General features: G+C 41.9%; 1 protein-coding gene across 1 annotated transcript; it reads left to right on the top strand.

The window, feature by feature from the left end:
* Positions 1-22850: 22850 nt before the first annotated feature.
* On the top strand, positions 22851-56326 carry LOC145877137 (NLR family CARD domain-containing protein 3-like). Its single transcript, XM_082972429.1, has 2 exons — positions 22851-24766; positions 51258-56326. Exons 1-2 carry the CDS (start codon positions 23390-23392, stop codon positions 51780-51782), a joined length of 1902 nt encoding a protein of 633 aa, XP_082828555.1. The 5' UTR covers positions 22851-23389; the 3' UTR covers positions 51783-56326.
* The last annotated feature ends 15763 nt before the right edge of the window (positions 56327-72089 follow it).

The raw sequence follows: 72089 nt of genomic DNA, 5'->3' as shown, positions 1-72089 counted from the left end.
AAAAACTGTGATTTTCAAAACCTGCAATGAGTTTCTAGCCCAGTAGAGGGCATTTTATTGCTCCCCACACCACTGACAATCTAATTGGGTTTGAAAAATCACTGCTTTTAAAATGATTCAACTTTTGATGATGTCATCAGGTAGAACTTTTTAACTTCATATTTTTTCTACAAAACTTAGAAATGCACCATTTTCACATCTGATTTTATTTTATTTTTACGGCTGCATTTGTACCTTTTAAAAGTATTTTGTTTAAATATAATTTGCCTCCACAACAACATGAATACCTGCATACTTTCACATACAAACCAGAGGAGGCTGGTGGAGGAGCAATATGAGGACAGGCTCAGTGTAAAGACTGGAATGGAATACATGGAATTCATTTATTTATTCCATTTCAGCCATAAAAATGAACCCGTCCTCCTATAACACTTCCCACCATTCTTTCCTCTGAAATGTCTCTGTTCTGTTAAAAGAGAAGTTGAGAATACCACATGTTGTTTCTGTTGTATCTAAATGTATCTACATTAAACCACATGTTTTGTTCTTAAGACTGATGGGGAAGAGTGGGGTGTAAAGGATTTTGCAACACTACTGTAGTTAGCGCAACCTTGTGACTAAGTTAACATCCTGTTTTCAATACTTGGGGGGATTTCAATGTTATCTTTCAGCCTTCCCGAAACCAAAGACAAACTCTGTACAGGATCTGAACTGTATAACCTTTTGCATGAGAACTTTCCTGCCATGTAGGGAATTTAAAACTTGTAGTGTATTTGAGATGAATATAAAAAGGATTTTGAAGTTTGTAATATAGACTACTTCCTCTGCAAGAGCATCAGAAAATATTTGATTTCCTGTGTTGTGTTGATTTGAAGGAAAGACAGACAGACTCTGGTAAGTCTAGGCTAATTATTATGTTTTTAAATATCCTTTATATAAACATTCAATAGAGAGAGTAGGCTTGAGATATGATCCTTTATATTGCTGATGACCTGATGGTCTCTGTAGGAAATGTTTAGATAATATCCTTTATATTGATGATGACCTGATGGTCTCTGTAGGAAATGTTTAGATAATATCCTTTATATTGATGATGACCTGATGGTCTCTGTAGGTAATGTTTAGATAATATCCTTTATATTGATGATGACCTGATGGTCTCTGAAGGAAATGTTTAGATAATATCCTTTATATTGATGATGACCTGATGGTCTCTGTAGGAAATGTTTAGATAATATCCTTTATATTGATGATGACCTGATGGTCTCTGTAGGAAATGTTTTTAAATATCCTTTATATTGATGATGACCTGATGGTCTCTGTAGGAAATGTTTAGATAATATCCTTTATATTGATGATGACCTGATGGTCTCTGTAGGAAATGTTTAGATAATATCCTTTATATTGATGATGACCTGATGGTCTCTGTAGGAAATGTTTAGATAATATCCTTTATATTGATGATGACCTGATGGTCTCTGTAGGAAATGTTTAGATAATATCCTTTATATTGATGATGACCTGATGGTCTCTGTAGGAAATGTTTAGATAATATTGCTACATGCTCAGTTATTTAGAATGAAACTGATTTGAAGGTGATGAGTCCTGCTACTGGTAGCCTATGTGAACTCTGTCAGGACCACTTGTGGATCACGGCAGGGGTACAGGTGGGTCGAGGGATGACATTGCCAAAAACAAATATTTTCAGTATTAACTTATTAAACGACTAAAACCAAATAGAAAGTATGTAGAAAAGATAATGGACTTTTTCAATTATAGCATATAATCTTTGATAATTTTCAATCAGCTGAATAAAAGCTAGACAATTAGGCCCCCACTGATGTTGTTATAATGTTAGAGCATCAGAACACAGGATTATCCATGTCAGATGGTTTGGTTTTCACCGTTCAACCCAACTCAAAAACACCTCCGTTGGTGGGTCACCAAGCACATCTGGGAACCCCTGCCTTAACGAAGAGTGACACATTATATTATTGTTTATTATTATTATTATTATTATTATTATTATTATTATTATTGTTATTATTGTTATTATTATTATTATTATTATTATTATTATTATTATTGTTATTATTATTATTATTATTATTATTGTTATTATTATTATTATTATTATTATTATTATTGTTATTATTATTATTATTATTATTATTATTATTATTATTGTTATTATTATTATTATTATTATTATTATTATTGTTATTATTATTATTATTATTATTATTATTATTATTATTATTATTATTATTGTTATTATTATTATTATTGTTATTATTATTATTATTATTATTGTTATTATTATTATTATTATTATTATTATTGTTATTATTATTATTGTTATTGTTATTATTGTTATTATTATTATTATTATTATTATTATTGTTATTATTGTTATTATTATTATTATTATTGTTATTATTGTTATTATTATTATTAGTATTGTTATTATTATTATTATTATTATTATTGTTATTATTGTTATTATTATTATTATTATTGTTATTATTGTTATTATTGTTATTATTATTATTAGTATTGTTATTATTATTGTTATTATTATTATTATTATTATTATTGTTATTATTATTATTACTATTATTAGTATTATTATTATTATTGTTATTATTATTATTATTATTATTATTATTATTATTGACACTAAACATGGAGATGAGGTGGCAAATATCAGTCATGATTACATGTTCATGTGATGCATTAAATCACCTGACTGTTTGGATGTGTCTGTTAGGAAATGTTTTATTTCTAAGAGATAATGAATAAATGAGAACAATTTACATTCAATAATTAGTTGTTACTGTGTTAATCACAACCAACATGCTGGATCTCTGTTTAGTTGTCACTGTGTTAATCACAACCAACATGTTGGATCTCTGTTTAGTTGTCACTGTGTTAACCACAACCAACATGCTGGATCTCTGTTTAGTTGTCACTGTGTTAACCACAACCAACATGTTGGATCTCTGTTTAGGGGTCCTGTCTCTAAAATGAGTCTCTCTGGGGAGAGAGAGGAGGGGGGTCCTGCCTCTAAAATGAGTCTCTCTGGGGAGAGAGAGGAGGGGGGTCCTGCCTCTAAAATGAGTCTCTCTGGGGAGAGAGAGGAGGGGGGTCCTGCCTCTAAAATGAGTGTCTCTGGGGGACATGATACCAAAGCTAAGAGGTGAGCTGACTATTTTGTTTAAGAATGTATATTCTAAAACGTTTGTTAATCAGAAGGTATTTCTTATGGGTACATTCTATATAACTGTTCTAGATTTTAGATGTGTGTGTGAAAATGTGTTTTGTTGCTAAATGCTGTATATCCATTGTTTAACAGGAATGGAATGTTGGTATCCTGTATATTTGACTGTGATATGTGGTTGTCTCACCTAGATATCTTTAGATGAATGCACTTACAGATGCCATCTCTTAATTTGACCCAGTTTCTCACAGCAGGAAAACAGCAGCAAATGTGTTTGTTCGTGTGGATTGTAAATTAAGGGACATTTTTTGTAGTGGTTGATCCATTTTTTTCATCAAATCAAGTCTGACATTTTGAAGTGGAAATTACAAACGTTAGAAGCCTTTATAAAGCCTTGCAGTGGTTTAATAATTTCTTTAAACAATAAAATTACATTTCCCAACATTTCTGAAAATGGATATATAGCGTTTTGGAATGAAACACTTGTTTCCCCATCTGAGCTCAGAGTAGATGAGAGATGTAATGTTTGTCTCTGTTGTGTTGAAGTCCAATAAAGCAGGAGAGACCAGCCTCCCCTGTTCCCAGCTGTGTGTCCATGAAGAGTGACCGGTCTATGTATCGACCTATACATTTTAGAGAGGGAGACTTTTCTACTGAACAAAGGTAAGAAGAACTCATGGGTCATGGTCAGTGAGTTAAACAACACTGTCTCTAGTCATTTCTCCTCTCCCATTTTACCATTTCTTTTTTCAATTTTCATAGTCCTTAAACAATATTAAACAAACACAACATTCCCTCCCTGTGTGTGTGTGTGTGTGTGTGTGTGTGTGTGTGTGTGTGTGTGTGTGTGTGTGTGTGTGTGTGTGTGTGTGTGTGTGTGTGTGTGTGTGTGTGTGTGTGTGTGTGTGTGTGTGTGTGTGTGTGTGTGCAATCCCTGGATGAGGAGATGTAATCTCTTTCCTGATTGCCTAGTCACATTTACATCTACCTACATTTACATATTACCTCAATTATAGCCTCATTATTACCTCAACTACCTGGTACCCTGCACATTGACTCAGTACTGGTACTCCTTATAGCCTCATTATTACCTCAACTACCTGGTACCCCTGCACATTGACTCAGTACTGGTACTCCTTATAGTCTCATTATTACCTCAACTACCTGGTACCCCTGCACATTGACTCAGTATTGGTACTCCTTATAGTCTCATTATTACCTCAACTACCTGGTACCCCTGGACATTGACTCAGTACTGGTACTCCTTATAGTCTCATTAATACCTCAACTACCTGGTACACCTGCACATTGACTCAGTACTGGTACTCCTTATAGTCTCATTATTACCTCAACTACCTGGTACCCCTGCACATTGACTCAGTACTGGTACTCCTTATAGTCTCATTATTACCTCAACTACCTGGTACCCCTGCACATTGACTCAGTACTGGTACTCCTTATAGTCTCATTATTACCTCAACTACCTGGTACCCCTGCACATTGACTCAGTACTGGTACTCCTTATAGTCTCATTATTACCTCAACTACCTGGTACACCTGCACATTGACTCAGTACTGGTACTCCTTATAGTCTCATTATTACCTCAACTACCTGGTACCCCTGCACATTGACTCAGTACTGGTACTCCTTATAGTCTCATTATTACCTCAACTACCTGGTACCCCTGCACATTGACTCAGTACTGGTACTCCTTATAGTCTCATTATTACCTCAACTACCTGGTACCCCTGCACATTGACTCAGTACTGGTACTCCTTATAGTCTCATTATTACCTCAACTACCTGGTACCCCTGCACATTGACTCAGTACTGGTACTCCTTATAGTCTCATTATTACCTCAACTACCTGGTACCCCTGCACATTGACTCAGTACTGGTACTCCTTATAGTCTCATTATTACCTCAACTACCTGGTACCCCTGCACATTGACTCAGTACTGGTACTCCTTATAGTCTCATTATTAGCTCAACTACCTGGTACCCCTGCACATTGACTCAGTACTGGTACTCCTTATAGTCTCATTATTACCTCAACTACCTGGTACACCTGCACATTGACTCAGTACTGGTACTCCTTATAGTCTCATTATTACCTCAACTACCTGGTACCCCTGCACATTGACTCAGTACTGGTACTCCTTATAGTCTCATTATTACCTCAACTACCTGGTACCCCTGCACATTGACTCAGTACTGGTACTCCTTATAGTCTCATTATTACCTCAACTACCTGGAACCCCTGCACATTGACTCAGTACTGGTACTCCTTATAGTCTCATTATTACCTCAACTACCTGGTACCCCTGCACATTGACTCAGTACTGGTACTCCTTATAGCTTCATTATTACCTCAACTACCTGGTACCCCTGCACATTGACTCAGTACTGGTACTCCTTATAGTCTCATTATTACCTCAACTACCTGGAACCCCAGCACATTGACTCAGTACTGGTACTCCTTATAGTCTCATTATTACCTCAACTACCTGGTACCCCTGCACATTGACTCAGTACTGGTACTCCTTATAGCTTCATTATTACCTCAACTACCTGGTACCCCTGCACATTGACTCAGTACTGGTACTCCTTATAGTCTCATTATTACCTCAACTACCTGGTACCCCTGCACATTGACTCAGTACTGGTACTCCTTATAGTCTCATTATTACCTAAACTACCTGGTACCCCTGCACATTGACTCAGTACTGGTACTCCTTATAGTCTCATTATTACCTCAACTACCTGGTACCCCTGCACATTGACTCAGTACTGGTACTCCTTATAGTCTCATTATTACCTCAACTACCTGGTACCCCTGCACATTGACTCAGTACTGGTACTCCTTATAGTCTCATTATTACCTCAACTACCTGGTACCCCTGCACATTGACTCAGTATGGGTACTCCTTATAGTCTCATTATTACCTCAACTACCTGGTACCCCTGCACATTGACTCAGTACTGGTACTCCTTATAGTCTCATTATTACCTCAACTACCTGGTACCCCTGCACATTGACTCAGTACTGGTACTCCTTATAGTCTCATTATTACCTCAACTACCTGGTACCCCTGCACATTGACTCAGTACTGGTACTCCTTATAGTCTCATTATTACCTCAACTACCTGGTACCCCTGCACATTGACTCAGTACTGGTACTCCTTATAGTCTCATTATTACCTCAACTACCTGGTACCCCTGCACATTGACTCAGTACTGGTACTCCTTATAGTCTCATTATTACCTCAACTACCTGGTACCCCTGCACATTGACTCAGTACTGGTACTCCTTATAGTCTCATTATTACCTAAACTACCTGGTACCCCTGCACATTGACTCAGTACTGGTACTCCTTATAGTCTCATTATTACCTCAACTACCTGGTACCCCTGCACATTGACTCAGTACTGGTACTCCTTATAGTCTCATTATTACCTCAACTACCTGGTACCCCTGCACATTGACTCAGTACTGGTACTCCTTATAGTCTCATTATTACCTCAACTACCTGGTACCCCTGCACATTGACTCAGTATGGGTACTCCTTATAGTCTCATTATTACCTCAACTACCTGGTACCCCTGCACATTGACTCAGTAGTGGTACTCCTTATAGTCTCATTATTACCTCAACTACCTGGTACCCCTGCACATTGACTCAGTACTGGTACTCCTTATAGTCTCATTATTACCTCAACTACCTGGTACCCCTGCACATTGACTCAGTACTGGTACTCCTTATAGTCTCATTATTACCTCAACTACCTGGTACCCCTGCACATTGACTCAGTACTGGTACTCCTTATAGTCTCATTATTACCTCAACTACCTGGTACCCCTGCACATTGACTCAGTACTGGTACTCCTTATAGTCTCATTATTACCTCAACTACCTGGTACCCCTGCACATTGACTCAGTACTGGTACTCCTTATAGTCTCATTATTACCTCAACTACCTGGTACCCCTGCACATTGACTCAGTACTGGTACTCCTTATAGCATCATTATTACCTCAACTACCTGGTACCCCTGCATATTGACTCAGTACTGGTACTCCTTATAGTCTCATTATTACCTCAACTACCTGGTACCCCTGCACATTGACTCAGTACTGGTACTCCTTATAGTCTCATTAATACCTCAACTACCTGGTACCCCTGCACATTGACTCAGTACTGGTACTCCTTATAGTCTCATTATTACCTCAACTACCTGGTACCCCTGCACATTGACTCAGTACTGGTACTCCTTATAGCCTCATTATTACCTCAACTACCTGGTACCCCTGCACATTGACTCAGTACTGGTACTCCTTATAGTCTCATTAATACCTCAACTACCTGGTACCCCTGCACATTGACTCAGTACTGGTACTCCTTATAGCCTCATTATTACCTCAACTACCTGGTACCCCTGCACATTGACTCAGTACTGGTAATCCTTATAGTCTCATTATTACCTCAACTACCTGGTACCCCTGCACATTGACTCAGTACTGGTACTCCTTATAGTCTCATTATTACCTCAACTACCTGGTACCCCTGCACATTGACTCAGTACTGGTACTCCTTATAGCCTCATTATTACCTCAACTACCTGGTACCCCTGCACATTGACTCAGTACTGGTAATCCTTATAGTCTCATTATTACCTCAACTACCTGGTACCCCTGCACATTGACTCAGTACTGGTAATCCTTATAGCCTCATTATTACCTCAACTACCTGGTACCCCTGCACATTGACTCAGTACTGGTACTCCTTATAGTCTCATTATTACCTCAACTACCTGGTACCCCTGCACATTGACTCAGTACTGGTAATCCTTATAGCCTCATTATTACCTCAACTACCTGGTACCCCTGCACATTGACTCAGTACTGGTACTCCTTATAGTCTCATTATTACCTCAACTACCTGGTACCCCTGCACATTGACTCAGTACTGGTACTCCTTATAGTCTCATTATTACCTCAACTACCTGGTACCCCTGCACATTGACTCAGTACTGGTACTCCTTATAGTCTCATTATTACCTCAACTACCTGGTACCCCTGCACATTGACTCAGTACTGGTACTCCTTATAGTCTCATTATTACCTCAACTACCTGGTACCCCTGCACATTGACTCAGTACTGGTACTCCTTATAGTCTCATTATTACCTCAACTACCTGGTACCCCTGCACATTGACTCAGTACTGGTACTCCTTATAGCCTCATTATTACCTCAACTACCTGGTACCCCTGCACATTGACTCAGTACTGGTACTCCTTATAGTCTCATTATTACCTCAACTACCTGGTACCCCTGCACATTGACTCAGTACTGGTACTCCTTATAGTCTCGTTATTACCTCAACTACCTGGTACCCCTGCACATTGACTCAGTACTGGTACTCCTTATAGTCTCATTATTACCTCAACTACCTGGTATCCCTGCACATTGACTCAGTACTGGTACTCCTTATAGTCTCATTATTACCTCAACTACCTGGTACCCCTGCACATTGACTCAGTACTGGTACTCCTTATAGTCTCCTTATTACCTCAACTACCTGGTACCCCTGCACATTGACTCAGTACTGGTACTCCTTATAGTCTCATTATTACCTCAACTACCTGGTACCCCTGCACATTGACTCAGTACTGGTGCTCCTTATAGCCTCATTATTACCTCAACTACCTGGTACCCCTGCACATTGACTCAGTACTGGTACTCCTTATAGTCTCATTATTACCTCAACTACCTGGTACCCCTGGACATTGACTCAGTACTGGTACTCCTTATAGTCTCATTATTACCTCAACTACCTGGTACCCCTGCACATTGACTCAGTACTGGTACTCCTTATAGTCTCATTATTACCTCAACTACCTGGTACCCCTGCACATTGACTCAGTACTGGTACTCCTTATAGTCTCATTATTACCTCAACTACCTGGTACCCCTGCACATTGACTCAGTACTGGTACTCCTTATAGTCTCATTATTACCTCAACTACCTGGTACCCCTGCACATTGACTCAGTACTGGTACTCCTTATAGTCTCGTTATTACCTCAACTACCTGGTACCCCTGCACATTGACTCAGTACTGGTACTCCTTATAGTCTCATTATTACCTCAACTACCTGGTACCCCTGCACATTGACTCAGTACTGGTACTCCTTATAGTCTCATTATTACCTCAACTACCTGGTACCCCTGCACATTGACTCAGTACTGGTACTCCTTATAGTCTCATTATTACCTCAACTACCTGGTACCCCTGCACATTGACTCAGTACTGGTACTCCTTATAGTCTCATTATTACCTCAACTACCTGGTACCCCTGCACATTGACTCAGTACTGGTACTCCTTATAGTCTCATTATTACCTCAACTACCTGGTACCCCTGCACATTGACTCAGTACTGGTACTCCTTATAGTCTCATTATTGTTATTTTATTGTTATTATTATTAATTAATTTTTTATCAAATACAATTTGATTTGATTTGAAGCTCATTGGCAGAAACACGTCATGGTGTCTAACAGTCGTCTCGTGCTGAACAGATCATGTTCGGATGTTGAAGCCCGGTGGCTGGAAAAACTCCCTAGAAAGGCTGGAACCTAGGAAGAAACCTAGAGAGGAACCAGGCTATGAGGGGTGGGCCAGTCCTCTTCTGGCTGTGCTGGGTAGAGAGGAACCCGGCTCTGAGGGGTGGGCCAGTCCTCTTCTGGCTGTGCTGGGTAGAGAGGAACCCGGCTCTGAGGAGTGGCCAGTCCTCTTCTGGCTGTGCTGGGTAGAGAGGAACCAGGCTCTGAGGGGTGGCCAGTCCTCTTCTGGCTGTGCTGGGTAGAGAGGAACCAGGCTATGAGGAGTGGCCAGTCCTCTTCTGGCTGTGCTGGGTATGAGGAACCAGGCTATGAGGGGTGTCCAGTCCTCTTCTGGCTGTGCTGGGTAGAGAGGAACCAGGCTATGAGGGGTGGCCAGTCCTCTTCTGGCTGTGCTGGGTAGAGAGGAACCAGGATCTGAGGAGTGGCCAGTCCTCTGGCTGTGCTGGGTAGAGAGGAACCAGGCTATGAGGGGTGGCCAGTCCTCTTCTGGCTGTGCTGGGTAGAGAGGAACCAGGCTATGAGGGGTGTCCAGTCCTCTTCTGGCTGTGCTGGGTAGAGAGGAACCAGGCTATGAGGGGTGGCCAGTCCTCTTCTGGCTGTGCTGGGTAGAGAGGAACCAGGCTATGAGGGGTGGCCAGTCCTCTTCTGGCTGTGCTGGGTAGAGAGGAACCAGGCTATGAGGGGTGTCCAGTCCTCTTCTGGCTGTGCTGGGTAGAGAGGAACCAGGCTATGAGGGGTGGCCAGTCCTCTTCTGGCTGTGCTGGGTAGAGAGGAACCAGGCTATGAGGGGTGGCCAGTCCTCTTCTGGCTGTGCTGGGTAGAGAGGAACCAGGCTATGAGGGGTGGCCAGTCCTCTTCTGGCTGTGCCGGGTAGAGAGGAACCAGGCTATGAGGGGTGGCCAGTCCTCTTCTGGCTGTGCCGGGTGGAGAGGAACCAGGCTATGAGTGGGGGCCAGTCCTCTTCTGGCTGTGCTGGGTAGAGAGGAACCAGGCTATGAGGGGTGGCCAGTCCTCTTCTGGCTGTGCTGGGTAGAGAGGAACCAGGCTATGAGGGGTGGCCAGTCCTCTTCTGGCTGTGCTGGGTAGAGAGGAACCAGGCTATGAGTGGGGGCCAGTCCTCTTCTGGCTGTGCTGGGTAGAGAGGAACCAGGCTATGAGGGGTGGCCAGTCCTCTTCTGGCTGTGCTGGGTAGAGAGGAACCAGGCTATGAGTGGGTGCCAGTCCTCTTCTGGCTGTGCTGGGTAGAGAGGAACCAGGCTATGAGGGGTGGCCAGTCCTCTTCTGGCTGTGCTGGGTAGAGAGGAACCAGGCTATGAGTGGGGGCCAGTCCTCTTCTGGCTGTGCTGGGTAGAGAGGAACCAGGCTATGAGTGGGGGCCAGTCCTCTTCTGGCTGTTCCGGGTGGAGATTATGGCCATTAAGGCCAGATCGTTCTTCAAGATGTTCAAATGTTCCTAGATGACCAGCAGGGTGAAATAATAATCACAGTGGTTATAGAGGTTGCAACAGGTCAGCACCTCAGGAGTAAATGTGAGGTTGCTTTTCATAGTTGAGCATTCAGAGGTTGAGGGAGGGAGAAAGAGGGATGGATTGGGAGGGAGGGAGGGAGGGAGGGAGGGAGGGAGGGAGGGAGGGAGGGTGCGAGGGAGGGAGGGGAGGGAGGGAGGGAGGGGATTGAAACTACAGTTTCGGGACAAGGTATCACGTCTGGTGGACAGGTCAGAGTTCATATCCTCAGTCAGACCAGCAGAAACTGGATCAGCAGCACTACAAGGTATCACGTCTGGTGAACAGGTCAGAGTTCATATCCTCAGTCAGACCAGTAGAAACTGGATCAGCAGCAATACAAGGTATCACGTCTGATGGTCAGGTCAGAGTTCATATCCTCAGTCAGACCAGTAGAAACTGGATCAGCAGCACTACAAGGTATCATGTCTGGTGGACAGGTCAGAGTTCATATTCTCAGTCAGACCAGCAGAAACTGGATCAGCAGCACTACAAGGTATCACGTCTGGTGGACAGGTCAGAGTTCATATCCTCAGTCAGACCAGTAGAAACTGGATCAGCAGCACTACAAGGTATCACGTCTGGTGGACAGGTCAGAGTTCATATCCTCAGTCAGACCAGTAGAAACTGGATCAGCAGCACTACAAGGTATCACGTCTGGTGAACAGGTCAGAGTTCATATCCTCAGTCAGACCAGTAGAAACTGGATCAGCAGCACTACAAGGTATCATGTCTGTTGGACAGGTCATAGTTCATATCCTTTTATGAAGAATTTTTTACGTTTATTCCCAAAATAAATATTAAGATGAATGCAGTTACTGTAAATCTCTCTGGATAAGAGCATCTGCTAAATCAGGGGTTCTCAATCCGGGGTCTGTGGAGGTACTGCAGGGGCTCCACAGCACCCTGACTGTACTCGTTGCAATGTAAGACATTTGATAGAATTTTCACATGACACGACCACTTTGTCTACTCTTAATTATTGCCCAATATTATGGAATGCATATTTTTTTTTACCAATTCTGATCGTTGTTACAATAAAAATGTTGACAATATAACTGTTATATCAACACACTCCTCACACCCGTTTAACAACTCTAAATAGCTTTAGCATAGTAGGCATCAAGTCCCTTGCCAATAATGTTGCCTACAACATTGAATACAATGTTCATTTCCATCGAACACATATTACGCCCGAGATGCTTTAAATTTCCCAATTTATAGCCACGCCCAATTTAGGATTATGTTTTAACAACGTGATGTTGCGCTCCAAAGGGATATCTTGAAATAACATGATGTAGATAATTAAATAATCAAAAGAAAAACGTGTTAATTTTACACTCTTAGAAAAGAAGGTTCCTTATAGAACCAAAAAGGCTTCTATCACTTCCTTAATATATGGAACCACTAAAAGTGATATATATTTTGGGGTTCAGTGAAGAAGAACCTCTAGAGTTCTGATCAATGAAAGGTGAATGTTTTGAGGATGTGAACCCAGCAGCCCTCCAGTGGTCAGATCAATTCCTCCTGTTTTTTCCAGCGCCCGGCCCGGGATTCAAACCAGCCACCTTTCAGCCACAGGTCCAACTCCTGCCACAGCTCCAACTCCTTAGCCACTGGGCGAAAACCTGAGTTAATCTTGAGAAATGAGCATAAATCAATGTGCCAAAATGAAGACAAAATGCTTTGGAGACATATATGGTATCACTTATTATACATAAGTATTATACATAAATCATTGCCAAAAGCACAAGACATATATTATTTATGGATTTATCCTCTCTAGGCTAGGCGGGACTAATTCGTCCCACCTACGTAACAGCCACTGCTATCCTGTGGCGCGATTTTCAAAACCTTAAAAATCCTATTACTTCAATTTCTCAAACATATGACTATTTTACAGCCATTTAAAGACAAGACTCTCGTTAATCTAACCACACTGTCCGATTTCAAAAAGGCTTTACAACGAAAGCAAAACATTAGATTATGTCAGCAGAGTACCAAGCCAGAAATAATCAGACACCCATTTTTCAAGCCAGCATATAATGTCACCAAAACCCAGAAGACAGCTAAATGCAGCACTCACCTTTGATGATCTTCATCAGATGACAACCCTAGGACATTATGTTATACAATACATGCATGTTTTGTTCAATCAAGTTCATATTTATATCAAAAACCAGCTTTTTACATTAGCATGTGACGTTCAGAACTAGCATACCCCCCGCAAACTTCCGGGGAATTCGCTAACATTTTACTAAATTACTCACGATAAACGTTCACAAAAAGCATAACAATTATTTTAAGAATTATAGATACAGACCTCCTCTATGCACTCGATATGTCCGATTTTAAAATAGCTTTTTGGTGAAAGCACATTTTGCAATATTCTAAGTACATAGCCCAGGCATCACGGGCTCGCTATTTAGACACCCGGCAAGTTTAGCACTCACCATAATCATATTTACTATTATAAAAGTTTCATTACCTTTTGTTGTCTTCGTCAGAATACACACCCAGGACTGCTACTTCAATAACAAATGTTGGTTTGGTCCAAAATAATCCATCGTTATATCCGAATAGCGGCGTTTTGTTCGTGCGTTCCAGACACTATCCGAAATAGTAAAGAAGTGTCACGCGCATGGCGCAATTCGTGACAATAAAATTCTAAGTATTCCATTACCGTACTTCGAAGCATGTCAACCGCTGTTTAAAATCAATTTTTACGACATTTTTCTCGTAGAAAAGCGATAATATTCCGACAGGGAATCTCCTTTTCGGCAAACAGAGGAAAAAATCCCAAAGGCGGGGGCGGTCGGGGTCATGCGCATAAGCTAGTGTCTCTTGATCGGCCACTTGAGAAAGGCGATAATGTGTTTCAGCCTGGGGCTGGAATGACGACATTCTGTTTTTTCCCGGGCTCTGAGCGCCTATGGACGACGTGGGAAGTGTCACGTTAGAGCAGAGATCCTTAGTAAATGATAGAGATGGAAAAGAAGTTCAACAAATGGTCAGACAGGCCACTTCCTGTAAAGGAATCTCTCAGGTTTTGACCTGCCATTTGAGTTCTGTTATACTCACAGACACCATTCAAACAGTTTTAGAAAATTTAGGGTGTTTTCTATCCATATGTAATAAGTATATGCATATTCTAGTTACTGGGTAGCAGTGGTAACCAGATTAAATCGGGTATGTTTTTTATCCAGCCGTGTCAATGCTGCCCCCTAGCCCTAACAGGTTAACATATCAAATATCAAAACATTATTTTTATCTTCTATGGGCTAGGTGGGACGCTTGCGTCCCACCTACTCAACAGCCAGTGGAATCCCGTGGCGCGATATTCAAATACCTTAGAAATGCTATTACTTCAATTTTTCAAACATATGACTATTTTACTCCATTTTAAAGACAAGACTCTCGTTAATCTAACCACACTGTCCGATTTCAAAAAGGCTTTACAACGAAAGCAAAACATTAGATTATGTCAGCAGAGTACCCAGCCAGAAATAATCAGACACCCATTTTTCAAGCTAGCATATAATGTCACATAAACCCAAACCACAGCTAAATGCAGCACTAACCTTTGATGATCTTCATCAGATGATAGTCCTAGGACATTATGTTATACAATACATGCATGTTTTGTTCAATCAAGTTCATATTCATATCAAAAAACAGCTTTTTACATTAGCATGTGACGTTCAGAACTAGCATGCCCACCGCAAACTTCTGGTTAATTTACTAAATTGCAGAACTCCTTTATGCAATCGCTATGTCCGATTTTAAAATAGCTTTTCGGCAAAAGCACATTTTGCAATATTCTGAGTAGATAGCCCGGCATCACAGGGCTAGCTATTTTGACACCCACCAAGTGTGGCCCTCACCAAACTCCGATTTACTATAAGAAAAATGTGATTACCTTTGCTGTTCTTCGTCAGAATGCACTCCCAGGACTTCTACTTCAATAACAAATGTTGGTTTGGTTCAAAATAATCCATAGTTATGTTCAAATATCCTCTGTTTTGTTCGTGCGTTCAAGACACTATCCGAAGGGTGACAAGGGTTACGTGCCCGACGCGTTTCGTGACAAAAAAAATCGAAATATTCCATTATCGTACTTCGAAGCATGTCAAACGCTGTTTAAAATCATAAATTTTTATGCGATTTTTCTGGTAAAAAAGCGATAATATTCCGACCGGGAAACCCTGTTTTCGTTCAAAGACGAAAAAATTAAAACATGGTGTTGGCTCGTGCACGCGCCCCAGTCTCACTGTTCTCAGATCCACCACCATCCAAATGCGCTACTGTTTTTCAGCCATGGCCTGCAAAGTCATCATTCAAAGTTCTGGCGCCTTCTGAGAGCCTATGGGAGCGTTAGAAAATGTCGCGTTATGCCAGAGATCCCCTGTTTTGGATAGAGATGATCAAGAAGGCCAAGAAATAGTCAGAGAGAGCGCTTCCTGTTTGGAATCTTCTCAGGTTTTTGCCTGCCAAATGAGTTCTGTTATACTCACAGACACCATTCAAACAGTTTTAGAAACTTTAGGGTGTTTTCTATCCAAATCAAACAATTATATGCATATTCTAGTTACTGGGCAGGAGTAGTAACCAGATTAAATCAGGTACGTTTTTTATCCGGCCGTGCAAATACTGCCCTCAGAGCCCGGGAAAAACCTGAATGTCGTCATTCCAGCCCCAGGCTGAAACACATTATCGCCTTTCTCAAGTGGCCGATCAAGGGACTGTGGGCTTAGGCGCGTGCACTGGCCACCCCCGTCTTTGTGATTTTTCCTCTGTTTGCCGAAAAGGAGATTCCCGGTCGGAATATTATCGCTTTTTTACGAGATAAATTGCATAAAAATTGATTTTAAACAGCGGTTGACATGCTTCGAAGTACGGTAATGGAATATTTTGAATTTTTTTGTCACGAATTGCGCCATGCGCACGACCCTGATTTACCATTTTGGATAGTTTCTGGAACGCACGAACAAAACGCCGCTATTCGGATATAACGATGGATTATTTTGGACCAAACCAACATTTGTTATTGAAGTAGCAGTCCTGGGAGTGCATTCTGACGAAGACAACAAAGGTAATAACATTTTTGTTATAGTAAATCTGATTTTGGTGAAGGCTAAACTTGCCGGGTGTCTAAATAGCTAGCCCGTGATGGCTGGGCTATGTACTTAGAATATTGCAAAATGTGCTTTCACCAAAAAGCTATTTTAAAATCGGATATAGAGTGCATAGAGGAGTTCTGTATCTATAATTCTTAAAATAATTGTTCTGCTTTTTGTGAACGTTTATCGTGAGTAATTTAGTAAATTGTTAGTAAATTCCCCGGAAGTTTGCGGGGGGTATGCTAGTTCTGAACGTCACATGATAATGTAAAAAGCTGTTTTTTGATATAAATATGAACTTGATTGAACAAAACATGCATGTATTGTATAACATAATGTCCTAGGTGTGTCATCTGATGAAGATCAAAGGTTAGTGCTGCATTTAGCTGTCTTCTGGGTTTTTGTGACATTATATGCTAGCTTGAAAAATGGGTGTCTGATTATTTCTGGCTGGGTACTCTGCTGACATAATCTAATGTTTTGCTTTCTTTGTAAAGCCTTTTTGAAATCGGACAGTGTGGTTAGATAAAGGAGAGTCTTGTCTTTAAAATGCTGTGAAATAGTCATATGTTTGAAAAATTGAAGGTTTTGTATTTTTGAGGGATTTTAATTCGCGCCACGCCTATCATTGGATATTGGAGCAGGTGTTCCGCTAGTGGAACGTCTAGATGTAAGAGGTTAAAGACTGGGTTTAGTTGATTGTATGGCACTGCTCATGTCCGCGTTCTCGAACTGTCCGCGTTTCCGTACAGAACTGTCCGCGTCCGCGTCCGGTGTGGCACCAAGCATATTGTCCAGTTACGCGCAGAGTGGACTGAGGTAAATTTTGGGGAATAACGATGGAGTTTGTTACAGTGTTGAAACACCAAACTTTATTGTTCAATTAGCTTTTTGCTTTATGGTCAGGGACAGTATGAGTGTAGCCAGATCCTTTTCACTCTATATCCTTGTTTCATTTTGTGGTTCACCGGATTCGTCATCATCATCGAGACAAACGACAGACGAAAGTCCTGCTAGCTAGCCAAGCTAGTCGGTACAGCTAGGTAAGCTAGCTAGCTACTCTACCAGCAGCATCCTAGTTATTCTAGCTAGTCGGTACAGCTAGGTAAGCTAGCTAGCTACTCTACCAGCAGCATCCTAGTTATCCTAGCTAGTCGGTACAGCTAGGTAAGCTAGCTAGCTACTATACCAGCAGCATCCTAGTTATCCTAGCTAGTCGGTACAGCTAGGTAAGCTAGCTAGCTACTCTACCAGCAGCATCCTAGTTATCCTAGCTAGTCGGTACAGCTAGGTAAGCTAGCTAGCATCTCTACCAGCAGCATCCTAGTTATCCAAGCTAGTCGGTACAGCTGGGTAAGCTAGCTAGCTAGCTACCCTACCAGCAGCATCCTAGTTATCCTAGCTAGTTGGTACAGCTGCTGGGTAAGCTAGCTAGCTAGCTACTCTACCAGCAGCATCCTAGTTATCCTAGCTTGTCGGTACAGCTGGGTAAGCTAGCTAGCTACTCTACCAGCAGCATCCTAGTTATCCTAGCTAGTCGGTACAGCTAGGTAAGCTAGCTAGCTACTCTACCATCAGCATCCTAGTTATCCTAGCTAGTCGGTACAGCTGGGTAAGCTAGCTCGCTACTCTACCAGCAGCATCCTAGTTATCCTATCCTCCCTCTCTCGTTGACGGATGCTGGCTACCTCTGTCCGGTTCTCCTCTCTTCACTAGATGGATGGTAACATTAGTGTTTAACCCCTCTGTATCCAAGGACCAATCTTTTGAATATTATTTTCGGGGCGCCTCAAGTAGGCTGGACACATTCCATTATTTTTTTTAATTCTCAGCTGCCTCACCAACGTCTGAATGTGCATTAATAACTTTTAATTGCTAAATATTTCCAATAGATGGCAGCATAAGACCACGAAGCATCAGTTATAGGCTACAAGCAGCAATATGATTGACATAAAATAGCATGCAACCACAGACTATATGTCCCAGGATTTTCTAAAATGGTCACTCATTAACATAACTTTAGTTAGCTATATATCTCGTTTTAGGGCTGTGTTGCTTTTGGGAGAGCAAAATAATAGTGACTATAGCAGGTATTGAACCCCGGGTAAATTATCACTAGTCAGAACCTCAACCTCAGTATACATGCATTATAAAAAGTAATGTTAATATCTTATATTGCGAGTAAACAACCTCGGAATAGAAAAGACAAGAGTGCATTATCCAGCCCGCCAATAAATTACATAATTCAACCCTCCCGGTTAGTAAATTCCCCTCAACATGCCCCTGGAGAAGGCAGAGTGACGACACTAGCTTTTTACCGGGGCTGAGTTGACTACTAGAGAGAGAAGGCAGAGTGACGACACCAGCTTTTTACCGGGGCTGAGTTGACTACTAGAGAGAGAAGACAGAGCGACGACACCAGCTTTTTACTGGGGCTGAGTTGACTACTAGAGAGAGAAGACAGAGCGGCTCGATGCTGGTTGATGAATTTGACAATTAATGTACCTGGAAAATACATTTTTCTCAACTAGAGGTGACTAAATTAATGTTCAGACTTGTTGATAATCGTTATATTAATGAAGTATAATTTCAAAAGATGAGCATAAAAACAGGTAATAATAAACATGAATCATCATTATATTACTTCACAGTAATCTGTTAAATGCTTTTTCAGTCCTTCCTCTTGTGTTAGCAGTGTGGAAAGGGACAGAAAGAAGCTCACAGGAGTTTTCCTGTGAGGGGGAGTGGTGGTGTATCCAGGGAGAAAACTAATCTAATCTTCTGAAATGTCATTTGTGGTCTTATGCTGCCATCTATTGGAATTATGTAGCAACTGCAGTAGTACTGAATAATATGTAATTCTTTACTAAAGTAGAAATTACTCAGAATTGCAAAATATAACATTTTCTAGTTCCTTTTACCACTTATAATAAAATAAAATGTTTATAGCATAACAAACAATTAAAATGACCATAAAACAAAAACACCATACATTTAGTTAATTATATATATAAAACTATTTATTTAGATGGGTGACATTATCTGCCAAAGCAACAGCCCTGTAGACAAAGAAGAGCTCTCCAGTAGGTACCAAAATATTCAAAGGACATTTTCTCAAAAGTGATGTTACAAGTTGATCAACTTTGAAAGCAGAATTACTTTCCCATTGTTCCTCAACTGTAGTGTCTGATATACCATTTTCTAGCTCTGAGTCTCTACTTTTATCCAACGTAAAAAACACCATTTCAAATGTTGCTACATATGACCGAATTGAAACGGTCGGTCACAGTTGAGAGTGAGGCAGATATATAGCATTTTGTAAACAAATATTATTATTTGTCTCTCTGAAATGAAATCATTAAGTGATAGATTTTAAACAAATACATGTCTGTCATTGAACAACCCCATGTCATGATTAGATAGTGAAAAAACACACCAATCTCTTTAATCATTTCTTTAAACAATAAAAGCTAATTTACCAACATTTCTGAAAATGAAAATGGAGCGTTTTGGAATTAAACTCTTCTTATGTTTCCCCATCTGAGCTCTGTCTGTCTGTCTGTCTGTCTGTCTGTCTGTCTGTCTGTCTGTCTGTCTGTCTGTCTGTCTGTCTGTCTGTCTGTCTGTCTGTCTGTCTGTCTGTCTGTCTGTCTGTCTGTCTGTCTGTCTCTTTGCCTGTCTCTCTGTCTGTGTGTATTTCGCTGTCTGTCTCTGTCTGTCTGTGTGTCTTTCTCTGTCTGTATGTCTGTTTCTGTCTGTGTGTCTGTCTGTCTCTGTCTGTCTGTCTGTCTGTCTGTCTGTCTGTCTGTCTGTCTGTCTGTCTGTCTGTCTGTCTGTCTGTCTGTCTGTGTGTCTCTGTCTCACTGTCTCTGTGTCTGTGTGTGTCTCTCTCTCTGTCTCTCTGTGTCTGTCTGTCTGTCTGTCTCTCTGTGTCTGTCTGTCTGTCTGTCTGTCTGTCTGTCTGTCTGTCTGTCTGTCTGTCTGTCTGTCTGTCTGTCTGTCTGTCTGTCTGTCTGTCTGTGTGTCTGTCTGTGTGTCTTTCTCTGTCTGTGTGTCTTTCACTGTCTGTCTCTGTCTGTCTGTGTGTCTCTGTCTCACTGTCTCTGTGTCTGTGTGTGTCTCTCTCTCTGTCTCTCTGTGTCTGTCTCTGTCTGTCTCTCTGTCTCTGTGTCTGTGTCTGTGTCTGTCTCTGTGTCTGTGTCTGTATGTCTCTGTGTCTGTATGTGTCTGTCTCTGTGTCTGTATGTCTCTGTGTCTGTCTCTGTCTGTGTGTCTTTAGCTGTTTGTGTGTCTGTCTGTCTGTCTCACTGTCTCTGTGTCTCTCTCTGTGTCTGTCTCTCTCTGTCTGTCTCTGTGTCTGTCTCTGTCTGTCTCTGTGTCTGTCTCTCTGTCTGTCTGTGTGTGTCTCTCTGTCTCTGTCTGTCTGTGTCTGCGTCTTTCTTTCTGTCTGTCTCTGTCTGTCTGTCTGTCTGTCTGTCTGTCTGTCTGTCTGTCTGTCTGTCTGTCTGTCTGTCTGTCTGTCTGTGTATCTATCTCTGTCTGTCTGTCTGTCTGTCTGTCTGTCTGTCTGTCTGTCTGTCTGTCTGTCTGTCTGTCTGTCTGTGTGTCTGTCTGTCTGTCTGTCTGTCTGTCTGTCTGTCTGTCTGTCTGTCTGTCTGTCTGTGTGTCTGTCTGTGTGTCTTTCTCTGTCTGTGTGTCTTTCACTGTCTGTCTCTGTCTGTCTGTGTGTCTCTGTCTCACTGTCTCTGTGTCTGTGTGTGTCTCTCTCTCTGTCTCTCTGTGTCTGTCTCTGTCTGTCTCTCTGTCGGTGTGTCTGTTTCTGTGTGTCTGTCTGTCTCTGTGTCTGTGTCTGTATGTCTCTGTGTCTGTCTCTGTGTCTGTGTCTGTATGTCTCTGTGTCTGTCTCTGTGTTTGTCTGTCTCTGTCTCTGTGTATGTCTCTGTGTCTGTCTCTGTGTCTGTATGTCTCTGTGTCTGTCTCTGTGTCTGTATGTGTCTGTCTCTGTGTCTGTATGTCTCTGTGTCTGTCTCTGTCTGTCTGTGTGTCTTTAGCTGTCTGTGTGTCTGTCTGTCTGTCTCACTGTCTCTGTGTCTCTCTCTGTGTCTGTCTCTCTCTGTCTGTCTCTGTGTCTGTCTCTGTCTGTCTCTGTGTCTGTCTGTCTGTCTGTCTGTCTGTCTGTCTGTCTGTCTGTCTGTCTGTCTGTCTGTCTGTCTGTCTGTCTGTCTGTCTGATCCAGAGCTCTTCTTATGTTTCCCATCTGAGATCAGAGTAGATGAGAGATGTAATGTTTGTCTCTGTTGTGTTGAAGTCCAATCAAGCAGGAGACACCAGCCTCCCCTGTTCCCAGCTGTGTGTCCATGAAGAGTGACCAGTCTATGTATCTACCTATATCCTTTAGAGAGGGAGACTTTACTACTGAACAAAGGTAAGAAGAACTCATGGGTCATGGTCAGTGAGTTAAACAACACTGTCTCTAGTCATTTCTCCTCTCCCATTTTCACATTTCTTTTGGTTGTTTTCATAATCCATAGGCTAATCCTTTAGTCCATTTTCATAGTCCTAAAACAATATTAAACAAACACAATATTCCCTCCCTGTGTGTGTGTGTGTGTGTGTGTGTGTGTGTGTGTGTGTGTGTGTGTGTGTACTCCCTGGATGAGGAGATGTAATCTCATGTTTTGTCCACAGAAACCAACAGGAGAGATCAGAGTCAGAGATTCTCAGTGGTCAGTCTTCCCAGAGTCATCAAACAGACCTGGACTCTATATTCAGTGTATGTGGTCCTGTTATGAACATTTGTTTTTGTTTTCCTCAAGTAAAGTTGATCTGTCAATTATTCATTATTGTGTTAATGAGAAAGCATTTCTTCTCTTGCTTAACTTATTTACTTGATTTATTTTAGTTGCTTGAAGAGAAAATGATGACATTTGTGAAGAACGAGCTGAAGATGTTCAAGAGGATTCTTAGTCCAGAACTCCCAGAAGGCTTTGAGAGTCAGAAGCAGGATGAGGAAGTGGTGGATGCTGAAGATGAGAAGCAGGAGAGCAGTGCCAGAGAGGGGGCTCTGAAGATCACACTGCACGTCCTGAGGAAAATGAACCAGAAGGAGCTTGCTGACACACTGGAGAAATGTAAGATCTGTCTGCCTCATGTTGAATGCTGTTTTATAACATTTAAAAGCTGTAGCTAAAGTACAGCTAAAGTAGCTGAGTAACTCAATGATATTGTAGCAGCCTTAACACAACACCTCATCAAGTAGCAGAAGGGATGTGTTGTGTTGATTAATTTAGAGAGAGAGACAGAGACAGAGAGACAACATTAATAATACCATCAATAACACCAATAATTACATTATCAGTCACACCAGTCTGTAATGCATTATGAAAACATTTAAACAGTCAGTTAAGAGAATAAATGATTATAATTTAAAATGTTATAACAGTCCTACAATACTGTAGGCATTAAAACAGACGTAATATTAATATCCTCTGTGCTATTTCTTCATTCAGATGAGCTTGCTGTGATTTGCCAACGTGAACTCAAATCTAATCTAAAGAAGAAGTTTCAATGTGTATTTGAGGGGATCGCTAAACAAGGAAACCCAACACTTCTCAATAAGATCTACACAGAGCTCTACATCACAGAGGGTGGAACAGGAGAGGTCAATAATGAACATGAGCTGAGACAGATTGAGACAACAACCAGGAAACAAGCAAGACCAGAGACTGCAGTCAAATGTAACGACATCTTCAAACCCTTAACTGGACAAGACAAACTTATCAGAACTGTGCTGACAAAGGGAGTCGCTGGCATTGGAAAAACAGTCTCTGTGCAGAAGTTCATTCTGGACTGGGCTGAAGGAAAAGCCAATCAGGATGTTCAATTTGTGTTTTCATTCCCTTTTCGGGAGCTGAATTTGATGAAAGGGGACAAACACACTTTGATTGAACTTGTCAATCACTTCTCAATGGAAACCAAACAATCAAGAATCTCCAACTACGACAAGTACAAAGTTGTGTTCATCTTTGATGGTCTGGATGAGTGCCGACTGCCCCTAGACTTCCAGAAGAACAAGATCTGTTGTGACGTCACAGAGTCAACCTCAGTGGATGTTCTGCTGACAAATCTCATCAAGGGAAATCTGCTTCCCTCTGCTCTCATCTGGATAACTACCCGACCTGCAGCAGCCAATAAGATCCCTTCAGGGTGTGTTGACCAGGTGACAGAGGTACGAGGGTTCAATGACCCACAGAAGGAGGAGTACTTCAGAAAGAGATTCAGTGATGAGGAGCTGGCCAGCAGAATCATCTCACACATAAAGACATCAAGGAGCCTCCACATCATGTGCCACATTCCAGTCTTCTGTTGGATTTCTGCAACAGTCCTCGAACACATGCTGAAACATAAGAGAGAAGAGATGCCCAAGACTCTGACTGAGATGTACACACACCTTGTGGTGTTTCATACCAAACAGAAGAATGAAAAGTATCTTGGGAAAGAAGAGACAGGTCCACACTGGAATAAAGAGAGCATTCTGTCACTGGGAAAACTGGCTTTTCAACAGCTAGTGAAGGGCAATCTGATTTTCTATGAAAAAGACCTGAAAGAGGCTGGCATTGATGTCAATGAAGCCTCTGTGTACTCAGGATTGTGCACACAGATCTTTAAAGAGGAATGTGTTCTGTACCAAGACAAGGTGTACTGCTTCGTTCATCTGAGCATTCAGGAGTTTCTGGCTGCTGTGTATGTGTTCCTCTCATTCATCAACAAAAATGAGAATCTCATGGACAAACAGCAAACAAAGTCCAGCATCTTTTCTCTGCTGTACAGAGACAAGTCTGAAGTTACTGTCTACAAGAGTGCTGTGGATAAAGCCTTACAAAGTGAGACAGGAAACCTGGACCTTTTCCTCCGCTTCCTTCTGGGCCTCTCACTGGAGTCCAATCAGAAGCACTTACGAGGTCTACTGACAAAGACAAGAAGCAGCTCACAGAGCCATGAAGACACAGTGAACTACATCAAGGAGAAGATCAGGGAGAATCCTTCTCCAGAGAGGAGCATCAATCTGTTCCACTGTCTGAATGAACTGAATGACCATTCTCTAGTGGAGGAGATCCAAAGCTACCTGAGATCAGGAAGTCTCTCAGAACCCAACCTGTCACCTGCACAGTCGTCAGCTCTGGTCTTTGTGTTGCTGACTTCAGAAAAGGAGCTGGATGTGTTTGACCTGAAGAAATACTCCAGATCAGAGGAAGGTCTTCTGAGGCTGCTGCCAGTGGTCAAAGCCTCCAGAGCTGCTCTGTGAGTAAATAAAATGACATCATCTGGAAGAATCATCTGGAGGAAATATTCAGTTTAGAGAAAAATATGTATTATAATATGTATATAATATTATATTGAATAACATATTGAATCAGATATTCAATCTAGTATAACAATATGACCATACAATTCTAGGAGACGGAAGATGAATCTATATGTTGTTTGAGAGAATAAACCTAATGCATCTACCGTTGTCCTTCTACACTACTGGTGTTAAATTAACAGTGTGTTTGTGAAGTCATGATGATCTCTTTGCAGGCTGTCAGGCTGTGGAGTCACAGAGGAAGGCTGTGCTTCTCTGGTCTCAGCTCTGGAGTCAAACCACTCACACCTGAGAGAGCTGGACCTGAGTAACAATGACCTGAAGGATTCAGGAGTGAAGCTGCTCTCTGCTGGACTGAGGAATCACCACTGTAAACTGGAGATTCTGAGGTCAGTATTCCTGTAGTTGGTCAACAAGTGATAACTGTTCACCAGATCCGCATGTGTTTACCAGGCACACATAGTCCACACCATATGTGTTTGGACAGTGAAGCTTACAGTTTTACATTTGGTGCTATGCTCCAGCATTTTGGATTTGAGATGTTTCATATTAGGTGACCTTACAGAATGTCACCTTTTATTTGAGGGTATTTTCATACATATCTGTTTTACCAATTAGAAATTAAAGCACTTTCTGTACGTAGTTCTCCCATTTGAAGAAGTCTTAATTATTTGGACAAATTCACTTATATTGTATTAAAGTAGTCATAAGTTTAGTATTTAGTCCCATGTTCCATGCCTGCAGTGATTACATCAAGCTTGTGATTCTACAAACTTGTTGAATTCATTTGCAGTTTGTCTTGGTTGTGTTTTGGATGATGTTTTTCCAAATAGAAACTGATTGGTGAATAATGTCCTGTCATTTTGGAGTCATTTCACTTGTATTGTCAGTAAGAATAGAATATGTTTCTGAACACTTCTACATTCATGTGGATGCTACCATGATTATGAATAATCATGAATGATTCGTGAATAATGATAAATGAGAAATTTACAGAGGCACAAAGATCAGACCCCCTCTGTTATTGGTGTTATTCTGTATACTTCTGGCCCTTCTTTGGACACTGTGTTAACTAACTAACCAGACGAGCTTCAATGCCATACAACTCTCCTTCCGTGGCCTCCAACTGCTCTTAAATACAAGTAAAACTAAATGCATGCTCTTCAACCGATCGCTGCCTGCACCTGCCCGCCCGTCCAGCATCACTACTCTGGACGGTTCTGACTTAGAATATGTGGACAACTACAAATACCTAGGTATCTGGTTAGACTGTAAACTCTCCTTCCAGACTCACTATAAGCATATCCAATCCAAAGTTAAATCTAGAATTGGCTTCCTATTTCGCAACATAGCATCCTTCACTCATGCTGCCAAACATACCCTTATAAAACTGACCATCCTACCGATCCTCGACTTCGGCGATGTCATTTACAAAATAGCCTCCAATACCCTACTCAATAAATTGGATGCAGTCTATCACAGTGCCATCCGTTTTGTCACCAAAGCCCCATATACAGTGGGGGAAAAAAGTATTTGATCCCCTGCTGATTTTGTATGTTTGTCCACTGACAAAGAAAGGATCAGTCTATAATTTTAATGGTTTATTTGAACTGTGAGAGACAGAATAACAACAAAAACATCCAGAAAAACTCATGTCAGAAATGTTATAAATTGATTTGCATTTTAATGAGGGAAATAAAAAAATAAAATAAAAATTTTCCCCACTGTATTACCCACCACTGCGACCTGTACGCTCTCATTGTCTGGCCCTCGCTTCATACTCGTCGCCAAACCCACTGGCTCCAGGTCATCTACAAGACCCTGCTAGGTAAAGTCCCCCCTTATCTCCGCTCACTGGTCACCATAGCAGCACCCACCTGTAGCACGCGCTCCAGCAGGTATATCTCTCTGGTCACCCCCAAAGACAATTCCTCCTTCGGCCGCCTCTCCTTCCAGTTCTCTGCTGCCAATGACTGGAACGAACTACAAAAATCTCTAAAACTGGAAACACTTATCTCCCTCACTAGCTTTAAGCACCAGCTGTCAGAGCAGCTCACAGATTACTGCACCTGTACATAGCCCATCTATAATTTAGCCCAACTACCTCTTGCCCTACTGTATTTATTTATTAAGCTCCTTTGCACCCCATTATTTCTACTTTGCACTTTCTTCCACTGCATATCTACCATTCCAGTGTTTTACTTGCTATATTGTATTTACTTTGCCACCATGGCCTTTTTTTGCCTTTACCTCCCTTATGTCACTTCATTTGCTCACATTGTATATAGACTTATTTTTCTACTGTATTATTGACTGTATGTTTGTGTAATACCCTTGTTTGAACCAAGTATTGAGTTTATTTGTTATAATTAATTGGTATTATATTTAAAAGATGATTGAATTGCTCCTAAACTGTAATGTTGTTAATGCATTATGCTTTTTGAAGAAATATTTATTTAATGTATAAGTGAATAGTTTGTTTTACTTTGAAGTTTACGTTTTGACCAATAAGGTCGCTTGTTAAGTTGTGGCCAATGGGAGTTGACCTGGTTAACGGGAGGGAAAAAGACGTTGATGAAAGGATGGACGTTTTACCTCAGGACGGTTGGTGAAGAAAAATTATAAAAGAAGACGACAGAACTACAACAAAACCCATAGCTACTAAGACATGAAGGGAAATACATGTTTTATTTAATAAAAGAGTTGTTATAATTTAGCTAAAACTTAGTAAAGACTGAAGCTACCGTCTCGTTGTGGAGGTATTAGCCAGCTAGAGGTTAGCCTAGCATCGTGTGACACCGGGAGATAATTGCTTGGGAAGCTTAACGAGTTCGTGTTGCCATGGGGATATCGGTTACTAAGGAGTACTGTCTGCATGGGTAGCTGTGCTGCCTTGGACTTGGTGAGGAAACCTGCATGGAACTGCCATACTTCGCTGAGGGAATATCTACCAAGTAGTGAGTAAGCACAATGTGAGGTGCTTATAAATAAATACATTGGTAATGGTGAGAGGTTAGCATGTTTTGTTGTAGCCTCTGTTATTGGTAATGGTGAGAGGTTAGCATGTTTTTTTGTAGCTTCTGTAACTTTCTCACTCATTATTATTCATGATTCATTTATGATTTTTCTTAATCATGGCATCATCAGGATGCTTTTAGTAGTGTTTAGAAACATGTTATCTACTCACTTGTAAATAAAATTACTCCAGTCACCATCTGTAATGAACACGATGGGAGACAGAGAGCTGGTTTCAAGCGCAGGGCTCAGCAGGTGTTTATTGTAAAGGACCACAGGAGGAGGCAGGTAGCTGGGTCCAGGGGCAGGCAGAAGGTCATACACAGGGTGTCCAAAAAGGCAACAGTACAGGCAGGGAAACGGCAAAAGGCATCATTAGTGAGGCAGGCAAAAACTATCATTCATGGGAGGAGTAAATTACGGGAAATGCAGCACTCCGAATAGCCTTGTGTCACAAAACAAACAACACTTCACAATGATGGGTGCAAAGAACTGAACTAAATAGAGTTTGATAATGACATACAGGTGTGTGAACAGGTGATCAGAATTCAGGTGACTGGGATCTGGAGAGTGAGCTGCGTTCAGGGGGATCTATGTGTTTGAGAGTGTGAGCTGGAAGCAGACGTTACACCATCCACCATTTTAATATTGGGCAAAACACAACCCAAAACACAACCAAAACAAACTGAAAAATCAATCAACGAGTTTGAGTCACAAGCTTGATGTAGTCGCTGCGTTCAAGGAATATCGGATCAAATACTCAACTTGTGACTACTTTAAGCCACTATGAGTGAATTGGTCAGAAAACACATGACTTCTTTAAATAGTGGGACTAGATACATGAAGTGCTTTCATTTTTCTAAATGGTGAAACAGATATGTATGAAAATATCCTCAAATAAAAGGTGACATTATATACTGTCACCTCATATGAAACATTTGATCTGAAATCCAAAATGTTGGAGTACAGAGCCACATTTAAAATGTTTGCTTCACTGTCAAAATAGCTATGGTGTGGACTGTATACTCAATACAATCTAAATCTGATACTTCACTGTCTGTCTTCTGACTGATACTGCTTTTTAAACTGGTCTGGTCAGTCTACTCAAATATTTGTACTATATATGTTTCTATCTGCAGGCAATACTTTGATCATTTGTCATTTTTAATGATGATACATTAATTTACGAATAGATATGTAAGGTTTCAGGACACTGATATCTGAAAAATGTTGAAAAATTATACTGCCACTATTTTCACCACCAAAGCATAGCAGTGTGATTTTAATTTGATTTGACTCTTTGCAGGCTGTCAGGCTGTGGAGTCACAGAGGAAGGCTGTGCTTCTCTGGTCTCAGCTCTGGAGTCAAACCCCTCACACCTGAGAGAGCTGGACCTGAGTAACAATGACCTGAAGGATTCAGGAGTGGAGCTGCTCTCTGCTGGACTGGAGGATCAACACTGCAGACTGAAGACTCTGAGGTCAGTATTCCTGTAGTTGGTCAACAAGTGATAACTGTTCACCAGATCCACATGTGTTTACCAGACACACATAGTCCACACCATATGTGTTTGGACAGTGAAGCTTACAGTTTTAAATGTGGTGCTATGCTCCAGCATTTTGGATTTGAGATGTTTCATATTAGGTGACCTTACATAATGTCACCTTTTATTTGAGGGTATTTTCATGCATATCTGTTTTACCGTTTAGAAATTAAAGCACTTTCTGTACGTAGTTCTCCCATTTGAATAAGTCTTAATTATTTGGACAAATTCACTTATATTGTATTAAAGTAGTCATAAGTTTAGTAGTTGTACCATATTCCATGCCTGCAGTGATTACATTAAGCTTGTGATTCTACAAACTTGTTGAATTCATTTGCAGTTTGTCTTGGTTGTGTTTTGGATGATGTTTTTCCTAATAGAAACTGAATGGTGAATAATGTCCTGTCATTTTGGAGTCACTTCACTTGTATTGTCAGTAAGAATAGAAGATGTTTCTGAACACTTCTACGTTCATGTGGATGCTACCATGATTATGAATAATCATGAATGAATCGTTAATGATGATGAATGAGAAAGTTACAGAGGCACAAAGATCAGACCCCCTCTGTTATTGGTGTTATTCTGTATACTTCTGGCCCTTCTTTGGACACTGTGTTAACTAACCTCCAGACGAGCTTCAATGCCATACAACTCTCCTTCCGTGGCCTCCAACTGCTCTTAAATACAAGTAAAACTAAATGCATGCTCTTCAACCGATCGCTGCCTGCACCTGCCCGCCCGTCCAGCATCACTACTCTGGATGCTTCTGACTTAGAATATGTGGACACCTACAAATACCTAGGTGTCTGGTTAGACTGTAAACTCTCCTTCCAGACTCACTTTAAGCATCTCCAATCCAAAGTTAAATCTAGAATTGGCTTCCTATTTCGCAACATAGCATCCTTCACTCATGCTGCCAAACATACCCTTATAAAACTGACCATCCTACCGATCCTCGACTTCGGCGATGTCATTTACAAAATAGCCTCCAATACCCTACTCAATAAATTGGATGCAGTCTATCACAGTGCCATCCGTTTTGTCACCAAATCCCCATATACAGTACTACCCACCACTGCGACCTGTACGCTCTCGTTGTCTGGCCCTCGCTTCATACTCGTCGCCAAACCCACTGGCTCCAGGTCATCTACAAGACCCTGCTAGGTAAAGTCCCCCCTTATCTCCGCTCACTGGTCATCATAGCAGCACCCACCTGTAGCACGCGCTCCAGCAGGTATATCTCCCTGGTCACCCCCAAAGCCAATTCCTCCTTCGGCCGCCTCTTCTTCCAGTTCTCTGCTGCCAATGACTGGAACGAACTACAAAAATCTCTAAAACTGGAAACACTTATCTCCCTCACTAGCTTTAAGCACCAGCTGTCAGAGCAGCTCACAGATTACTGCACCTGTACATAGCCCATCTATAATTTAGCCCAACTACCTCTTCCCCTACTGTATTTATTTATTTAGCTCCTTTGCATCCCATTATTTCTATTTCTACTTTGCACTTTCTTCCACTGCATATCTACCATTCCAGTGTTTTTCATGCTCTATTTTATTTTTTTTGCCACCATGGCCTTTTTTTTGCCTTTACCTCCCTTATTTCACTTCATTTGCTCACATTGTATATAGACTTATTTTTCTACTGTATTATTGACTGTATGTTTGTGTAATACCCTTGTTTGAAACAAGTATTGAGTTTATTTGTTATAATTAATTGGTATTATATTTAAAAGATGATTGAATTGCTCCTAAACTGTAATGTTGTTAATGCATTATGCTTTTTGAAGAAATATTTATTTAATGTATAAGTGAATAGTTTGTTTTACTTTGAAGTTTACGTTTTGACCAATAAGGTCGCTTGTTAAGTTGTGGCCAATGGGAGTTGACCTGGTTAACGGGAGGGAAAAAGACGTTGATGAAAGGATGGACGTTTTACCTCAGGACGGTTGGTGAAGAAAAATTATAAAAGAAGACGACAGAACTACAACAAAACCCATAGCTACTAAGACATGAAGGGAAATACATGTTTTATTTAATAAAAGAGTTGTTATAATTTTGTTAAAACTTAGTAAAGACTGAAGCTACCGTCTCATCGTGGAGGTATTAGCCAGCCTAGAGGTTAGCCTAGCATCGTGTGACACCGGGAGATAATTGCTTGGGAAGCTTAACGAGTTCGTGTTGCCATGGGGATATCGGTTACTAAGGAGTACTGTCTGCATGGGTAGCTGTGCTGCCTTGGACTTGGTGAGGAAACCTGCATGGAACTGCCATACTTCGCTGAGGGAATATCTACCAAGTCGTGAGTAACCACAATGTGAGGGGCTTAATTTGGACACGGGTTGTGCACGACTCATTGGGGTTTATTATTTTTTTATTTCTTTTGATGTTGTGTCTGAACATGTATTTGTGTTTGAAAATGTTTTAATACACATGGAAAGTTATGTATGTTGCCTTGGTGGAGTCATTAATTGTTTCAATTTAATGCATGGGATGGTTTATCCTGATTCAATAACAGAAACCTATAATCATTTCATCTGAAGTTAATACCCTATTGTCATAACCCTAGATAGTTTACAATAGGAATTCTTATTGGAGATGTCCTTCTCACCTAACATCCCATGCTGTTGATATACTCTACATATGTTAATATTGTGAGAGTCATATTCAAGCCTGGTGAGAGGGTTACATTTGTTTAACTCCATGTGTTACTCTGTGTTGTTATATGTGTCGAACTGCTTTGCTTTATCTTGGCCAGGTCGCAATTGTAAATGAGAACTTGTTCTCAACTTGCCTACCTGGTTAAATAAAGGTGAAATAAATAAATAAATTGGTAATGGTAAGAGGTTAGCATGTTTTGTTGTATCCTCTGTTATTGGTAATGGTGAGAGGTTAGCATGTTTTGTTGTTGCCTCTGTTATTGGTAATGGTGAGAGGTTAGCATGTTTTGTTGTAGCTTCTGTTATTGGTAATGGTGAGAGGTTAGCATGTTTTGTTGTAGCTTCTGTAACTTTCTCACTCATTATTATTCATGATTCATTCATGATTTTTCTTAATCATGGCATCATCAGGATGCTTTTAGTAGTGTTTAGAAACATGTTATCTACTCACTTGTAAATAAAATTACTCCAGTCACCATCTGTAATGAACACGATGGGAGACAGAGAGCTGGTTTCAAGCTCAGGGCTCACCAGGTGTTTATTGTAAAGGACCACAGGAGGAGGCAGGTAGCTGGGTCCAGGGGCAGGCAGAAGGTCATACACAGGGGTTCCAAAAAGGCAACAGTACAGGCAGGGAAACGGCAAAAGACATCATTAGTGAGGCAGGCAAAAACTATCTTTCACGGGAGGAGTAAATCACGGGAAATGCAGCCCTCCGTATAGCCTTGTGTCACAAAACAAACAACACTTCACAATGATGGGGGTGCAAAGAACTGAACTAAATAGAGTTTGATAATGACATACAGGTGTATGAACAAGTGATCAGAATTCAGGTGACTGGGATCTGGAGAGTGAGCTGCGTTCAGGGGGATCTATGTGTATGAGAGTGTGAGCTGGAAGCAGACGTTACACCATCCACCATTTTAATATTGGGCAAAACACAACCCAAAACACAACCAAAACAAACTGCAAAATCAATCAACGAGGTTGAGTCACAAGCTTGATGTAGTCGCTGCGTTCAAGGAATATCGGATCAAATACTCAACTTGTGACTACTTTAAGCAACTATGAGTGAATTGGTCAGAGAATATATGACTTCTTTAAATAGGTGGACTAGATACATAAAGTGCTTTCATTTTTCTAAATGGTGAAACAGATATGTATGAAAATATCCTCAAATAAAAGGTGACATTATATACTGTCACCTCATATGAAACATTTGATCTGAAATCCAAAATGTTGGCGTTTATTGCCACATTTAAAATGTTATCTTCACTGTCAAAATAGATATGGTGTGGACTGTATACTCAATACAATCTAAATCTGATACCTCACTGTCTGTCTTTTGACTGATACTGCTTTTAAACTGGTCTGGTCAGTCTACTCAAATATTTGTACTATAAATGTTTCTATCTGCAGGCAAAACGTTGATCATTTGTAATTTATAATATGATACATTAATTTCTGAATAGATATCGCAGGTTTCATGACTGATATATCTGAATATGTTGAAGAAATATACTGCCACTATTTTCACCACCAAAGAATAGCAGTGTGATTTTAATATGATTTGACTCTTTGCAGGCTGTCAGGCTGTCTAGTCACAGAGGAAGGCTGTGCTTCTCTGGTCTCAGCTCTGTGGTCAAACCCAACACATTATTTGTAAACGGGTAACAGCGTAAACAGAGAAAGCTAAGCGTATCATTTTAATACAACCTGTCTGTCATTGTATTTCTTCTGTGTTGGCAGACTCACTGGCTGTAAACTCACAGACGCATCCTGTAAAGTGTTGGCCTCAGTTCTCAGTTCAAACCCCTCACACCTGAGAGAGCTGGACCTGAGTAACAATGACCTGAAGGATTCAGGAGTGGAGCTGCTCTCTGCAGGACTAGGGAATCCCCACTGTAAACTGGAGACTCTGAGGTCAGTATTCCTGTAGTTGGTCAACAAGTGTTTTGTTGTAGTCTCTGTTATTGGTAATGGTGAGAGGTTAGCATGTTTTGTTGTATCCTCTGGTATTGGTAATGGTGAGAGGTTAGCATGTTTTGTTGTAGTCTCTGTTATTGGTAATGGTGAGAGGTTAGCATGTTTTGTTGTAGCCTCTGTTATTGGTAATGGTGAGAGGTTAGCATGTTTTGTTGTAGCCTCTGTTATTGGTAATGGTGAGAGGTTAGCATGTTTTGTTGTAGCCTCTGTTATTGGTAATGGTGAGAGGTTAGCGTGTTTTGTTGTAGCCTCTGTTATTGGTAATGGTGAGAGGTTAGCATGTTTTGTTGTAGCCTCTGTTATTGGTAATGGTGAGAGGTTAGCATGTTTTATTGTAGCATCTGTTATTGGTAATGGTGAGAGGTTAGCATGTTTGTGTAGCCTCTGTTATTGTAATGGTGAGAGGTTAGCATGTTTTGTTGTAGTCTCTGTTATTGGTAATGGTGAGAGGTTAGCATGTTTTGTTGTAGCCTCTGTTATTGGTAATGGTGAGAGGTTAGCATGTTTTGTTGTAGCCTCTGTTATTGGTAATGGTGAGAGGTTAGCATGTTTTGTTGTAGCCTCTGTTATTGGTAATGGTGAGAGGTTAGCATGTTTTGTTGTAGCCTCTGTTATTGGTAATGGTGAGAGGTTAGCATGTTTTGTTGTAGTCTCTGTTATTGGTAATGGTGAGAGGTTAGCATGTTTTGTTGTAGCCTCTGTTATTGGTAATGGTGAGAGGTTAGCATGTTTTGTTGTAGCCTCTGTTGTTGGTAATGGTGAGAGGTTTGCATGTTTTGTTGTAGCCTCTGTAACTTTCTCACTCATTATTATTCATGACTCATTCATGATTTGTATTAATCATTTTATCATCAGGATTCATTTAGTAGTGTTTAGAAACATGTTATCTACTCACTTAGACAGAAAATTATCCAGTCATCATCCACCATTTTTTTATTGGTCAAAACACAACCAAAACAAACTGCAAATGCAACCAACTAGTTTACAACCAAACACTAATCTATTCACTACTTTAATAGACTATAAATGAATTGGTCAGAATACTTATGACTTCTTCAAATAGGGGGACTAGATACATGAAGTGCTTTCATTTCTAAACGGGGAAACAGATATGTATGAAAATATCCTCAAATAAAAGGTGACATTATATACTGTCACCTCATATGAAACATTTGATCTGAAATCCAAAATGTTGGAGTTTAGAGCCACATTTAAAATGTTATCTTCACTGTCAAAATAGATATGGTGTGGACTGTATACTCAATACAATCTAAATCTGATACCTCACTGTTTGTCTTTTGACTGATACTGCTTTTTAAACTGGTCTGGTCAGTCTACTCAAATATTTGTATTATACATTTTTCTCTCTACAAGATGATTTAACCTCTCTGGGCTAGGCGGGACGAATTCGTCCCACCTACGCAACAGCCAGTTGAATCCCGTGGCACGATTTTCAAATACCTTAGAAATGCTATTACTTCAATTTCTCAAACATATGACTATTTTACAGCATTTTAAAGACAAGACTCTCGTTAATCTAACCACACTGTCCGATTTCAAAAAGGCTTTACAACGAAAGCAAAACATTAGATTATGTCAGCAGAGTACCCAGCCAGAAATAATCAGACACCCATTTTTCAAGCTAGCATATAATGTCACAAAAACCCAGAAGACAGCTAAATGCAGCACTAACCTTTGATGATCTTCATCAGATGACACACCTAGGACATTATGTTATACAATACATGCATGTTTTGTTCAATAAAGTTCATATTTATATCAAAAACCAGCTTTTTACATTAGCATGTGACGTTCAGAACTAGCATACCCCCCGCAAACTTCCGGGGAATTTACTAACAATTTACTAAATTACTCACGATAAACGTTCACAAAAAACATAACAATTATTTTAAGAATTATAGATACAGAACTCCTTTGTGCAATCGAGGTGTCCGATTTTAAAATAGCTTTTCGGTGAAAGCACATTTTGCAATATTCTCAGTAGATAGCCCAGCCATCACGGCTAGCCATTTAGACACCGACCAAATTTAGCCCTGACCAAAGTCAGATTTACTATTACAAAAGTTTGATTACCTTTGTTGTCTTCGTCAGAATGCACTCCCAGGACTGCTACTTCAATAACAAATATTGGTTTGGTCCAAAATAATCCATCGTTATATCCAAATAGCGGCGTTTTGTTCGTGCGTTCCAGACACTATCCGAAATGGTAAATCAGGGTTACGAGCATGGCGCAATTCGTGACAAAAAAATTCTAAATATTCCATTACCGTACTTCGAAGCATGTCAACCGCTGTTTAAAATCCATTTTTATGCCATTTGTCTCGTAAAAAAGCGATAATATTCCGACCGGGAATCTCCGTTTAGGTAAACAGAGGAAAGAAAACAAAGCATTCGGTCGACGCGGGCACGCGCCTGAGTCTCACAGTACTGTAACCAGCCACTACCCAAACGCGCTACTTTGTTTCAGCCAGAGCCTGCAAAGCCACGATTCAGCTTTTTGTCGCCTTCTGAGAGCCCATGTGAGCCGTAGGAAGTGTCACGTAACAGCAGAGATCCTTTGTAATGGATAGAGATGGCAAAGAAGGCCAAGAAATGGTCAGACAGGGTACTTCCTGTACAGAATCTTCTCAGGTTTTGACCTGCCATTTGAGTTCTGTTATACTCACAGACACCATTCAAACAGTTTTAGAAACTTTGGAGTGTTTTCTATCCAAAGCCAATAAGTATATGCATATTCTAGTTACTGGGCAGGAGTAGTAACCAGATTAAATCGGGTACGTTTTTTATCCAGCCGTGTCAATACTGCCCCCTAGTGCTAACAGGTTAACTCTTTGCAGGCAGTCAGGCTGTCTAGTTTGTCGTAAGATTAAAACCCAAACTTTACAACTTCCTCTTCTCTTTCAGCTTCACACTTATGAAATATCCAAGACTTTAAAAGTAACATGTAAATCGCCATACTTATAAAATACTTCATTCAACTCTTTCTCTGTATGTCAGTTCCAGCAACAGACAACGTATTATATCAAAATTCCCTCGCTATTATTTTCTAATTAGTTAGCCTTTCAATTTAAACTAATCAAGCTATCAAAACGTTACAATTATATCTTAAACAAACGCTAGCAACCGTATCTCTCCAGGCAAAACATTTCAATAGTAGAATTATAATCAGTCCCCTGGTGCATGGGCTAGGATAACCCTGGCCTCCTGCGTGGCAGGCGACAATTCTACCCCTGTACCACCAATGCTATTTAATTGAACAAGACTCCCAGCAAATAAACCCATTTACAATTGTCTGTAGTCGTAAAATCAGGCACGTATTACCGAGACAATTCCCAGAAAATAGCCCTCTTAAAAAAATCCAAGATTTACACCAGCGATGATTCTATCATGCCAAATGAATAGATTAGCAGTCAAAGAGTAAAATCAACATTCATAGACTAGGAAACAGATCTTGCGCCTTTTAACCTCTATGGGCTAGGTGGGACGCTAGCGTGCCACCCGTGGTGCACTCCATCAACAGCAGGTGCATTTCAAGAGCGGCAAATTTGAATCCAAATAAATGTCAAAATTCAAATTTTTCAAACATACAACTATTTTACACCCTTTGAAAGATAAACATCTCCTTAATCTAACCACGTTTTACGATTTCAAAAAGGTTTTACGGCGAAAGCATAAATTTAGAGTATGTTAGGACAGTACATTTACAAGAGTTGTGTGTAATGTTTTGTCAATTCAAAGACAGGGTCACCAAAACCATAAAACCAGCTAAAATGATGCACTAACCTTTTACAATCTCCATCAGATGACACTCCTAGGACATTATGTTAGACAATGCATGCATTTTTAGTTCTATCAAGTTCATATTTATATCCAAAAACAGCGTTTTACTATGGCATTGATGTTGAGGAAATCGTTTCCCTCCAATAACCGGCAGTCAAGTCAGCGTCACAAATTAAATAATTTAAATTAGAAAACATTGGTAAAATATTATATTGTCATTTAATAAAAGTAGATTATGTTTTCTCAACGTATTTCAATTACTTTACTTCATCATATTAAAATCAGCCAATGATAATTAGTTTGATGGATACCCTAGGCTTTGTCCGACTTTATCAACTATGTCGAGATTCCATCTTAATTCGCTCCAACTTTATGGAAAACGGTGTATTCAATAAATCCAGCAACACCTCTCATACTGGGAGGAAAAAATAAAACAGTTTCAGACCTTAAGGGCAGTTTTATTTCAACTGTTGTACCCAGACGGGGATAATACAATAAGCATTTATAGTTACATCGTTAGGTAAGATAACCAAAAGTGGACACACGCCAATCAGTTTCTAGAGCACAATTTCCCAAACATTATAGACAGTTTAATAACGCTTAAAACCTCATCTTTATCAAATTATCCATTAAAGATACCAACTCAAAACCCACGTACGTCTACGAATGGGTGGTTTAAATTGTATCTAATTATATTCTCAGCATTACTTTCTTTATCAAATCTCTAGTAATCGATTATACACACACATACAATTTATCATATCTTCACAGAATCCATATAAAACGTTAGAAACTTTTAGGTACTCACACAGAACTTTAAGGATCACCCACACAGGATTGGCCCGATACTCACACAGAACTGGTCCGATGTTCACACAGAACATCAGAACATAATTGAAAGGTTACTCACACAGAGTAAACCTACTCACGCTCACACAGAACGCTCCTACAAAGATTACCTAGTGGTAACTTTAACAAAATACTCACACAGATTAACCCAGGGCATACCTGGCTAGCACATTTAAAATAATTGGAATTCACCACCTCTGAGGGTCACTTAGACAGTCACACAGACATTCTCAGAACTAGGTCCTTATTCCAATAGGGCTTCACCAAGTACCATGTTTCACACAGAACACACAGTAACCCTGGCCCCTCACCCCCACAGACCGCACCAATCCCCACTGTGATCAATTCAGTGTCGGGACGGCTCTAGGTCGCCCGCAACCGACCAGTGGCAGAGTATCTTTTAGTCCGCAAACTCTCAGATTTCTCTCCTCTGACTCGGCCCTGTTTAGGCCTCCAAGGTGCCCCCCTCACAAAGGAATACACACTCAGAGCTCACGTAACAGAGGCTTTTCTAAAAACTCGACTTCAAGTGTGTTTTGCTCACCTCTTTCTTTAAAAAAAACTAAGTTCGAAATGTGGTATCCACTCGGCTCGCTGCCTCTCAGATCAAAGGTGGGTCCATCTGCTTCGTTCCCGAAGTGTGGTTTCCCTGAGATCCCAAGTTTGAGCGATCCTGGTGCACCATTTACCCAGGTCGTCAGGAGCGATCACCAAGTGAAGATTCACATCCCATCCTCGTCGCCAGATGTGGTGGCTAATTTCCGCATTACCAAATGAGGAGTTACATACACACCAGTCCGAGTTAAAATACATCTTTAATACTTAATTAAGATACTTTTGCAAAAGTTCTTGACCCCCAATAATGCATTCTCTCGAATGAATCATTTAATGAGGTGATTGCAGAATGGCTACAGGAATCTTTTATAGCAACTATACAGCCCCTTCAATGTACATTGACAAACCACAGATACTTAGTAACAGTTCACAAAGGTTACGTTTTGTATGACAGATATCCATAAAACACATCAGACAGTAACTGCTATGTCAACAGGATTAATGGTATAGCCCAGTATCTGGTCTCCTTAGAACCGTCCCTCCCTGGTACGGTATTGAACATAACTATTTCATCCAATGGCATATATCAATTGTCAACTCTAGATACTCCCATCTCAAGCAAACCCCCTCTTGACCCCACTCCTGGACAGGCTCACTGGAGGGAGTGAGCCTCTAGGCCATATATTATCACAGGATAAGTGTGAGATCTAAGAGACCATGGTCCCAGACACTGCCATAAACCTCAACACAATAAGGAAAAGGAGGGTGTGACCTGCTCACAGACATTGTGGAGACAAGTCATTGGTTCCGCAGTAATCACGCCATCACTTCACATGGTTTAAGAAATAGGTAAAGACACATTCCCATGACGACAAGTCTGACCTCTCCCCTCTCTGGGCCCCAAGTGTCTGAGCCCCAGCTAAGGTAGACGTGCAACTGAAAAGACACCAGAGTCCAATGGACACTTTCTAATGACAAGTACCTCAAATAAGCATATTATACTAATAAAACATCTTAATTATCTATGTTACCCAACTAATTCTGATTCGTCCACGACAAGTTACAGAGGAAGGCTGTGCTTCTCTGGTCTCAGCTCTGTGGTCAAACCCAACACATTATTTGTAAACGGGTAACAGCGTAAACAGAGAAAGCTAAGCGTATCATTTTAATACAACCTGTCTGTCATGGTATTTCTTCTGTGTTGGCAGACTCACTAGCTGTAAACTCACAGACACATCCTGTAAAGTGTTGGCCTCAGTTCTCAGTTCAAACCCCTCACACCTGAGAGAGCTGGACCTGAGTAACAATGACCTGAAGGATTCAGGAGTAAAGATGCTCTCTGCTGGACTGGAGGATCCACACTGCAGACTGGAGACTCTGAGGTCAGTATTCCTGTAGTTGGTCAACAAGTGTTTTGTTGTATCCTCTGTTATTGGTAATGGTGAGAGGTTAGCGTGTTTTTTTGTAGCCTCTGTTATTGGTAATTGTGAGAGGTTAGTATGTTTTGTTGTATCCTCTGTTATTGGTAATGGTGAGAGGTTAGCATGTTTTGTTGTAGCCTCTGTTATTGGTAATGGTGAGAGCTTAGCATGTTTTGTTGTAGCTTCTGTTATTGGTAATGGTGAGAGGTTAGCATGTTTTGTTGTAGCCTCTGTTATTGGTAATGGTGAGAGGTTAGCATGTTTTGTTGTAGCCTCTGTTATTGGTAATGGTGAGAGGTTAGCATGTTTTGTGTAGTCTCTAACTTTCTCTCTGATTATTATTCATGATTCATTCATGATTTGTAGTAATCATGGCATCATCAGGATTCATTTAGTGTTTAGAAACATGTTATCTACTCACTTAGACAGAAGATTAATCCAGTCATCATCCACCATTTTTTTATTGGTCAAAAGACAACCAAAACAAACTGCAAATGCAACCAACTAGTTTACAACCAAACACTAATCTATTGACTACTTTAATACACTATAAATGAATTGGTCAGAATACTTATGACTTCTTTAAATAGGGGGACTAGATACATGAAGTGCTTTTATATCTCTAAATGGTGAAACAGATATGTATTAAAATATCCTCAAATAAAAGGTGACATTATATACTGTCACCTCATATGAAACATTTGATCTGAAATCCAAAATGTTGGAGTTTAGAGCCACATTTAAAATGTTATCTTCACTGTCAAAATAGATATGGTGTGGACTGTATACTCAATACAATCTAAATCTGATACCTCACTGTCTGTCTTTTGACTGATTCTGCTTTAAAACTGGTCTGGTCAGTCTACTAAAATATTTGTATTATACATTTTTCTCTCTACAAGATGATTTAACTCTTTGCAGGCTGTCAGGCTGTCTAGTCACAGAGGAAGGCTGTGCTTCTCTGGTCTCAGCTCGGTGGTCAAACCCAACACATTATTTGTGCAGGGTAACAGCGTAAACAGAAAGCTAAGCGTATCATTTTAATACAACCTGTCTGTCATTGTATTTCTTCTGTGTTGGCAGACTCACTGGCTGTAAACTCACAGACACATCCTGTAAAGTGTTGGCCTCAGTTCTCAGTTCAAATCCCTCACACCTGAGAGAGCTGGACCTGAGTAACAATGACCTGAAGGATTCAGGAGTAAAGCTGCTCTCTGCTGGACTGGGGGATCCCCACTGCAGACTGGAGACTCTGAGGTCAGTATTCCTGTAGTTGGTCAACAAGTGATAACTGTTCACCAGATCCACATGTGTTTACCAGACACACATTGTAATGGATTTCTTAGAGAAGTGGAGGAGTCAGGCGCAGGACACAGGGATAAAGGTAAACAAACGTGTTTACTAAAATTATCAATAAATCTTCTCATTGAAAAATACATAGTTTGGAGAAACACCTCCAACTACACAAAACAGACAATCACCGACCAGACAAACAGGAAATGCAGAGGTTTAAATAATGAACATAATTAGGGAAAATCAAAACAGGTGTACACAATAAAGACAACACCGAACGAACAGTGAAACATCGATTGGTGGCAACTAGTAAGCCGGTGACGTCGACCGCCGAACGCCGCCCGAACAAGGAGAGGGGCCGACTTCGGCGGGAGTCGTGACAGTACCCCCCCCCCCCCGACGCGCGGCTCCAGCAGCGTGCCGACACCGGCCTCGGGGATGACCCGGAGGACGGGGAGCAGGGCGATCCGGACGGAAGCGGTGAAAATCCTGGATTAACAACGGATCCAGGATGTTTTCCACCGGTACCCAGCTTCGCTCCTCCGGGCCATACCCCTCCCACTCCACGAGGTACTGAAGGCCCCTCGCCCGACGTCTGGAGTCCATAATGGCTCGTGCGGTATATGCCAGGGCCCCCTCGATGTCCAGAGGGGGCGGAGGAACCTCCCGTATCTCCGACTGCTGGAGCGGACCAGTCACCACCGGCCTGAGGAGAGACACATGGAACGAGGGGTTAATATGATAATCAGGGGGAAGTTGTAACCTATAACAAACCTCGTTCAATCTCCTCAGGACTTTAAATTGCCCCACAAACCGCGGACCCAGCTTCCGGCAGGGCAGGTGAAGGGGCAGGTTTCGGGTCGAGAGCCAGACCCGATCCCCCGGTGCATAAACCGGGGCCTCACTGCGGTGGCTGTCGGCACTCGCCTTTTGCCGCCTGATGGCTCGTTGAAGACGTACATGGGCAGCGTTCCATGTCTCCTCCGAGTGCCGACACCATTCATCCACCGCAGGAGCCTCGATCTGGCTCTGATGCCATGTTGCCAGGACCGGCTGATACCCTAGCACACACTGAAAAGGGGTAAGGTTAGTGGAAGAGTGGCGTAGGGAATTTTGGGCCATCTCCGCCCAAGGGATAAATGATGCCCACTCTCCCGGCCGGTCCTGGCAATAGGACCGCAGAAACCTACCCACTTCTTGGTTGACTCTTTCCACCTGCCCGTTACTCTCGGGGTGGAACCCTGAGGTAAGACTGACCGAGACCCCCAGGCGTTCCATAAACGCCCTCCAGAATCTAGACGTAAATTGGGGACCCCGATCAGAGACTATATCTTCAGGCACCCCGTAGTGCCGGAATACATGGGTGAATAGGGCCTCCGCAGTCTGTAGGGCCGTAGGGAGACCGGGCAAAGGAAGGAGACGGCAGGACTTAGAAAACCGATCCACAACGACCAGGATCGTGGTATTACCCCGTGACGGGGGAAGATCCGTCACGAAATCCACCGATAGGTGTGACCACGGTCGTTGCGGAACGGGAAGGGGTTGTAATTTCCCTCTGGGCAGATGTCTAGGTGCCTTGCACTGTGCGCATACCGAACAGGAGGAGACATAAACCCTCACGTCCTTGGCTAACGTGGGCCACCAGTACTTCCCTGTAAGGCAGCGCACCGTCCGACCTATACCAGGATGACCAGAGGAGGGTGATGTGTGGGCCCAACAGATCAAACGATCGCGAACATCAAACGGCACGTACACGCGCCCAACGGGACACTGGGAGGGAGTGGGTTCTGCACGTGACGCCCGTTCGATGTCCGCGTCCACCTCCCATACCACCGGTGCCACCAGGCATGAGGCTGGAATTATGGGAGTGGGCTCTGTGGACCGCTCCTCTGTATCATACAGCCGGGACAGTGCGTCTGCCTTGACGTTCTGGGAACCTGGTTTATAGGAAAGAGTGAAAGAATCGCTGCCCGAATATACTCCAGATTTCGGTGGTCAGTCCAAATGAGGAAAGGGTGTCTAGCCCCCTCAAGCCAATGTCTCCACGCTTTCAGAGCCCCGACAACAGCTAACAACTCCCTATCCCCCACGTCATAGTTTCGCTCCGCCGGGCTGAGCTTCTTCGAAAAGAAAGCACAGGGGCGGAGTTTTGGTGGGTTACCCGAGCGCTGAGATAGCAAGCCCCTATTCCAGCCTCGGATGCATCCACCTCAACTATGAACGCTAAGGAGGGATCAGGATGCGCCAGCACGGGAGCCGTGGTAAACAGAGCCTTCAGGTTACCAAAAGCTCTGTCCGCCTCAGCCGACCACCGCAACCGCACCGGTCCCCCCTTCAGTAAGTAGGTAATGGGAGCCGCCACCTGGCCAAAGCCCCGGATAAACCTCCGGTAGTAGTTGGCAAACCCTAAAAACCGCTGCACCTCCTTTACCGTGGTTGGAGTCGGCCAATTACGCACGGCTGAAATGCGGTCAGTCTCCATCTCCACCCCTGACGCGGACAAACGGTACGCAAGGAAGGAGACGGACTGTTGAAAGAACAGACATTTCTCTGCCTTGACGTAAAGGTCATGCTCCAACAGTCGACCAAGCACCGTACGCACAAGGGACACATGCTCAGCGCGGGTGGTGGAGTATATGAGAATATCATCTATATACACACCACTACACCCCGCCCGTGCAGGTCCCTGAAGATCTCATCCACAAATGATTGGAAGACGGATGGAGCATTCATTAACCCATACGGCATGATGAGGTACTCATAGTGCCCAGAAGTAGTGCTAAATGCCGTCTTCCACTCATCCCCTCCCCTGATACGCACCAGGTTGTACGCGCTCCTGAGGTCCAATTTTGTGAAGAAGCGCGCCCTGAGCAATGACTCTGTCATACTGGCGATCAGAGGTAGCGGGTAACTGTATTTCACAGTAATCTGGTTCAAACCTCGATAGTCAATGCACGGGCGTAAACCTCCATCCTTCTTCTCCACAAAAAAGAAGCTCGAGGAGACAGGTGAAATGGAGGGTCGAATGTATCCCTGTCCCAGAGATTCAGCGACATATGTTTCCATAGCCGCCGTCTCCTTCTGTGACAGAGGACACACGTGACTCCTGGGAAGTGCAGCACCCTCCAGGAGATTTATCGCACAATCCCCCGGTCGATGGGGTGGTAATTGAGTCGCCTTCCTTTACAGAAGGCGATTGCCAAATCGGCATATTCAGGAGGAATGTGCATGGTGGAAACCTGGTTTGGACTTTCCACCGTAGTGGCACCTAAGGAAACACCTAAACACCTCCTTGAACACTGACAGGACCATCCCTTGAGAACCCTCTGTTGCCAGGAAATAATAGGATCATGAGAAGCCAACCAGGGAAGCCCCAACACAACGGGAAACGCAGCAGCGTCAATCAGAAAGAGACTAATACTCTCTTCATGACTCTCCTGCGTCACCATAGTAATGGGAACTGTGACCTCCCTAATCAGCCCAGACCCCAAAGGACGACTATCTAGGGCATGTATAGGGAAGGGAACATCAACGGGAACAATAGGAATCCCTAATCTATTGGCCAAAGACCGATCAATAAAGTTCCCAGCTGCGCCTGAATCTACTAGCGCCTTATGCTGGGAATGCAGGGAAAACCCCGGAAATCTTATAGACAACCACATGTGAGCAACAGGGGGGTCTGGGTGAGTCGTCACCTGAGATGAACCACCAGTGTTCCGCCTACCACCTCGACTACCTGGAAAACCTCCCCAGCACCAACCAGCAGTGTGTCCTCTGCGGTCACCTCTGGTGCATGGAACGGTTTCCCCTCCGGTCTCCCTAGTACCAGCCCCGCCCAACTCCATCGGTGTTGGGTCTAAGGGACTGGAGGATGGAACCAATGGACCCCGATCCGGACGTCCGCGGGAGGCCAGCACGTTATCCAGCTGGATAGATAAGTCCACCAGCTGGTTCAGGTGGAGGGTGGTGTCCCTGCAGGCTAGCTCCCTACGAACGTCCTCTCGCAAACCACACCTGTAGTGATCGATCAGGGCCCGCTCATTCCATCCTGCACCAGCCGCCAGAGTTCTAAAATCCAGTGCAAACTCCCGAGCGCTCCCGATCTCCTGTCTTAAATGGAACAAGCGCTCCCCCGCCGCTTTTCCTCTGGTGGATGATCAAATACTGCCTGAAAGCGGCAGGAGAAGTCCTCGTAGTTATCCTGAGTCGGATCTTCCACCTCCCAGATGGCGTTGGCCCACTCTAGGGCTTTACCAGTCAAACAGGAGATGAGGGCGCTCACTCTCTCGCGTCCCGAGGGCGGTGGCTGGACAGCCGCCAGGTAGAGCTCCAGCTGGAGTAGGAACCCCTGACACCCGGCAGCTGCTCCGTCATACACTCCCGGGAGCGAGAGCCGAATCCCACTGGATCTAGACGGCGGTTGGATATGATCCAGAGGTGTGCCGGGCGGTGGTGTGGCTGGGTCGACTGGACATCCTTTCCTCTCCACTCTCTCCATGGTCAGCAGCACGCAATCCATGGCAGTCATAACGTTCTGGATCATATTCGCCTGCTGCTGATCGCGCTCCTCCATATGAATAGGAGAACTGGCTTCTCCTGCTGATTCCATTGCGTGGTCGGTGATTCTGTAATGGATTTCTTAGAGAAGCGGAGGAGTCAGGCGCAGGACACAGGGATAAAGGTAAACAAACGTGTTTACTAAAATTATCAATAAAGCTTCTCATCGAAAAATACATAGTTTGGAGAAACACCTCCAACTACATAAAACAGACAAACAGGAAATGCAGAGGTTTAAATAATGAACATAATTAGGGAAAATCAAAACAGGTGTACACAATAAAGACAAAACCAAACGAACAGTGAAACATCGATCGGTGGCAACTAGTAAGCCGGTGACGTCGACCACCGAACGCCGCCCGAACAAGGAGAGGGGCTTCGGCGGGAGTCGTGACACACATAGTCCTGTGTTTGGACAGTGAAGCCTACAGTTTTAACCTCTTACATCTAGACGTTCCGCTAGCGGAACACCTGCTCCAATATCCAATGATAGGCGTGGCGTGAATTACAAATTCCTCAAAAATACAAAAACTTCAATTTTTCAAACATATGACTATTTCACAGCATTTTAAAGACAAGACTCTCCTTTATCTAACCACACTGTCCGATTTCAAAAAGGCTTTACAGCGAAAGCAAAACATTAGATTATGTCAGCAGAGTACCAAGCCAGAAATAATCAGACACCCATTTTTTAAACTAGCATATAATGTCACAAAAACCCAGAAGACAGCTAAATGCAGCACTAACCTTTGATGATCTTCATCAGATGACACACCTAGGACATTATGTTATACAATACATGCATGTTTTGTTCAATCAAGTTCATATTTATATCAAAAACCAGCTTTTTACATTAGCATGTGACGTTAAATTACCCACGATAAACGTTCACAAAAAGCATAACAATTATTTTAAGAATTATAGATACAGAACTCCTCTATGCACTCGATATGTCCGATTTTAAAATAGCTTTTTGGTGAAAGCACATTTTGCAATATTCTAAGTACATAGCCCAGCCATCACGGGCTAGCTATTTAGACACCCGGCAAGTTTAGCCTTCACCAAAATCAGATTTACTATTATAAAAGTTTGATTACCTTTTGTTGTCTTCGTCAGAATGCACTCCCAGGATTGCTACTTCAATAACAAATGTTGGTTTGGTCCAAAATAATCCATCGTTATATCCGAATAGCGGCGTTTTGTTCGTGCGTCCCAGACACTATCCGAAATGGTAAATCAGGGTCGCGCACATGGCGCAATTCGTGACAAAAAAATTCTAAATATTCCATTACCGTACTTCGAAGCATGTCAACCGCTGTTTAAAATAAATGTTTATGCAATTTATCTCGTAAAAAAGCGATAATATTCCGACCGGGAATCACCTTTTCGGCAAACAGAGGAAAAATCACAAAGACGGGGGCGGCCAGGGCACGCGCCTAAGCCCACAGTCCCTTGATCGGCCACTTGAGAAAGGCGATAATGTGTTTCAGCCTGGGGCTGGGATGACGACATTCAGGTTTTTCCCGGGCTCTGAGCGCCCATGGAAGACGTAGGAAGTGTCACGTTAGAGCAGAGATCCTTTGTAAAAGATAGAGATGGCAAAGAAGTTCAAGAAATGGTCAGACAGGCCACTTCCTGTAAAGGAATCTCTCAGGTTTTGACCTGCCATTTGAGTTCTGTTATACTCACAGACACCATTCAAACAGTTTTAGAAACTTTGGAGTGTTTTCTATCCAAAGCCAATAATTATATGCATATTCTAGTTACTGGGCAGGAGTAGTAACCAGATTAAATCGGGTACGTTTTTTATCCAGCCGTGAAAATACTGCCCCGTAGCCATAACAGGTTAAATTGGGTTGTGTTTTAGAGTAAATTTTTCCAAATAGAAACTTAATGGTGAATAATGTCCTGTCATTTTGGAGTCACTTCACTTGTATTGTCAGTAAGAATAGAAGATGTTTCTGAACACTTCTACATTCATGTGGATGCTACCATGATTATGAATAATCATTAATGAATCGTGAATAATTAGGAATGAGCCTCTGTTATTGGTAATGGTGAGAGGTTAGCATGTTTTGTTGTAGCCTCTGTTATTGGTAATGGTGAGAGGTTAGCATGTTTTGTTGTAGCCTCTGTTATTGGTAATGGTGAGAGGTTGGCATGTTTTGTTGTAGCCTCTGTTATTGGTAATGGTGAGAGGTTAGCATGTTTTGTTGTAGCCTCTGTTATTGGTAATGGTGAGAGGTTAGCATGTTTTGTTGTAGCCTCTGTTATTGGTAATGGTGAGAGGTTAGCATGTTTTGTTGTAGCCTCTGTTATTGGTAAAGGTGAGAGGTTAGCGTGTTTTGTTGTATCCTCTGTTATTGGTAATGGTGAGAGGTTAGCATGTTTTGTTGTAGCCTCTGTTATTGGTAATGGTGAGAGGTTAGCATGTTTTGTTGTAGTCTCTGTTATTGGTAATGGTGAGAGGTTAGCATGTTTTATTGTAGCTTCTGTAACTTTCTCACTATTATTCATGATTCATTCATGATTTTTCTTAATCATGGCATCATCAGGATGCTTTTAGTAGTGTTTAGAAACATGTTATCTACTCACTTATAAATAAAATGACTCCAGTCACCATCTGTAATGAACACGATGGGAGACAGAGAGCTGGTTTCAAGTGCAGGGCTCAGCAGGTGTTTATTGTAAAGGACCACAGGTCCAGGGGCAGGCAGAAGATCAAAAAGGGTCCAAAAATGCAACAGGCAGGGAAAAGGCCGTGGTCCGGGAGATCAGGCAATAGGTTGATAACAGGAAATCCAATAGGCTAAGGTACAGGCAGGGAATAGGTTGATAACAGGAAATCCAATAGGCTAAGGTACAGGCAGGGAATAGGTTGATAACAGGAAATCCAATGGGCTAAGGTACAGGCAGGGAATAGGCAAAAGGCGTCGTTAGGGAGGCAGGCAAAAACTATCATACACGGGAGGAGTAAATTAAAGGAAACTCAGCGCTCCGAATAGCCGTGTGTCGCAAATCAAACATTACATCACAATGATGGGGGTGCAAAGAACTGAACTAAATAGAGTTTGATAATGACATACAGGTGTGTGAACAGGTGATCAGAATTCAGGTGACTGGGATCTGGAGAGTGAGCTGCGTTCAGGGGGATCTACGTGTTTGAGAGTGTGAGCTGGAAGCAGACGTTACACCATCCACCATTTTAATATTGGGCAAAACACAACCCAAAACACAACCAAAACAAACTGAAAAATCAATCAACGAGTTTGAGTCACAAGCTTGATGTAGTCGCTGCGTTCAAGGAATATCGGATCAAATACTCAACTTGTGACTACTTTAAGCCACTATGAGTGAATTGGTCAGAAAACATATGACTTCTTTAAATAGGGGGACTAGATACATAAAGTGCTTTCATTTTTCTAAATAATGAAACAGATATGTATGAAAATATCCTCAAATAAAAGGTGACATTATATACTGTCACCTCATATGAAACATTTGATCTGAAATCCAAAATGTTAGAGTTTAGAACCACATTTAAATTGTTATCTTCACTGTCAAAATAGCTATGGTGTGGACTGTATACTCAATACAATCTAAATCTGATACCTCACTGTCTGTCTTTTGACTGATACTGCTTTTAAACTGGTCTGGTCAGTCTACTCAAATATTTGTACTATATATGTTTCTATCTGCAGGTAACACATTGATAATTTGTAATTTATAATATGATACATTCATTTCTGAATAGATATGGAAGGTTTCATGACTGATATATCTGAATATGTTGAAGAAATATACTGCCACTATTTTCACCACCAAAGAATATCAGTGTGGTTTTAATATGATTTGACTCTTTGCAGGCTGTCAGGCTGTCTAGTCACAGAGGAAGGCTGTGCTTCTCTGGTCTCAGCTCTGAGGTCAAACCCCTCACACCTGAGAGAGCTGGACCTGAGCTACAATCACCCAGGAGACTCAGGAGTCAGACTGCTCTCTGCTGGACTGGAGGATCCACACTGCAGACTGGAGAAACTCAAGTATGTAGAGGGTTTATGTCAATGTTCATATCAGACATGTTTGACTTTTCAGGCTAGTTAATACAAACATTCTGACCACCACTTGGACAAAGCTATATGCTGTGTGTGTGTGTGTGTGTGTGTGTGTGAGAGTTCAGGTGTATCCCTCAATGACTGTCTGTTCTTCTGCTTACCGCTACAGTGTGGAACATGGTGGAGAGAACAGAATGAAACCTGGACTTAGAAAATGTGAGTGTTGACTGCTGTGAAGAATATGACTAAGAATAAGTCTTAATTCAAGTTAAGTCAAAGACCACCATCATTACTGACTTGGTCATATTAAATATCATCTGTAGTTCTACAGAAGCACAAATCAGGGACACCAACGTTTACAAAGAGTTGATGTGTGTGTGTGTGTGTGTGTGTGTGTGTGTGTGTGTGTGTGTGTGTGTGTGTGTGTGTGTGTGTGTGTGTGTGTGTGTGTGTGTGTGTGTGTGTGTGTGTGTGTGTGTGTGTGTGTGTGTAATTAATGTGAATAAGTGTGTATTATATTACCATACAGTATAACATATGATCATTCAACAAGTCTCAAGTTACCTTAACTTCTCCTTTTGATACCTAGAAACATCTACATTAAATGAATTAGTGAAAAGTGAGTTAACATTCTAATGTGAATGATGATGATTTCTAATATTGTGTCTGGTTTCATCCATCAGATGTCTGTGATCTCACACTGGACCTAAACACAGTACACAGACTCCTCTCTCTGTCTGAGGAGAACAGAAAGGTGACATGGAGGAGAGAGGAGCAGCCGTATCCTGATCACCCAGAGAGATTTGAGGACTGGGGACAGGTGCTGTGTAGAGAGGGTCTGACTGGGCGCTGTTACTGGGAGGTAGAGTGGAGTGGGATAATGGGGGCTGTTATAGGAGTGACATATAAAGGAATCAGCAGGAGAGGAGGGGTTAATGACTGTTGTCTTGGATACAATGACAAGTCCTGGAGTCTGGACTGCTCTGACAACAGTTACTCTGCCAGGCATAATCATATCTCCACTACCATAGACGTCCACCCCTCCAGATCCCACAGAGTAGGAGTGTATCTGGACTGGCCAGCCGGCACTCTGTCCTTCTATAGAGCCTCCTCTGACACACTGACCCACCTGTACACATTCACCTCCACATTCACTGAGCCCCTCTATCCAGGGTTTAGGGTTTATTATGTTGGCTCTTCAGTGTCCCTGGAATAATAACTGGACACACACACACACACACACACACACACACACACACACACACACACACACACACACACACACACACACACATTCTGGACACACACACACACACACTGGACACACACACACACACACTGGACACACACACACACACACTGGACACACACACACACACTGGACACACACACACACTGGACACACACACACACACACACTGAACACACACACACACACACTGAACACAAACACACACTGAACACACACACACTGGACACACACACACTGGACACACACACACACTGGACACACACACACACTGGACACACACACACACACTGGACACACACGTACACTGGACACACACACACAAATACATTCTGGACACACACACACATACACAAACACATTCTGGACACACACACACTGGACACATACACACACACTGGACACACACAAACACACACTGAACACACACACACACTCAACACACACACACTGATCACAGACACTGGACACACATACACTCACTGGACACACACACACACACTGGACACACACACACACACTGGACACACACACACTGAACACACACACACACACTGAACACACACACACACACACTCTGAACACACACACACACACACCTGGAAACACACACACTGAAACACACACACACACACTCAATGGACACACACACACACACACACACACACACACACACACACACACACACACACACACACACACACACACACACACACTGGACACACACACACACACACTGAAACACACACACACTGGACACAGACACACACACTAGGCACACACACACACGCTGGCCACCCACTCAAACTGGACAAACACCCATACACACACACACTCACTCAAACGGACATACAAACACACTGGAAACACACTGGACACACACACACACACTGGACACACACACACACTGGACACACACACACACTGGACACACACAAACACACTGGACACACACACACACACACACACACACACACACACACACTGGACCCACTAGATAAACACACACACTCACTGGACACACACACTCACTGGACACACACACTCACTGGACACACACTGACACACACACTGACACACACACGCTTGACACACACACGCTTGATACACACACACAAACACACTGGATACACACACACAAACACACTGGATACAGATACACACACACACACACACTGGATACACACACACACACACACACACTGGATACACACACACACACACACACTGGATACACACACACAAACACACTCTGGACACACACACACACACTGACACACATAACACTGAAACACACACAATTGACAAACACACACTGGAAGATGACACGTGTTAAATCAGTTTCTGGACCACAGGTTCTAGAACAGCTTCTATCCCAGTTCTATCTGCCTGTTAAATCAGTTTCTGGACCACAGGTTCTAGAACAGCTTCTATCCCAGTTCTATCTGCCTGTTAAATCAGTTTCTGGACCACAGGTTCTAGAACAGCTTCTATCCCAGTTCTATCTGCCTGTTAAATCAGTTTCTGGACCACAGGTTCTAGAACAGCTTCTATCCCAGTTCTATCTGCCTGTTAAATCAGTTTCTGGACCACAGGTTCTAGAACAGCTTCTATCCCAGTTCTATCTGCCTGTTAAATCAGTTTCTGGACCACAGGTACTAGAACAGCTTCTATCCCAGTTCTATCTGCCTGTTAAATCAGTTTCTGGACCACAGGTTCTAGAACAGCTTCTATCCCAGTTCTATCTGCCTGTTAAATCAGTTTCTGGACCACAGGTTCTAGAACAGCTTCTATCCCAGTTCTATCTGCCTGTTAAATCAGTTTCTGGACCACAGGTTCTAGAACAGCTTCTATCCCAGTTCTATCTGCCTGTTAAATCATCAACCTAGAAAAAAGAAACGCACACCTTTAAAGGCGAGGTGCTGGCTAGCGGAGTAGAACACTAGAAAATAAAGGATAAGTTCAAGGAGAGGGGGTACAACAATGATCAGATTAATACTGCCATTGAGAAAATTCAAAACAAAACGAGACATGACCTTTTTCAAGGTCAGTCTCGCAAAAAGACGCATTCTTGCGTTCTCACTACCCGCTACTCAAAGTGCTCTGAACAAATTAAAGGAATCGTTCACAAACATTGGCACATTCTGAAATATGATGATAGTCTCGTTAATGTGTTTTCTGACCTTCCCCTGGTCGTATTCTCGCGGGGAAGAAATCTCAGAGACCAATTGGTACACTCTGATTTACCACCCCAAGATATTCCTGAACAACGTCTATTTGCGCCCATACTGGATGGAAATTACAAGTGTAATGGCTGTGCTCAATGTAATGGCACTTATAAATGTAGATCCTTCAAACACCCCCAAACAGGGAAATCTATCCCAATTAAAGGTGTTATTACGTGTTCCACTAAGGCAGTTATTTATCTTATCCTTGTCCTTGTGGTAAAAATTATGTGGGTAAAACAAAGCGTGAATTAAAAGTACGTATCTCAGAGCATCGTAGCACCATTAGGTGCAAAAACTTAACTTACCCAGTTGCGGCCCACTTTTTGGAAGCAAACCATCCGATTTCGTCTCTGCGTTATATTGGTATTGAACATGTCACCCTCCCGAGGAGAGGGGGTGACCTTGATAATTTATTGTTGAAACGAGAGGCTGCCTGGATCTTTAATTTAAAGACCCTTGCTCCCTTCGGTCTCAACATAGACTTTGATCTGAAGCCATTCTTGTGATTATTGTGATTTTGCCATTGTAATTGTTTGTTAGATACATTTTAGACTACAAATGCTATGATCGTATGCTATCCATTTGTTTGTCTTTTTGTATGTTCTTTGTATGCCATTTTTTTTTAAATATTTGAGTTAACCAATGATATTAGGCCATACTTGGCCATGATTACAAACACCTGTGTGTCTCTTGACACTATATAAATGACTCATCTCGCAGTGTTTGATGATACCCTGATGAAGACGTTGGTGATTAAATTTTTGCATCTGAGCTCTTAGAGTGTGCGGCTTTCCTTTATTTTCTAGTGTTCTACTCCGCTAGCCAGCACCTCGCCTTTAAAGGTGTGCGTTTCTTTTTTCTAGAAGATACTCTACACCACCATTATTTAGGGAGGTCACATTGTAGATACACTACACCACCATTATTTAGGGAGGGTAACATTGTAGATACTCTACACCACCATTATTTAGGGAGGTCACATTGTAGATACTCTACACCACCATCTAGAATACAGTAGGACCTCTTTCCATTTGTCCTATTGAAACACACAGAAAACTATAGTATTTAGCCTAAAGCAGCATATGATTTTACAGTAGACTATAGATGTAGGCTACTGTATAGTCACATGGCTCAGTGTTAAAATGTTAGAGCAGCCCATTGGTCTGAACAAATCCTCTTAGTGAATGTCCCTTATTGAGAAAGAATTATCAAAATGTATGAGAATACTGTATTTTGAAATGCAAATACTATTGAGTCTGTAGACAAATTGAAATGTTGATTCGGTCAGTGGATCTGCGTGAGGGATGCATCAAATGAATTAAGGCATTTTGGAGGGGTTGAATGTTGCACCATTGATAAAGCAGATCAACTGAGCTAGGGTTAGAGTTAGGAAGAAAACTACAAAATAGCGCCATATTTGTAGTTCACAACTCTTAAGCCTGACTAACCGATGTCTTTATATAGCCTTGCTACTCTTATTTTCAAATGTATTTTTATTGTTGTTTTATTTCTTTACTTACCTACACACACACACACACACACACACACACACACACACACACACACACACACACACACACACACACACATACCTTTTTTTCGCACTATTGGTTAGAGCCTGTAAGTAAGCATTTCACTCTAAGGTCTGTTGCATTCGGCGCACGTGACAAATAAACTTTGATTTGATTTGAGACCTATTTATTAACATAAAGTCCACCACTGTAAGAGTCCTCAGTTGTAGTGAGAACATTGTGTCATATGTTTAAGGGGGGTTTCATGACTGTGATTCCAAAATGTTCCAATGCTGAGGAACTGTGTGTCATTTTTTTCCCAGTACGGGAAAATAAAAATGTATGAAATGTCTGCATTCACTACTGTAAGTCGCTCTAGATAAGAGCGTCTGCTAAATGACTAAAATGTAAAATGTAAAACTGTAATGGTTTGAATACACCTGGGCTTTCTGTGAAGAACTACAACTCCCTGTTTCACGTTGCATCGCGTCCAGCGACGGCAACCGGAAATGGCGCCGGAATTGTAGTTCTAACCCCTTTGTGGTTTAGTAGAAAGAGGAGGAAGGGAAGCGCTACTAAGGTACACAATAGTAAATGTTGGTAGACAGAAGGTGCTCTTTGGTAAAAGGGGTGAGTAGGTCATCAAATAGAAAGGAGGACCAAGGCACTCTTCATATAATTGATTAAAATGCCTTTATTAGTATGGCAGGTTCAATAGAAACAATGTTTTTGTTTAGAATAATGATTTATTAAATGTGCTACTTTGACCCCACCATGGCCTCCAGTCTCCCCTCTCCTGCAAAGTGAATTTATCTGAAATGTCAAGGCTTGATCTCTGAATGTGTTTCTCTGTAGGCTACATACTGAACCCTTAAAGCTACAATCCTTAGTTACTAATTCCATTATTGGACGGTTAAATTTTGCGGGTGCCAGGCAGAATCAGCTGCAGAAGTTATTCATTTATTTAAAGATGACAATGGTGATCTAGATATTCACATGACAATATTTACACAATAATCTACATTGATGATGGTGATCTAGATATTCACATGACAATATTTGCAAAATAATCTAAATTGACTTGCCTAGTTAAATAAAGGTTAAATAAAATATATTTACAAACTCCACAACTAACAGGTCAATACAAGACAATACTTTAGAGGAAGCAAACCTGTCTATTCCATTAGACTCTTGGGGAATATCAGGCTCAAGTCAGGTTCTCCTCACCATGACATCAATAGTAAATGACATGCAACACTGGCCTGTATCACATCTAACAATTAAACAGAAATGTGCTTCTTTCAACCCCAAAAGAGCAAAAAAACATACCATTATAAACAAAGGTTCAGGAATACAATGACATCAATTAAAAAGCAATGGACATGTTAAAAACAACACACCATCAGCCTCATTCATCTATTCCTCCATCAATTTCACCATCGTTGTTGTAGTCATCACCATCAGCCTCATTCATCTATTCCTCCATCAATATCACCATCGTTGTTGTAGTCATCACCCTCAGCCTCATTAATCTATTCCTCCATCAATATCACCATCGTTGTCATCGTCATCATCGGCATCATAATAGTCATCCTCCTCCTCTTCATAGTTTCTGCCCTCAATAAAAGCCCTTCTGAACGATTCACATTGTCCTTCTGCGTGCTGGAGCTCATCAAGCTTTCCAGCAAGGACAGCTCTTTCCCCAAGACAACATCCATCTTGCTCTGTGTAATGTTGTAAGGCCTCCACGATCAGTTCCTGCTCTGTGTAATGTTGTAAGGCCTCCACGATCAGTTCCTGCTCTGTGTAATGTTGTAAGGCTTCCACGATCAGTTCCTGCTCTGTGTAATGTTGTAAGGCCTCCACGATCAGTTCCTGCTCTGTGTAATGTTGTAAGGCCTCCACGATCAGTTCCTGCTCTGTGTAATGTTGTAAGGCCTCCACGATCAGTTCCTGCTCTGTGTAATGTTGTAAGGCCTCCACGATCAGTTCCTGCTCTGTGTAATGTTGTAAGGCCTCCACGATCAGTTCCTGCTCTGTGTAATGTTGTAAGGCCTCCACGATCAGTTCCTGCTCTGTGTAATGTTGTAAGGCCTCCACGATCAGTTCCTGCTCTGTGTAATGTTGTAAGGCCTCCACGATCAGTTCCTGCTCTGTGTAATGTTGTAAGGCCTCCACGATCAGTTCCTGCTCTGTGTAATGTTGTAAGGCCTCCACGATCAGTTCCTGCTCATGTGAGTAGAACATCTTGGCAGTGAAGACATCATCCTCAATCTACCGCTTCTCTTCACAAAGAGCACCAAGAGCCTTAGCTTGAGGTGCACCTCCCCATCATCCTCTGCTCCTCCTGGTCTCCAGGACCAATCAGTGCTGTCCACCTGCACTGCATCCTCATACACCAGGGCCTGTAGGAGCTGTGAGGACAAACCTCGTCTCCTCAGGTTGTAGTCCTTCACATGTGTTTTTATGCTACTACCGACCGTGGCCTTTTGGACAGGCAGTTGGCAATACCTTGACCATCTATTGATAACAGATAATCAATACCTTGACCATCTATTGATAACAGATAATCAATACCTTGACCATCTATTGATAACAGATAATCAATACCTTGACCATCTATTGATAACAGATAATCAATACCTTGACCATCTATTGATAACAGATAATCAATACCTTGACCATCTATTGATAACAGATAATCAATACCTTGACCATCTATTGATAACATATAATCAATACCTTGACCATCTATTAATAACAGATAATCAATACCTTGACCATCTATTGATAACAGATAATCAATACCTTGACCATCAATTAATAACAGATAATCAATACCTTGACCATCAATTAATAACAGAATATCAATACCTTGACCATCAATTAATAACAGATAATCAATACCTTGACCATCGATTGATAACAGATAATCTGTCACAGCTGTGGAAAGGAGTAGACCAAGGTGCAGCGTGGAAGATGTTCATCTTGTATTTATTTTACTCAGAACACTCTGACAATCAAACAAAACGACAGCAAAACAGTTCTGTCAGGTTTCACCAACTAAACAGAAAATAACTTCCCACAAGGACAAAGGAAAAACAGGCTGCCTACGTATGGCTTCCAATCAGAGACAACGAAAGACACCTGCCTCTGATTGGAAACCATACCCGGCCAAAACATAGAAAATAAAACATAGATTGCCCACCCACCTATCACACCCTGGCCTAGCTAAACAGAGAAAACACAGCTCTCCTAGGTCAGAGTGTGACATAATCAATACCTTGACCATCTATTGATAACAGATAATACAGACAGAAAATATGTTAAAGGTAATCCAATCTAAACAAAAAATAAATAAATCAAAAATTACCTAAAGCTGCTATAAAATTACTCTGATTACCATCCAACAATAGATCATTAGCAACAGAAACCAAGTTCAGAAACAGATACAAATAAACATTATTATTGTGTTTGACCACCCAGAATTATCATAGAACTGATATGAGTTGACTTGTTCCTATTGTTGAATATATATCTATAACCTGCATATTTTCAGGCCACAGAGGAACCTCCGTTCTAGCAGCAGACTGAAGGTTCCCTCCAGATTGGTCCTCAATCTGTTCCTCTGCAGTCTGTGGAGTGCAGTCTGGAAGAGACTGCTGGTGGGGGACCATCAATCTGTTACTCTGCAGTCTGTGGAGTGCAGTCTGGAAGAGACTGCTGGTGGGGGACCATCAATCTGTTACTCTGCAGTCTGTGGAGTGCAGTCTGGAAGAGACTGCTGGTGGGGGACCATCAATATGTTACTCTGCAGTCTGTGGAGTGCAGTCTGGAAGAGACTGCTGGTGGGGGACCATCAATCTGTTCCTCTTCAGTCTGTGGAGTGCAGTCTGGAAGTGACTGCTGGTGGGGGACCATCAATCTGTTCCTCTGCAGTCTGTGGAGTGCAGTCTGGAAGAGACTGCTGGTGGGGGACCATCAATCTGTTACTCTGCAGTCTGTGGAGTGCAGTCTGGAAGTGACTGCTGGTGGGGGACCATCAATCTGTTCCTCTGCAGTCTGTGGAGTGCAGTCTGGAAGAGACTGCTGGTGGGGGACCATCAATCTGTTCCTCTGCAGTCTGTGGAGTGCAGTCTGGAAGAGACTGCTGGTGGGGGACCATCAATCTGTTACTCTGCAGTCTGTGGAGTGCAGTCTGGAAGAGACTGCTGGTGGGGGACCATCAATCTGTTACTCTGCAGTCTGTGGAGTGCAGTCTGGAAGAGACTGCTGGTGGGGGACCATCAATCTGTTACTCTGCAGTCTGTGGAGTGCAGTCTGGAAGAGACTGCTAGTGGGGGACCATCAATCTGTTACTCTGCAGTCTGTGGAGTGCAGTCTGGAAGAGACTGCTGGTGGGGGACCATCAATCTGTTACTCTGCAGTCTGTGGAGTGCAGTCTGGAAGAGACTGCTGGTGGGGGACCATCAATCTGTTCCTCTGCAGTCTGTGGAGTGCAGTCTGGATGAGACTGCTGGTGGGGGACCATCGATGGAGGATGCTGTTCTTCCTCTCCATCGTCTTCAGTTTTCTGTCATCAGAAAGGTTCTAAATACTTTGACCAGGGAGATCAATTATATTCATTGATCTAACAATTACACTGTTAAAAACTGAGGAAGTACCTATCGAACTGCACAAGCTGAAAAACAGCTGTTCCATCTCCACTTTCCTGCTGTGCCCTGAAAATAAAACATGGATTACAGAGGGCATACAATAATGCATGTCGAAAAATAACAACTTTGCTTAGTCATTTGAAATGAATTACATACATTGCAATTGTATGTTGCTGGAGCATTGCAACATATTGCTCCTCCCAGCACAGAGCAGGTTTTTGCCTCTCAAGGGTGACACTGACATTCCTGCCCCAATCCCTAATGGTGCCCAGTGTTGTTCCTACAACATAACAACACTGACATTCCTGCCCCAATCCCTAATGGTGTCCAGTGTTGTTCCTACAACATAACAACACTGACATTCCTGCCCCAATCCCTAATGGTGTCCAGTGTTGTTCCTACAACACAACAACACTGACATTCCTGCCCCAATCCCTAATGGTGTCCAGTGTTGTTCCTACAACATAACAACACTGACATTCCTGCCCCAATCCCTAATGGTGTCCAGTGTTGTTCCTACAACATAACAACACTGACATTCCTGCCCCAATCCCTAATGGTGTCCAGTGTTGTTCCTAAAACATAACAACACTGACATTCCTGCCCCAATCCCTAATGGTGTCCAGTGTTGTTCCTAAAACATAACAACACTGACATTCCTGCCCCAATCCCTAATGGTGTCCAGTGTTGTTCCTAAAACATAACAACAGTGACAGATGTGACAACATTTCTAATCAATACTGAAATTCTATGCTTAGATTATTGATACAATGGTTTACCTGGAAGAGACTGTGCAATTTCTTCCATTTCCCTTTTTGCCTCTGTTGCAACTTCTGTTGCTGGCGAAACCCTCTATGGCAGAGAGTCCACTACATCAAAACAACAGGAAATGTTAGGAACATCACTAGAGTCAACCAGCATCAAGTAAATGAATAACAATTCCAAGTGTACTAACGTAGCCTCTGGCGTTTTCCCATGGTGGAGAAGTGCATCAGTCAGGAGGTCAATAAGATGGGACGGCCTCATTTCTTTGGTGACCTTCCCAAAGCGCCTCAGATACGACCACAGCCTCTCCATCTGCTCCCCATCTGCCAGTCCAGCACCTTCCACATATCGGGTGTTGAATTTCATCTAGAAATATAAAATCATGTCATACCATGGTAAAAGGGTTATTTGGTTAAACCTTATAAAATATGAATAAATACCTACTGATAATATTAATGATCCTGTTCAAGTACCTGACATGGCAAGTCATGTCCATCAGCATGGAAAACTGGAACAACCAATCTGGTCCCATGATTCAATTCAGGAAAGTTTCTCTAAAAAGTTATGGACAAAATGTTCATGTTAAAACTATTGTTGGAGAAACTGCTTTTCAAATGTTAAAGTCAATGAGATCTTGAATAAAAAAGATGAATTACTTGCACATGTAGCTGCATCTGGAATCAATGTCCTCCATGAAGATGAGGTTGATGTTCTGGCCTCTCATCCCTTCCTTCATCTCTCAGCAGGTTCACTGCATCTGGCATCAATGTGTTCCATGAAGATGAGGTTGATGTTCTGGCCTCTCATCCCCTCCTTCATCTCTCAGCAGGTTCACTGCATCTGGCATCAATGTCCTCCATGAAGATGAGGTTGATGTTCTGGCCTCTCATCCCCTCCTTCATCTCTCAGCAGGTTCACTGCATCTGGCATCAATGTCCTCCATGAAGATGAGGTTGATGTTCTGGCCTCTCATCCCTTCCTTCATCTCTCAGCAGGTTCACTGCATATGACAAACCACAGAAGAAGTACATCATTATCTGCACTAAATAACTAAATTCAATTTACTAAATTAACTAAATTAATCAACACTGAAGTAAAATACTGAAAAAGAAACTGAAAAAAACTCCTTATTACTGCATCCCACCTTTCACCCTTTTTCATGTTCAGGAAGTGAAGCGGGTGGTCATGCTGGCAGGAAACCCCAACACGCCTGTCTCCTACAATTTCCTTGTTTTGGGTTTGGACCTGATGGCATTGCCTGCTTGAAATCCATGGCAACCCTAAAATATCTATAATAATATAAAGTACAATACAAGTATTATGTACTGAAATGCTTCCTTGCAGGTTAACCTCTTGACAATGCAACAACAATAGAACAAGTCAGTAGCTAAGTTAATAAAAAGAGTACTACAATAGTAATAAACCCTTCATTCATCAGTATCCTGAACATAGCTGGGTGTTTCTGGGATAGAGGGTTGATATTAAAGTCAGTACTGCAATAGTAATAAACCCTTCATTCATCAGTATCCTGAACATAGCTGGGTGTTTCTGGGATAGAGGGTTGATATTAAAGTCAGTACTACAATAGTAATAAACCCTTCATTCATCAGTATCCTGAACATAGCTGGGTGTTTCTGGGATAGAGGGTTGATATTAAAGTCAGTACTACAATAGTAATAAACCCTTCATTCATCAGTATCCTGAACACAGCTGGGTGTTTCTGGGATAGAGGGTTGATATTAAAGTCAGTACTACAATAGTAATAAACCCTTCATTCATCAGTATCCTGAACATAGCTCGGTGTTTCTGGGATAGAGGGTTGATATTAAAGTCAGTACTACAATAGTAATAAACCCTTCATTCATCAGTACCCTGAACATAGCTGGGTGTTTCTGGGATAGAGGGTTGATATTAAAGTCAGTACTACAATAGTAATAAACCCTTCATTCATCACTATCCTGAACATAGCTGGGTGTTTCTGGGATAGAGGGTTGATATTAAAGTCAGTACTACAATAGTAATAAACCCTTCATTCATCAGTATCCTGAACATAGCTGGGTGTTTCTGGGGTAGAGGGTTGATATAAAAGTCTATATATTCAGCAATAAAAGTCTATATATTCAGCAATACAGTAAGATTCTGAGACACAATCACTTCCTATTGGTCAGCTGCAGGGAACTGCCCACGTCTCTGAGACACAATCACTTCCTATTGGTCAGCCGCAGGGAACCGCCCACGTCTCTGAGACACAATCACTTCCTATTGGTCAGCCGCAGGGAACCGCCGACGTCTCTGAGACACAATCATTTACTATTGGTCAGCCGCAGGGAACCGCCCACGTCTCAGGAGATATGTATTTTAGGCAGTAAGTAAAACTGCCTAGGCCTTGGAGAATCTGTCCCAAAAAGACAGACCATCTGTTTATCTGTAATGTACTTATCCTCATACAGTTTATCTCCTGGATTAATCTTTGTGTTTTCTGGTTGTGTTGAGTGGGACAATGGAACATAGTGTTTAACATGATCCTATTGTGTATTGGCTTCAAGAAGATATTCACTTTATCCATTACAACAATCTGAGCCCCCTTATCTGCTGGTTTAATCACTATATTTCTAGAGCTTGATTTTTAACCATTTGTAAGGTTAAGCTGATAAAAAAGGTGAGGTTCTGAATAGTGAAAAGGAAGCCACATCCCTACGTATCAGAGTCTGTATAGTTTCTGACTCCAACTGAGGTTCCCAATGTGAGGGGTTTGGAAATAGTATCTGAGGAAAATCTGTTTCATATTCACAATGATCTGATAACTTCAATCTTCTATGATAGACGTGTAGATCCCCTCCGGAGCTCCTCCCAGTCCACCTGTTTAGGAGTTGGTATGAAAGTCTGTTCACCTGTTTAGGAGTTGGTATGAAAGTCAGTCCACCTGTTTAGGAGTTGGTATGAAAGTCAGTCCACCTGTTTAGGAGTTGGTATGAAAGTCAGTCCACCTGTTTAGGAGTTGGTATGAAAGTCAGTCCACCTGTTTAGGAGTTGGTATGAAAGTCAGTCCACCTGTTTAGGAGTTGGTATGAAAGTCAGTCCACCTGTTTAGGAGTTGGTATGAAAGTCAGTCCACCTGTTTAGGAGTTGGTATGAAAGTCAGTCCACCTGTTTAGGAGTTGGTATGAAAGTCAGTCCACCTGTTTAGGAGTCGGTATGAAAGTCAGTCCACCTGTTTAGGAGTCGGTATGGAAGTCAGTCCACCTGTTTAGGAGTTGGTATGAAAGTCAGTCCACCTGTTTAGGAGTCGGTATGGAAGTCAGTCCACCTGTTTAGGAGTTGGTATGAATGTCAGTCCACCTGTTTAGGAGTTGGTATGAAAGTCAGTCCACCTGTTTAGGAGTTGGTATGAAAGTCAGTCCACCTGTTTAGGAGTTGGTATGAAAGTCAGTCCACCTGTTTAGGAGTTGGTATGAAAGTCAGTCCACCTGTTTAGGAGTTGGTATGAAAGTCAGTCCACCTGTTTAGGAGTTGGTATGAAAGTCAGTCCACCTGTTTAGGAGTTGGTATGAAAGTCAGTCCATCTGTTTAGGAGTTGGTATGAAAGTCAGTCCACCTGTTTAGGAGTTGGTATGAAAGTCAGTCCTCTTTCTAGAACCTCACTCTCGGCTTGGTTGAGCCCAATGGGACATTGCTGGTCAAGACCTCAAATGGGTTGTGAAGTAGTATGGACATATTGATGGAACAAGGTCACTAAACTGGTGGATAGACAGGGTAGATCCAAGAGCCTCGGCTGTCATCTAGAGGGGGTTTCTCTGTACTGCTTGACACATGGAGACTCAGTGGAGGCCCAGTGCAAGTGCTCAAAGTAGACTAGTGATTAGAGTGGTGGGTCAGTAACTGGTATGGTCTGATAGACTAGTGGTTAGAGTGGTGGGTCAGTACCTGGTATAGTCAGATAGACTAGTGGTTAGAGTGGTGGGTCAGTAACTGGTATGGTCAGATAGACTAGTGGTTAGAGTGGTGGGTCAGTAACTGGTATGGTCAGATAGACTAGTGGTTAGAGTGGTGGGTCAGTAACTGGTATGGTCAGATAGACTAGTGGTTAGAGTGGTGGGTCAGTAACTGGTATGGTCAGATAGACTAGTGGTTAGAGTGGTGGGTCAGTAACTGGTATGGTCAGATAGACTAGTGGTTAGAGTGGTGGGTCAGTAACTGGTATGGTCAGATAGACTAGTGGTTAGAGTGGTGGGTCAGTAACTGGTATGGTCAGATAGACTAGTGGTTAGAGTGGTGGGTCAGTAACTGGTATGGTCAGATAGACTAGTGGTTAGAGTGGTGGGTCAGTAACTGGTATGGTCAGATAGACTAGTGGTTAGAGTGGTGGGTCAGTAACTGGTATAGTCAGATAGACTAGTGGTTAGAGTGGTGGGTCAGTAACTGGTATGGTCAGATAGACTAGTGGTTAGAGTGGTGGGTCAGTAACTGGTATGGTCAGATAGACTAGTGGTTAGAGTGGTGGGTCAGTAACTGGTATGGTCAGATAGACTAGTGGTTAGAGTGGTGGGTCAGTAACTGGTATGGTCAGATAGACTAGTGGTTAGAGTGGTGGGTCAGTAACTGGTATGGTCAGATAGACTAGTGGTTAGAGTGGTGGGTCAGTAACTGGTATGGTCAGATAGACTAGTGGTTAGAGTGGTGGGTCAGTAACTGATATGTTGCTGGTTTGAATACCTGAGCCGTGAAGGTAAAAATCTGTTGGTGCCCTTAAGCAAGGCACTTACACCTAATTTGCTCCAGGGGCGCCGTATGGCTGACCCTGTAAAACAACACATTTCTCTGCATCTATCTGGTGTCTGTGACAATAAAACATTATAAAAAGCTAGCCAACATAAAGAAAATGACAGCATTGATTTTTTTTAATTACAACAGTTAATTTAACAATGCTGGTTATAAATCTTGTAGACATTCATCCAAGGACAGCTTGACTTGCATTACATTCTCACTGCAGAAAAATATTCTCATTAAATCACATGACTTCTAGTTAGAGAAAAGGATTCCTGTTAACACGGCCTGCTACAAGCAGGAAACAAGTTATGGACGAACCAGAAATGTAACATATCTGTTTGATAGTAACCCTGGATGATGAATGTGTGAACTATCTTGTCATCTTTTTGGGTAACCACATTGGAACATTCTAGTCTTTAAGGACATAAACTGGCAGAACAGGTTTCAGCAAAGTATGGAGTCATTGTTTTCAGGAAGGTGTACCCATGGTGATAGGAGAGACAGGAGGCAGACTAAGAGCAAAGTTAGCCACCTGAACTACTGTCCTACAAAGACAAACAGCATCTACACAAACAGCCACCTGAACTACTGTCCTACAAAGACAAACAGCATCTACACAAACAGCCACCTGAACTACTGTCCTACAAAGACAAACAGCATCTACACAAACAGCCACCTGAACTACTGTCCTACAAAGACAAACAGCATCTACACACACAGCCACCTGAACTACTGCCCTAGAAAAGACAAGGAGCAGTCTACACAAACAGCCACCTGAACTACTGCCCTAGAAAAGACAAGGAGCAGTCTACACAAACAGCCACCTGAACTACTGCCCTAGAAAAGACAAGGAGCAGTCTACACACACAGCCACCTGAACTACTGCCCTAGAAAAGACAAGGAGCAGTCTACACACACAGCCACCTGAACTACTGCCCTAGAAAAGACAAGGAGCAGTCTACACAAACAGGCCACCTGAACTACTGCCCTACAAAGACAAGGAGCAGTCTACACAAACAGCCACCTGAACTACTGCCCTACAAAGACAAGGAGCATCTACACAAACAGCCACCTGAACTACTGTCCTACAAAGACAAGGAGCAGTCTACACACACAGCCACCTGAACTACTGCCCTAGAAAAGACAAGGAGCAGTCTACACAAACAGCCACCTGAACTACTGTCCTACAAAGACAAGGAGCAGTCTACACAAACAGCCACCTGAACTACTGCCCTAGAAAAGACAAGGAGCAGTCTACACACACAGTGAATCTGAGAAAAATGGTTTCAAGTTTGTTTTTTAGTCCATGCATATCAACCATGACCACTGATCTGACCTATGACCCCTAAAATGCAAAAGAAAAGTGCAGTATCTAGAAATCTGAATGTGTTTATCCAGCTTTCTTGTTGTTTTTCTGTTTGATGGAACTAGTTGAGAGTTCTGTGTTATTTCTTATTTTATGTACCTTTATTTCACCTTTATTTAACCAGGTGGCCAGTTGAGAACAAGTTCTCATTTACAACTGCGACCTGGCCAAGATAAAGCAAAGCAGTGTGACACAAACAACACAGAGTTACACATGGGATAAATGTCACGTCCTGACCAGTAAAAGGGGTTATTTGTTATTGTAGTTTGGTCAGGGCGTGGCAGGGGGGTGTTTGTTTTGTGTGTTTCGGGGTTTTGATGTATGTTCTATATTTTCTATTTCTATGTTTATTCTAAGTTTCTCTTTCTATGTTGTGTTTTTTCAATGACCTCCAATTAGAGGCAGCTGGTGGTTGTTGTCTCTAATTGGAGGCCATATTTAGTGTGTTCGTTTTCACTTGTGTTTGTGGGTGGTTGTTTCCGGTTTAGTCTGTGCACCTTACTGGGCTGTTATCGTCGTTATTTTGTTTGAGTTTGTTTGAGTTTACCTTCAATAAATACTAAGATGAGCAATATACCCACTGCATATTGGTCCGATGATTTTTCCTCTTCAGACGATGAAGTTTATGACAATAAACCAACGTACAGTCAATAACACAATAGAAAGGTCTATATACAGTGTGTGCAAATGTAGTAAGATTAGGGAAGTAAGGCAATAAATAGGCCAGAGGGGAAAAATAATTACAATTTAGCAATTAAACACTGGAATGATAGATGTGCAGAAGATGAATGTGCAAGTAGAGATACTGGGGTGCAAAGGATAAAGGAAATTACAAAATGGGGATGAGGTAGTTGGTTGGGCAATGTACAGATGGGCTATGTACAGGTGCAATGATCGGTAAGCTGCTCTGACAGCTGATGCTTGAAGTTAATGAGGGAGATATAAGTCACCTGCTTCAGTGATTTTTGCAGTTCGTTCCAGTCATTGGCAGCAGGGAACTGGAAGGAAAGGTGGACAAATGAGGAGTTGGCTTTGGGGGTGACCAGTGAGATATACCTGCTGGAGCACGTGCTACTGGTGGGTGCTGCTATTGTGACCAGTGAGCTGAGATAAGGCAGGGCTTTACCTAGCAAAGGCTTATAGATGACCTGGAGCCAGTGGGTTTGGCGATGAATATGAAGTGAGGGCCAGCCAACGAGAGCATACAGGTCGCAGTGATGGGTAGTATATCGGGCTTTGGTGACAAAACGGATGGCACTGTGGTAGACTACATCCAATTTGCTGAGTAGAGTGTTGGAGGCTATATTGTAAATGACATCGCCGAAGTCAAGGATCGGTAGGATAGTCAGTTTTACGAGGGTATGTTTCACAGCATGAGTGAAGGATGCTTTGTTGCGAAATAGGACGCCGATTCTAGATTTAACTTTGGATTGGAGATGTTTGATGTGAGTCTGGAAGGAGAGTTTACAGTCTAACCAGACACCTAGGTATATGTAGTTGTCCACATATTCTAAGTCAGAAGCGTCCAGAGTAGTGATGCTGGACGGGCGGGCAGGTGCAGGCAGCGATCGGTTGAAGAGCATGGGTTTAGTTTTACTTACATTTAAGAGCAGTTGGAGGCCACGGAAGGAGAGTTGTATGGCATTGAAGCTCGTCTGGAGGGTTGTTAACACAGTGTCCAAAGAAGGGCCAGAAGTATACAGAATGGTGTCGTCTGCGTAGAGGTGGATCAGAGAATCACCAGCAGCAAGAGCAACATCATTGATGTATACAGAGAAAAGAGTCGGCCCGAGAATTGAACCCTGTGGCACCCCCATAGAGACTGCCAGAGGCCCGGACAACAGGCCCTCCGATTTGACACACTGAACTCTATCTGAGAAGTAGTTGGTGAACCAGGCGAGGCAGTCATTTGAGAAACCAAGGCTGTTGAGTCTGCTGATAAGAATACGGTGATTGACAGAGTCGAAAGCCTTGGCCAGGTCGATGAAGACGGCTGCACAGTATTGTCTTTTATCAATGGCGATTATGATATCGTTGAGGACCTTGAGCGTTGCTGAGGTGCACCCATGATCAGCTCTGAAACCAGATTGCATAGCGGAGAAGGTACGGTGGAATTCTAGATGGTCGGTGATCTGTTTATTAACTTGGCTTTCGAAGACTTTAGAAAGGTAGGGTAGGATAGATATAGGTCTGTAACAGTTTGGGTCTAGAGTGTCACCCCCTTTGAAGAGGGGGATGACCGCTTTCCAGTCTTTAGCGATCTCAGACGATACGAAAGAGAGGTTGGACAGGCTAGTTATGTAGTTGTGTTTTCATGTTTTGAATGTTGTATTGTAGTAGGCCTAACCCTCACCAATTATTCTGGTGATGGAGAGAGACACCAGACAAGACACAGAGACAGCAACAGAAGAATAGGATATGATGGAGAGAGACACCAGACCAGACACAGAGACAGCAACAGAAGAATAGGATATGATGGAGAGAGACACCAGACAAGACACAGAGACTGCAACAGATGACACAGAGAAAGTGATGGAGAGAGGCAGAGAAGGGGAGTGTTGAGAAGACTGTAGTACTTATAGCTGCTATAGGGGTTCTAATTACTGCACTGTTTGTGAGTCTGTATGTGTGTGTGTGTGTGTGTGTGTGTGTGTGTGTGTGTGTGTGTGTGTGTGTGTGTGTGTGTGTGTGTGTGTGTGTGTGTGTGTGTGTGTGTGTGTGTGTGTGTGTGTGTGTGTGTGTGTGTGTGTGTGTGTGTGTGAGAGAGTGAGAGGGTGTTTTGGTACTGTAGGATTCTTTAATCAATGTGGCTCATTGGACAGGTCAGAGTCTCAACACAATTGAAAACTTACCATCAATTAAACACCAAATGATGTAATTTCTTGTGGAAGAATGGTTTCACATCCCTCCAATAGACTTCCAGACAGTTGTAGAATGTTTGCCAAGGCTCATTGTAAGAGCTGTAAAGAGAGAGGGACTCGGAGAGAGAACAGGTAGAACCTGATATGTAAATGAGCAGAGCAAACGAAAGTAACTTTCAACGACCGAATGATCGGTAAGACGGTAAGACGACGATTGTTATGTGTATTAATATAGTTGATGATATTGTTGTGTGTATTAATATAGTTGATGATATTGTTGTGTGTATTAATATAGTTGATGGTATTGTTGTGTGTATTAATATAGTTGATATTGTTATGTATATTAATATAGTTGATGATATTGTTGTGTGTATTAATATAGTTGATATTGTTATGTGTATTAATATAGTTGATGATATTGTTATGTGTATTAATATAGTTGATATTGTTATGTGTATTAATATAGTTGATGATATTGTTATGTGTATTAATATAGTTGATGATATTGTTATGTGTATTAATATAGTTGATGATATTGTTATGTGTATTAATATAGTTGATGGTATTGTTGTGTGTATTCATATAGTTGATGATATTGTTATGTGTATTAATATAGTTGATGATATTGTTATGTGTATTAATATAGTTGATGATATTGTTGTGTGTATTAATATAGTTTATGATATTGTTATGTGTATTAATATAGTTGATATTGTTATGTGTATTAATATAGTTGATGATATTGTTGTGTGTATTCATATAGTTGGTGATATTGTTATGTGTATTAATATAGTTGATGATATTGTTATGTGTATTAATATAGTTGATGATATTGTTATGTGTATTAATATAGTTGGTGATATTGTTATGTGTATTCATATAGTTGATATTGTCATGTGTATTAATATAGTTGATGATATTGTTATGTGTATTAATATAGTTTATGATATTGTTATGTGTATTAATATAGTTGATATTGTTATGTGTATTAATATAGTTGATGATATTGTTATGTGTATTAATATAGTTGATGGTATTGTTGTGTGTATTCATATAGTTAATGATATTGTTATGTGTATTCATATAGTTGATGGTATTGTTGTGTGTATTAATATAGTTGATGATATTGTTATGTGTATTAATATAGTTGATGATATTGTTATGTGTATTCATATAGTTAATTATATTTTTGGTGGACAGTGTTATAATAGTCCTACTCTCCTTAAAATGTTTTGGATATAATTTAGATGCGTGGGGTGAATTCGTTCTGTGCCCATCTGTGTGCCCCAGGGTGATTGCTCCTACATTATCTACAATCTAAAAGCAAAACGTTTGGCAACAGAAACCGTTTAGGTCACATTGTACAGCGTTTAGAGTAAACGGTTTATGTTTTATTTAACATCTTAAAACTGTTGGCTGTGGAGTAAACTAATGAATACGACCCAGGTTGTTGCCTACGACTCGGCATGTTGATACCTGCCTCTTGCTGAAACCTGAACGTAGCCTGAGGGGTATACTATGATACAGGCTTGATATACTGGTTTTCTAAAGCTAGACAGCTTCAGTTAGCTTCACATTCCAGCTCAGGCCTCACCCATCAGAATATACAGAACAGAACAGAAAAAAATCGCAATGAAGTTTCAAGGTGAGAATCCTGCCAGGGATTATTGTAAAGTGTGTAGATAAATTAAATGTAATGTTAGTATAGTGAATGACAGTAAAACACTCCTAACAGTCTACTACTACTGAGACAGAAAACTCAAGTCTGAAATTTCTATGTGGAAATTACAAACTTCAGAAGCCTTTTTAAACCTCAAATACACTACAAGTTATATATTTCCTGCATTGCTGGAAAGTTCTTCTGCAGTGGGGGGTGATCAAATTAAGATCCTACATCTGTACACATAATTGTACATGGGGATATGTATGGGGGTCTATAACATCCAATCACAGAGGTTTATATCAGCTGACAGTTGCAATGTTATTGCTAATAACTCAAACTGCCCTTTTCAGATAAAGACATAAACTCTGTACAGATGTAGGATCTTAATTTGATCACCCTGTTGCAGAAAAACTAAACTTGTAGTGTATTTGAGTGTAATTAAACTTTAGAAAAGGTTT

The sequence above is a fragment of the Salmo salar genome, unplaced genomic scaffold (genome assembly GCF_965601325.2).
Source record: "Salmo salar unplaced genomic scaffold, fSalSal1 ptg000691l, whole genome shotgun sequence".
Lineage (NCBI taxonomy): Eukaryota > Metazoa > Chordata > Actinopteri > Salmoniformes > Salmonidae > Salmo > Salmo salar.
The sequence above is the reverse complement of the archived record's forward strand: the minus strand, read 5'-3'. Positions and strand labels throughout refer to the sequence as shown.

Bases quoted from the DNA above. Each gene is read 5' to 3' on its own strand.
- LOC145877137 (XM_082972429.1), top strand. From the start codon at position 23,390: ATGAAAGGGGACAAACACACTTTGATTGAACTTGTCAATCACTTCTCA. The intron at 24,767-51,257 runs GCTCTGTGAGTA...TCAGATGTCTGT, and splicing joins TGGTCAAAGCCTCCAGAGCT to GATCTCACACTGGACCTAAA.